Here is a 62,500-nt window from a genome sequence, read left to right as displayed (position 1 = left end):
GTGGAGCGGAGGTTTTTGAAAGAAGGTAAATAAAGTGGTCCTCGTGTAAACTGGAGCCTCCGTGTTTATTATTTTGTAGTTTCATACAGTATATGCGACATTTATAAACCCTCGGTTACACTATTTAAAAAAGTTATTTAATAAGAAGCCAAAAAGTGCAAAAACAATAATGTTCATGTTGGAGGAGTTGTGAATGACCGCAGGGCCACAACATTAGGTACACCTGCAGACTGCAGCACGGATTTCATATTTAATTCATTCACAACTCCAACACGAACATTATTGTTTTTGCACTTTTTGGCTTCTTATTAAATAACTTTTTTAAATAGATTAAATCTTGCACGTGGAAAGTTTAAGTGTGGGCTTTAGTTGATATAACACTCCCGTCAGGGGGTGCATTCTACGACGGGAGCGCATTAATCCAGCACAACAGCGGGGCATGGACTTCATTTATAAGTAAAGGTAAGACCATAATAACGTTTTTTTTAATTAAATATGTTTTTTTGTGTGCTACAGTTTGCATGTGTAAAGTTAAAGTTAAGTTAAAGTACCAATGATTGTCACACACACACACTAGGTGTGGTGAAATTTGTCCTCTGCATTTGACCCATCCCCTTGTTCACCCCCTGGGATGTGAGGGGAGCAGTGGGAAGCAGCGGCGCCGCGCCCGGGAATAATTTTTGGTGATTTAACCCCCAATTCCAACCCTAGATGCTGAGTGCCAAGCAGGGAAGAATGCTGGTATGAGTTTTTAAACATAATCCGTTAACTGCTGCCAATCAAATGGTGAATAAGATACTCTTTAGGGTTCATATTTTTGTAAATCTGACTGTGATGAAGTCAGTGCCTCACCAGCCATGAACCTCACCGCACGTCACTGGTATATACTGTATATATATATGTATGTATATTTATATATATTTATGTATGTATGTATATATATGCATGTATATATATGCATATATATATATAAATATGCATGCACATATGTATATATATATATATATATATATATATATATATATATATGCATATATATATATGCATGTATATATATATATATATATATATATATATATATATATACATGCATATATATATATATATATATATATATATATATATACATGCATATATATATATGCATGTATATTTAGTATATATATATATATATATATATATATATGTATATATATATATATATATGTATGCATGTATATGTATGTATATGTGCATATATTAGGGGTGTAACGGTACGTGTATTTGTATTGAACCGTTTTGGTACGGGGGTTTCGGTTCGGTGCGGAGGTGTACCGAACGAGTTTCCACACGGACATATTATATTGTGTAAACAATACTCAAAAATGCCGGACATTTGAGGCATTTAAGAAACTCCGCCCGTCCTGGCCTGCAAAAGAGGACATGTCCGGTGAAAAGAGGACGTATGGTAGCCCGGTCGCTGCTAGCATGCCAGCAAAAGAGGACATGTCTGGTGAAACCGATCGCTGCTACACAGCCTGGCCCCCTGCCAAATTGTTTTAACCCAATGCGGCCCCCAAGTCAAAAAGTTTGGGGACCCCTGCTGTACATGATAGATACTTTGATAAACCCTTTGGGTAAATTCAGGTATTTCTCATAGCTCACACAGTAAGACGTACGGATTACACATTAAAAGAATGAGAATATAAACAATAAAACCAGGCTAATATAAAGAAAAAGAACACTGTAAAATAGATGAACCTTTAACATCACCTTATTGAAGACTTGTTGGTGAAAACAGCGATGAGCGAAGAGGTACCTTCATACTTGCCCGTGAGTTCTTTCTCATGGTTTCTCTTTTATCAAAGTTGTGTCCCAAGTGCGGTACAATTTTCCCAGGTAATGTTCTATACATCAAATTAGGAGATATTTTATTATGGATCATTATATGTGTTGAGGAAAACAATGAATTTCATCCATTAGAAAATGTAAAAAAAGTGTAACACTTCACGGATGCATTATTCTAAATGTGCAATATTGTTGAATCCAAAAAATATTTATTATTTTCCCCAAAAATGTTTTGCCATACTAATGTAAGGTAAAGATGCAGTAAATAAACACATGTTTGCATGATAGGAGAGTTATTGCTTTATTTCAATTCACTAATCAGCAATTGGCAATAAATGGTGATGTATAATCCTGATGTTGTGTACAATTCCCAGATCTTGTTTTTGAAATGTATGTAAATGTATCTCTCTGCAGGTAAAGTGTTCCACTGCTGCACTGCAGGATGCAGCTGCTCCTTCCCAAACATGCACAAACTAATGGAACACACCCGACGTCATCATAAACCCAACCTGTTCTTCCAGTAGGTCACTTGATTGATTGATTGATACTTTTATTAGTAGATTGCACAGTACAGTACATATTCCGTACAATTGACCACTAATTGGTAACACCCGAATAAGTTTTTCAACTTGTTTAAGTCGGATCCACGTTAATCAATTCATTGTAATCAGTTCACTACACTTATCCATACAACGCTAACCTCCTGAAGACTTTTGAAAAAGACAAAAAGAATATGATTTTACTGTACAAGCTGCACATACTGTATATTTACAAGTAGGTGAGAGTAAGAAGAGTTTTAGTGAGTTTTTAGTTTAAATTCATTAAACTAGTGTTAGGGCAGCATGGACCCTAATTGCGACTTTTTTGCCGAAAATTGCAATTAGAATTCAATTTGCAATTGTATACATTCAGCCAATTTACACAGTCACCATGACAACTTTTTGCAGATACTGTAGAATGGTGTTTATTAGCACACTGACTGCATCGGCTGCAGCACACACAAACTTGCTAATTCCTTTTTAACTTTTGATTGGCCAGCAGGTCAAGGTCAAGCAGCTCGACAGTGTTGATAGTCCAACACGTCTATCACACAAAGGAGTAGAGAAAAAAATATAAATAAAAACCTCAGCCTTTTAGACTTAGACAAACTTTATTGATCCACCCAGGGATATTCTTTATTAATGTAGGTTAGGTTATTGCAGTAATTAAAACCACAAGCAACATGGCTCGGTTGGTAGATTGGCCGTACCAGCAACTCGAGGGTTCCCTTTTCGATTTCTGCTCCCGCCATCGTTGGCAAGACACTTTACCCACCTGCTCCCAGTGCCACCCGCACTGGTTTAAATGTAGCTTAAAGATGATATTGGATATTGGGTTTTACTATGTTAAGCGCTTTGAGTCTCTAGAGAAAAACGCTATATAAAATATAATTCACTTAATGTCGATAAATGGTGCCACACTAATAAATGTTTAATGAAATGAATCATGACATATGCTTTTCTCTGACTGCTTGCTTCCTTTCTTACATATTTACATGTGTTTGCTTTGAAGTGGTTAAGTGGATGTATTGTGTGTGTGTTTGATACAAGTGCCATAGGGGTTTTAAAAGAAACAAATATGATGATGTCAATATTACAAAAAATGTGATGATGTCTTATAACCTAGACATCTGAACAGTCAACACTAAGATTTCCAGTTGAATGTCCTGAAATGAAGATTCTTTAAAACACTCCTTACCAACTCCACCGGCACAAAAAAGTAATCACAATATGCCTTGATACGTTTTGGCCTTTAGTGTTATTGCCGTTCGAATCTGAGCTTTTGGGAAAACGTCTGGTAGGAAAGATTCAGTATTCTTTTGAACATATCATGCAGTGTTTTTGTGAACCTAAACTTAAAAAAAAAAAGCTGTGAATCCTATTTTGATCTATTGGCTCCCTCTGTGTGTAGGTGCGAGAACTGCCGCACAAAGCTAAAATCCTACCGTGGCCTCCTGAGTCACCTCAACACCTGCTCCAAAGTTCCACGGGGGAAAATCAAGTCAATGGAGCCGACATCCCTTCAAGCGGTCGCTTCAACAACTAACCCAAACCCACCTCAGCTGGAGGCGATGTCCACGCCACACCAACTCACCTCTAACATCACTGACAATTCACTGTCTGATACCACTCTTCCGCCTATCCTCCTTCCTCAATGCTCGTTGAACCAAGACACTTTCAGGGTCTCTAGTGGTCTGGGAGAAGAACCCAGGTGAACCTCTCGTCCACTTAAAGCAAACCCACCTCAGACCAATACTCTAGTATTTACACCATTTGTTCTTGAGAGGCCATTTATAAACTGTGTGAACAAGAACATTAAATGTGTTTTGAATAAAATACACAAAAGCCACACTTGTACCAAGCCACATACTTTCCAGGAAGCTCACCGGAGTAAAAGTGGAATTTTCTGCGGTCTACGATACTTGAAAACATTTACAAGTACAAGTGAAAGAGCAGAAGGGGAGAGGCTAATGAAGTGGTTCCAATTAACAAAAATAATGAGAAAAGAACAGAGCTAAATATTGCAATCAACATGTGCTGTAAATTTAAAAACGATGTGACAATACTATGCTGTAAGGGTGTAACGGTACACAAAAATTTCGGTTCGGTACGTACCTCGGTTTAGAGGTCACGGTTCGGTTCATTTTCGGTACAGTAAGAAAACAACAAAATATAAATGTTATGGTTATTTATTTACCGAAATTTGTAAACAATGGCTTTATCCTTTTAACATTGCTTTAAAATAGCTCTGTGTGTGATGGATGTGAGCCACCACTAGGCTGATCAGTGCAACAGCAGGCAGTCATGAATGCTAAGCATAACAATAACATACATATACACACAGGGTCCATTGCCAGGGTTAATGCAGTCAACATATATAAAATAAAAACTAAATAAGATAAGGCTCAGAATTGGTTTCTTAACAAAACCTTTCTACATATAAAGTGCAACATTAAACGGCTTCAAGTTGTTGCTCAGATTAAATAAAATGACAAAACTTTTCTTCTACATATAAAAAGTGCAACATTAAACAGTTTCAAGTCACTCAGCCTCAGATTAACTTTTCTTCCCCCCCCCCCCCAGCCTTTAGCCCTGGTGACTTTCACTCAATTTTCATGTTTTTTGCCAGAAAAATCAGTTTATCCACATTGTCTGCAGAAAGAGCAGACCTGCTTGCAGTTACAAAATCTCAGTGGGTCAAAATCTAATTTTTAATGCAATATGGTCTTAAATCTGCTGCTATAAAAACACCAATGACATTTGTTGTTGAAGCGATGTTCACTTGGGTGTGGTGACGCTTCAAATGGGTTAGCATGTCTGACGTGTTGTCAGAAGCATACCCTACAGCTGCTGAACAATGTCGGCAAACCTCCGTCCTCCATTGTTGTATCGCACCGTGAAGCCGACGTATTCCCAAACGGGAGATCTTAATGAGGCAAGAGGGTCTTCCAGCTGTCTTTTACATGTTGTCGTAGCCCGGTCGTTGCTAGCATGCCGTGTGTTGTGCCTCGGTGTGCATTGTTTACACAACGTGCGGTACTCTACTTAATATGTCCATGTGGAAACTCGTTCAGTACACCTCCGAACCGAAACCCCCGTACCGAAACGGTTCAATACAAATACACGTACCGTTACACCCTTACTATGCTGTCATAACTCACCTCCAGGAGCTACATTGGCACAAACAACACAGAACTCCAACTTCCCAGTTTTATATCCTTTTAATAAAGATAAATATCAAATCTTCAGGTGTGATCCTTGGTGGAAAAAGTCTGGACAGCTCTGTTGTAAACAAACAGACAAAGTGGTTGAGGAAAACCACAACTGGAAATATTAATACTGCTCTTCAAGCAGAGGTGCCGCTACATTCACTAGGAAACTAATCACTAACTTTTTGGATACATTGTACTTGTTAGAAACGCTACTTTTACTTGTTAGATTGAGTTTCATTCCGATCTTTACATTTATTTATGTCATGATTATATTTGTATATCATCTATTAGTATTGCTTGCAAAACGTCTTTATTTGGCTTGTTAAAGAGACTTGGAGGAGTCACGGTCACGTGACTCCGTTTCACCAAGCCAACATAAGAATTAATGATACTTGACTTTATTTCACCGATCAGTCGTAGTCACGTTACTGCATTCAAAACTATACACTGTAAAAGTGACATGTCAGACGAGGTGATGTCAATGTTGACCTCGTTACAAAATAGAAAAAAGAAACCGTTCTATCAGTCATGCGCCGACTGGTGTCGGTAGACATGTTCACATTTCAGCCTACTTACCTATTTACAACTAGAGAAAACACTGCTAATATTAGCCCTGTTATGACAAACATGCATCTTTGGTGGAATATATATTGTGTTATATATGTTGTGTTATATATGTTGTGGTATATATGTTGTGGTATATATGGTGTGGTATATATATGTTGTGTTGTATAACCATCCATCCATCCATTTTTTTCTACTGCTTGTGCCGTTCGGGTCGCGGGGGTGCTGGAGCCTATCTCAGCTGCACACGGGCGGAAGGCGGGGTACACCCTGGACAAGTCGCCATCTCATCGCAGGGCCAACAAAGATAGACAAACAACATTGACGCTATGTTGTGGTATATATGTTGTGGTATATACAGTATGTTGTGTTATATATGTTGTGGTATATATGTCGTGTTATATATGTTGTGGTATAAGCATTCACCAACAACGGTTGAATTGCAAGTACCGATAAAAAAATAGCTACTAAATAAATTATGTTACTCGCCAGCTAATCAGTACTTGAGCACAGTAGTTTGTCCACTGAATACTTACTCTTACGTAGGTAATTATTTGGATGACTATTTTTAATTACTCTATATTCACACCAGATGAGGCAATTCCTGAAGGAATTGCGTGTGAATGCTCCAATGCTGAAGTTGAACTGAAATCCTGGAATTTGTTTTAGAATTGTTGAAGTAGAGCACACAATTCCCAAACAGGCGGAATATTTTGAAGTTGGAACGGTTTGAATCAGATGAAAAATGTGGGAGTTGTGGAACTTTGAAGAATGTCCCATTGATTTCAATGGGAATTTCCCCCAAAATTGGAAATTTCAGGAAAAGCGGGATTTTTTTGAAAATGGTAAAAAATTTGAATATTCTGAATGAGTTGAAATGGTTGGTGTTGGAATTTTTCAAATCGGTCGAGAAATGTTGAAGTACTAACATGTTGAATTGAGAAATGGTATTATGGAATTTTGGGAAAACCGGGAATTTTTCCAGTTCAAAAAAACAACTTTGTATCTTTTCCTGATTAAGAAGAATATTTTGAGGGTGGAACGGTTGAAATGAGAAATGTGGAAGCAGTAGTCGCCAGAAAAAAGGGTGGAAATAGGGCTTTGGAAAACCAGAAATTTTGGAAAATCCTGGCTTTTTTTTTTACTTCCAAAAAAGGTAGGTTAGATTTCCAGAATGGTGGAATTTGTTGAAGGTGGAATGGTTTGAATAGGTTGAAAAATGTGGAAATGGTGAAAGATTGAAAAATGGCCAATTCAATTTGAATGGGAAAAATGTCCCGGAAAACATGAAATTCTGGGGAATCTGGCAATTTTTGGAATTTGTCAAGGGAAAGCCCACAATTCCCGAATAGGCTGAGCAGTTTGAAGTTGTAACGGTTTGAATAGGGTGAAAAATGTGGAAGGTAGTGCGCGCCAAAATCTGGAGAAGAAGAAGAAGAATAAGTACCGGTAGTTAAATGAATTTTGGTGTAGAACATTTGGAGCATTCACACAATTACTCTAAAACAGTGCTTCTTAATTTTGTTCTATTACGACCCCTCCACACACACACACACACACACACACACACACACACACACACACACACACACACACACACACACACACACACACACACACACACACACACACACACACACACACACACACACGTGTTTGCATGACTTATCAGGACTTATGACAAAAACGTGACATTTGGGTACATGCCTTTCCAATGGTCCTACAGGCCTGGGAATCAGACTGTTAGTGACCCAGAATTTTAGGAACATAGTGATCTATTGAGATTTTTGAGACTCTGTTGTTTTTTTGTGAACCTGATTTTTATGCTACATTTGAGGACCTTGTCAGGTTTAGGTGACATATGACGACCATGACGTCACAGAGTGTTTAAGATTTCAAGTTTATGTGACATATGACGACCATGACATCACAGAGTGTTTAAGATTTCAAGTTTCTGAAATATGCCAACCATGACGTCACAGAGTGTTAAAGATTTTGGGTTCATGAGACATATTAGGGTCCATGGCATCACAGTGTTTAACATTTCAGGTTTATGTGACATATGATGTCCATGTGTCACAACATTTCAGGTTTATGTGACATATGAGGCTAATGACATCACAGCGATTTAACAAAACCACCTGAGTTGGTTTAGTTCATGTGTTGTCATTTAAAAAAAATCCCAATCCCACGCTACTGTAATCTAAAACCAAGAAGAGTTTAAAAGAAACATGGGTAAACATGTAATTGTCGATTAAGTTTAACTGTATTGGTTTTGTGGATTTTGTCGCTAACAATAATCTGGAATAAATACGAAACGCTTGCTGTTTATCTTGCTTTTTTAATTGCTGGTAACATACTCAAACTAACACAGAAGATGTGGAAAAACAAATGTTTTTCCTTTTTTTGATATGATTCTGTTATGGACATAGTACTTGATGGCAAGCCAATCTCTGTCCTGTAGAGCTACTAGTTCTTTATGGAGGCAGGCTTCACAATCTTTTTTACCTGGTACTTTGTTGCCAGTTATAAAATGCAACATGTGTCATTCAACTGCTTCCACTTCTTCACCTTTGCAGCTGTCATAAAGGAGACAAAATACAATGTCTAACTGAAGGAATAATGACTATAGCAGTGAAAAGGTGCAAAACGTAATATAATATTCTAGTTAATAATGTGGAATATTTATTTACCTCGCTTTGGAGTGGAGCACGTTGAAGAAGCTTGAGACATACCCACTTCCAGCGCTTTGTCCTGCTGTGAATCTGAAAGGAAGAATTAGAAAAATGTAAAAGTAAACATTTAACATATTGCACTTTGTAAAAAGAATACACTTTATATCACACTTAACACTTTCAGTCACTACAGAATTGTAATACTTTACCATTGCCCGTTTTGGGTAATGGTGCAACTTTTATGAAACTTATATTTTGTGAAGTGTTCTCTGAAGAATGAGCGCTGCAAACTGTCTCTAAAAAACTATGACCACTGCTTGCTAATGATGAACTGAAACTTCCAGGTTTGCTTGAATTGGTGATTTCTCCCTGTGTTTTGACTATCCCAAATGATTTGATGGTCCATCCATCCATCCATCTTCTTCCGCTTATCCGAGGTCGGGTCGCGGGGGCAGCAGCCTAAGCAGGGAAACCCAGACGGGGCAGCAGCCTAAGCAGGGAAACCCAGACTTCCCTCTCCCCAGCCACTTCGTCCAGCTCTTCCCGGGGGATCCCGAGGCGTTCCCAGGCCAGCCGGGAGACATAGTCTTCCCAACGTGTCCTGGGTCTTCCCCGTGGCCTCCTACCGGTCGGACGTGCCCTAAACACCTCCCTAGGAAGGCGTTCGGGTGGCATCCTGACCAGATGCCCGAACCACCTCAACTGGCTCCTCTCGATGTGGAGAAGCAGCGGCTTTACTTTGAGCTCCCCCCGGATGGCAGAGCTTCTCACCCAATCTCTAAGGGAGAGCCCCGCCACCCGGCGGAGGAAACTCATTTCGGCCGCTTGTACCTTTCGGTCATGATTTGATGGTGTCCTTCAAAATATTTTGAGGGAGGCATGGTATGACTCTTAGATCACTGCTGCAAACACTTGTATCTGAAGAACTGCCTCTTGAGTCTGGAACATAAGTGTTATCTTCAAAATCTGTATTGTCGGAGTATTCAAGATCCGATACATATCTGATGGAAAATTAAATAACTTTAAACTACATTTCCAGGCCAACAACTTTAGTCAAACACTTTTTATATGTGCAGCTCGTTAAAATCCTACTAGAAATAATATTTGCATTTCTTAATAAGATTTATTTTTAGTAACAGTTTTAATCAGATGGAAATATGTTTCCTAACTACATTTGACACATTCATTATTGCACAACAAGGGTTTCCTCTTAATTTAACTGAAAGTGGCGCACCGCCACATTTTCATTGCCGCCTCATTTTGAAAGTATGAGTTTTACGTGAAAACTAATTAAAATAATATAATGTATTGTAGCCCTACAGAAGAGGTCACTTAGAGTCAGACGCTATTTTTAACTTTTCTTACCAACCTTTTTGATAACAAACGACACAGTTCCAACAGGTTTTATCTCCTGGGCAAACACGTTCGTCTCTGTGCTGCCCCAGACACACAACAACAGTTCTAACAGGTACGGATGGTGTGATTGTGATCATAGGAACAATGAACATCAAATGAACACCACACGAACGTAAAAGATTTCCACCCTCAGGTAATTACAGTATGAATGGATATATATATAGTAGGGCTGCAACTAACAACTAATTTGATAATCGATTAATCTGGCGATTATTACTTTGATTAATTGATTAATAATCGGATAAAAGAGACAAACTACATTTCTATAATTTCCAGTATTTTATTGAAAAAAAACCAGCATACTGGCACCATACTTATTTTGATTATTGTTTCTCAGCTGTTTGTAAATGTTGCAGTTTATAAATAAAGGTTTATAAAAAAATTAAAAGCCTCTGCGCATGCGCATAGCATAGATCCAACGAATCGATGACTAAATTAATCGCCAACTATTTTTATAATCGATTTTAATCGATGTAATCGATTAGTTGTTACAGCCCTAATATATAGCCTATTATTTGCGCACTATTTACAAGTGACGTACCGAAAACACGACCACCGAAAAAATACTTTGATCACTGAAAACAGCGCTGCAGAAACCGGATGTAAACAAGAGGCACCCCATTGTCTGGAGCGTTGTCAGCATTTCTGTGATGTAGACATAAATTGAATTGAATTGAAGAAAATGAGTGACAAGAAGTACACTAAAAAGAACCAGAAGTACACTAAAAAGAACCAAAAGTACGACAAAGCAAACATAACCTTTGGATTCAACGTAACTACAGTAAGAAAAAATAAAAGTCCGGTGTGTGTTTTATGCCATCTTAACTTTTGCAACATTTTATTTTTCAGATAAGGTTTTTTCAAGTGTCAAATTTAGAGTGGATATAATAAAATAGACATGTAATAACCTTTTGGAGGGATGAAGTCGGTTAATCGCTCACATCTGAATCTGGAGAATGTTGAGATAGAACATCAACAGTTGGTGTCTGCAACAAAACACAAAAATATAATGTCAGAACTAATTAATTATAACATTATCAGCACTTTTTGTTGATAACATTCTGAGCATACAGTGCCAGATAAATAATAAAGATTATTATAGAGTTTCAGCTCTTAGACAATTAATTAAGAATGTAACACTCACTAAAATGTGGTTCAAAAAATATGAGGACCTGAATTGAAACACTCATTTTAAAGCTTTGACATTAACATTGTAACACACACTTATCTGGTTTAGAAAATATGAGGACCTTGTATGAAACACACCTAAGTCTTTCTTGGTTCAAACAATATGAGGACATGACGAGTGATCACATGTAGAATTTATATTGTTGACTTGTAACATCTCCTGTTTTGCTAAACATGAGTTCTAAACTCCACACTGACTAACATGGATGTACCCTTACCAAAATGTTGTCATATAAAATGATCTGTGAGAGGTTAAAAGTATTAAATGTCTTTCGAAGTATAGGTTGTGTCAAATTTAGAGCAGATATAGTAAAATAGACATGTAATAACCTGTTGGAGGGATGAAGTCGGTTTATTACTCACATCTGAATCTGGAGAATGTTGAGATGGAACATCAACAGTTGGTGTCTGCAACAAAACACAAAAATATAATGTCAGAACTAATTAATTATGACATTATCAGCACTCTTTGTTGATAACATTCTGAGCATATAATGTCAGATAAATAGTAAATATTATTATAGAGTTTGAGCTCTGAAACAATTCATTAAGACTGTAACACACAATAAATGTGGTTCAGAAAATATGAGGACCTGGATTGAAACACTAATTTGAAAGCTTTGACGTTAACGTTGTAACACACACTAATGTGGGTCAGAAAATATGAGGACCTAACATGAAACACACTGAAATATTTCTTAGTTCAAACAATATGAGGACATGACGAGTGATCACATGTAGAATTCATGTTGCCGACATGTAACATCTCCTGTTTTGGTAAACATGAGTTTTAAACTCCACACTGACTAACATGGATGTACCCTTACAAAAATGTTGTCATATAAACTGATCTGTGAGAGGTTAAACGGATTACATGTATTTCGAAGTATAGGTTGTGTCAAATTTAGAGCAAATATAGTAAAATAGACATGTAACAACCTGTTGGAGGGAAGAAGTCGGTTTATCGCTCACATCTGAATCTGGAGAATGTTGAGATGGAACATCAACAGTTGGCTTCTGCAACAAAACACAAAAATATAATGTCAGAACTAATTAATTATAAGGTTATTATAGGTTGTGTCAAGTTTTGAGCAGATTTTGGGCAGCACGGTGGAATAGGGGTTAGTGCATGTGCCTCACAATACAAAGGTCCTGAGTAGTCCTGAGTTCAATCCCGGGCTCGGGATCTTTCTGTGTGGAGTTTGCATGTTCTCCCCGTGACTGCGTGGGTTTCCTCTGGGTACTCCAGGGATAGGTTGATTGGCAACACTAAATTGACCCTAGTGTGTGAATGTGAGTGTAAATGTTGTCTGTCTATCTGTGTTGGCCCTGTGATGAGATGGCGACTTGTCCAGGGTGTACCCCGCCTTCCGCCCGAATGCAGCTGAGATAGGCTCCAGCATTCCCCGCGACCCCAAAAAAGGGACAAGCAGTAGAAAATGGATGGATGGATAGTAAAATAGACAAGTAATAACCTGTTGAAGGGATGAAGTCGGTTTATCGCTCACATCTGAATCTGGAGAAAGTTGAGATAGTACATCAACAGTTGGTGTCTGCAACAAAACACACAAATATTATGAGCATATAATGCCAGATAAATAGTAAAGATAATTATAAAGGGTTTCTGTCTCTTGTCCCGCTCATGTCTTGAGATGAACTCCCCTTGGTACTCGGCCACAAAGGATCCTTTTTCAATTGATGCAAGAGCAAATACACCACATCCTGATAATACAGAGTTTATCAATGAACAGTGTTTGGAAAATCTATTTTAAAAAGGAATAATTATAGTTAGTAGTTACTTGACCAAACATTTTAATTACTAACAGAATGACGCTTTCATAAATGTAAATAATTACAAAAAAAAAGTAATTAATGTGTATGGGTATGTGGGCTTGTATTAAGCCTCAGGGAGTTGAACGCCCCTGCCTTACATAGTTCCGGGTCACCCTTGGGCAAGGTGTAGCACCCGAATGCCCCCCCCATCAGGGTTACGATACCCCCCATGAACTACACTGAAAGAGGATGCGTTACCCGGCCCGGAGGAAGCCCGGGGCCCTCCTCCGGAGCTAGGCCCGGAGGTAGGGCTCGTCAGCGAGCGCCTGGTGGCCGGGCTTGCCACGGAGCCCGGCCGGGCACAGCCCGAAGAAGCTACGTGGACACGCCATCTTCTCTGCCACGTGGGCCCACCACCCGCGGTCGGAACCAGTGGGGTCGGGTGCGCTGCCAAGTGGATGGCGGTGAAAGTGGAGGCTCCGGACGGACCAATTCGGGGCAGCAGAGGCTGACTTTCGGGACGTGGAACGTCTCTACGCTGGTGGGGAAGGAGCCTGAGCTGGTGCGAGAGGTGGAGCGCTACCGGTTGGATCTGGTGGGGCTTACCTCTACGCATAGCAAGGGCTCTGAAACCACACTCCTGGACAAGGGATGGACCTTGTTCACTTCTGGAGTTGCTCAAGGTGTGAGGGCACAGGCGGGTGTGGGGATACTCACGAGTCCCCGGCTGAGTGCCTGTACGTTGGAGTTCACCCCAGTGGACAAGAGGGTCGCCTCCCTTCGCCTTAGGGTTGGAGGGGGGAAAACTCTGACTGTTGTTTGTGCATACGCACCAAACAGGAGTTCAGAGTATTCAGCCTTCTTGGATACCTTGCATGGGGTCCTGTATGGGGCGCCGGCAGGGGATTCCATAGTCTTGCTGGGGGACTTCAACGCGCACGTGGGCAATGACAGTGATACTTGGACTGGCGTGATTGGGAGGAACGGTCTCCCTGATCTGAACCTGAGTGGGGGATTGTTATTGGACTTCTGTGCTAGTCACGGACTTGCGATAACAAACACCATGTTCAAGCATAAGGATGCTCATAGGTGTACCTGGTACCAGAGCACCCTAGGCCAAAGATCAATGATCGATTTTGTAATCGTATCAGCTGATCTGAGGCCGTATGTTTTGGACACTCGGGTGAAGAGAGGGGCTGAACTGTCAACTGATCACCATCTGGTGGTGAGTTGGGTTAGATGGCGGGGGAAACCTCTGGACAGACCTGGCAAACCCAAGCGTGTAGTGCGGGTGAACTGGGAACGTTTGGAGGAGTCCTCTGTCCGGAAGGACTTCAACTCCCACCTCCGGCGGGACTTCTCTGCCATCCCTGTGGAGGTTGGGGACATTGAACAGGAATGGGCAATGTTCAAAGCCTCTATTGCTAAAGCTGCAGATGCGAGCTGTGGCCAGAAGGTCTTAGGTGCCTCAAGGGGCGGTAACCCTCGAACACCCTGGTGGACAGTGGTGGTCAGGGAAGCCGTCCGACTGAAGAAGGAGTCCTACCGGGGTATGTTATCCCAGGGGACTCCGGAGGCAGTTGCAAGGTACCGGCGGGCCCGAAGGGCAGCGGCCGTGGCTGTGGACGAGGCTAAGCAGAGGGTGTGGGAGCAGTTCGGGGAATCCATGGAGAAGGACTATCGGGCGGCACCAAAGCTGTTCTGGAAGACCATACGGCACCTCAGGAGGGGGAAGCAGGGAACCATCCAAGCTGTGTACGGCAAGGATGGGACTTTGCTGACTTCAAGTGAGGAAGTCGTGGGGCGTTGGAAAGAGCACTTTGAGGAACTCCTGAACCCAAATACATCAGACACACCCTCCCTGATAGGAGCAGGGCCTGAGGATGATGGGGGATCGACGTTGATCTCTCGGAGTGAAGTCACTGAGGTAGTTAGACAACTCCACAGTGGCAAAGCTCCGGGGGTTGACGAGATCCGTCCAGAAATGCTGAAGGCTTTGGGTGTTGATGGGCTGTCTTGGTTGATACGCCTTTTCAACATTGCGTGGAAGTCTGGGACAGTGCCGAGGGAGTGGCAGACTGGGGTGGTGGTTCCCCTTTTCAAAAAGGGGGACCAGAGGGTGTGTGCTAATTACAGGGGTATCACACTACTCAGCCTCCCTGGGAAAGTTTACGCCAAGGTACTGGAAAGGAGGGTCCGGCCGATAGTCGAACCTCAGATTCAAGAGGAGCAATGTGGATTCCGTCCTGGTCGTGGAACAACTGACCAACTCTTTACGCTTGCGGGAATCCTGGAGAGGGCCTGGGAGTATGCCTATCCAGTCTACATGTGTTTTGTGGATTTGGAGAAGGCGTATGACCGCGTCCCTCGGGAGATCTTGTGGGAGGTGCTGAGGGAGTACGGAGTGAGGGGAACCCTGTTGAGGGCCATCCAATCTCTGTACAACCAAAGCGAGAGTTGTGTCCGGGTGCTTGGATGTAAGTCGGATCCGTTTCCAGTGGGGGTTGGTCTCCGCCAGGGCTGCGCTCTGTCACCTATCCTGTTTGTGATTTTCATGGACAGGATTTCTAGGCGGAGTCGTGGCCATGGCGGAGAGGGTATACGTCTCGGGGGGCTAAAGGTTGCGTCACTGCTGTTTGCAGATGATGTGGTCCTGATGGCACCTTCGGTTCGTGACCTTCAGCTCTCACTGGATCGGTTCGCAGCCGAGTGTTCAGCGGCTGGAATGAGGATCAGCATCTCCAAATCTGAGGCCATGGTTCTCAGCAGGAAACCGATGGTTTGTACAGTCCGGGTAGGGGACAGGACTCTGTCCCAGGTGGAGGAGTTTAAGTATCTCGGGGTCTTGTTCACGAGTGAGGGAAAGATGGAGAAGGAAATCAGCCGGAGAATCGGAGCAGCTGGGGCAGTATTGCAGTCTCTCTGCCGCACTGTTGTGACGAAACGGGAGCTGAGCCAGAAGGCAAAGCTCTCGGTCTACCGAGCTATCTACATTCCTACTCTCACCTATGGTCATGAAGTGTGGGTAATGACCGAAAGAATAAGATCGCGGATACAAGCGGCCGAAATGAGTTTCCTCAGAAGGGTGGCTGGCATCTCCCTTAGAGATAGGGTGAGAAGTGCAGTCACCCGAGAGAGACTCGGAGTAGAGCCGCTGCTCCTTCGCTTGGAAAGGAGCCAGCTTAGGTGGTTCGGGCATCTCGTGCGGATGCCTCACGAGCGTCTCCCTAGGGAGGTCCTCGTTGCACGTCCCACTGGGAGGAGGCCCCGCGGCAGACCAAGGACCAGATGGGGGGATTACATCTCCTCTCTGGCCTGGGAACGCTTGGGGATTCCCCAGGAGGAAGTCGCAAATGTTGCTCTGGAGAGGGAAGTCTGGGGGTCTTTGCTGGAGCTGCTGTCCCCGCGACCCGATTCCGGATAAGCGGTTGAAGATGGATGGATGGATGTGTTACTTAAAAACAAATAAAACAATTTAAATCTAGCATATGCAGTTGAGAGACGTTTCATGAGAGCAGAGTGTGTGTGTGTGCCTTTAAAAGGCTGTACCTGTTGCCAAGTGACGTGGGACGTCAGCGCCCAGACAGAGCAGAATAGTTCAGCTGTGTTTGTTAGCTTAGCAGCGGCAGTTAAGATAGTTGTTTTGAATGTTTTCACTGTTTCACTATTACTTCTGGTCAATTAAGAGATGGAATGTGCCTCAATAGCTGTCATAACTTCTTGTGAAAAAATGAGGTATTATTTACTTAAACTAAAGCTTGTCACCTTAATCGCTGATTAGTTCCCTCATAGTTACTAGTAGTGTATGTGTGTTTGCGGGTGGATGTGGCCTCTTTCTATTTGATATCAAATTCATTTTCATAATTACTTCCGGGGGTTGCTTTCATTAGTAAAAAGATATTACCTGCACTAAACTTGCTGTGGTTCTGACGCTGTCTTGTTGACATACAATCACATCAAAAGTAGCATGCCACATTACATCAAAAGCATCGTAACGACGTTGTAACGTACATAAAAGTAATTAGTTTACTTGTTACCGGTAAAAGTAACAGCATTAGTAACGTCGTTATCATATACTGCTGTTATTCCAAACACTGCTAATTAAAGCCATATAATACAACCTCTATTAGACAGTAAGGAAATTATCCAAATGAGATGTTGATACAGTTACCATTGATATTATACATAACAAGACATACCTTTCCAATCATTGATCCACTGGGCCTTAAAACAAGACTTGTCACATCCAGATCAAATAAAATCGGTGGCTTCAGCCTCATGATTACGTCCCGCTCTTCTTTTGGACATCATCAATCAATCAATCAATCAATCAATCAATGTTTATTTATATAGCCCTAAATCACAAAAGTATCAAAGGGCTGCAGAAGCCACAACGACATCCTCGGCACAGAGCCCACACAAGGGACGTCGATGTGAATGACTATGAGAAACCTTGGAGAGGACCGCATATGTGGGTAACCCCCCCTCTAAGTACAGTCCCTAGTGGATCCACATAACAGTGAGAGTCTAGTCCATAGTGGGGCCAGCAGGAGACCATCCCGAGCGGAGACAGGTCAGTAGCGCAGAGACGTCCCCAACCGATGCACAGGCGTGCGCCACCCCGGGTCCCAACTCTGGACAGCCAGCACCTCATCTATGGTCATCGAGGGCATTCCATAGTACTGGAGCCCGAACAGAAAACGCTCTATAGCCCGCAGACTTTTTTTGGGCTCTGGGAATCACTAATAAGCCGGAGTTCTTTGAACGCAGATTTCTTGCTGGGACATATGGTACAATACAGTCAGCAAGATAGGATGGAGCTAGACCGTGTAGTATTTTATACGTAAGTAGTAAAACCTTAAAGTTGCATCTTAAGTGCACAGGAAGCCAGTGCAGGTGAGCCAGTATAGGCGTAATATGATCAAACTTTCTTGTTCTTGTCAAGAGTCTAGCAGCCGCATTTTGTAACAGCTGTAATCTTTTAATGCTAGACATAGGGACACCCGAAAATAATACGTTACAGTAATCGAGACGAGACGTAACGAACGCATGAATAATGATCTCAGCTAAGGCTGCAGCTAACGATTATTTTTCTATCGATTAATCTATAGATTATTTTTTTCGATTAATCGGTTAATCTATAGATTATTTTTTTGGATTAATCTATAGATTATTTTTCCTTTTACAGATTATTTTTTTATTCAAAATGAAGATGAAAAAATAAATGTAGGGCCGTTTTTTCAAAAGGCATGGCTTTTATTTACAAAAAAAAAGAAGTATGGCCACTCAGTCAACATTGACAACAACATGACTAAATATTCTGTAACAATGTAAACATTTAAAACTTATAACATTTAACAAAATTAAAAGTAGCTTATTTGCTTTTTAATGTGCAAATATAAAAGTCAACATCCAGTGCAAATCTTAATATTCTGCAATAGTATAAGCATTTCAAAAGTAAAAGTATTGCTTATTTTGCTTTAAAATGTGCAAAAATAAAGATAAACATCCAATACAAAAAAGTGCCAATCTAAATATTCTGGAGCACTGTAAACATTAAGTATCGCTTTTAAAATGTGCAAAATAAACATCCAGTCCAACACAGTACACAATAACCAATTCTACTCATTCCAGTGAGTGTCTCACAGTTGTAATGAAGAAAGGTTAGCATGTCTACATGCTTTGGTTCTTTTCTTGTTTACAATATTCCCAGCAGCTGAAAATAGGCGCTCAGAAGGGGCCGATGTGGCTGGAACTGAGAGCTAATTAGCCTTCACCTCAAGCCAGGATTGCGAGTGAGCTGAGCTGCAGTTTAAGTTTCTAGAAGGTCAACGGGCTCATAGTGATGTTACTAGTAGTTGACTGGGAGGTGTTTATTATCATTTGGGGAGAGTCCGCTGCCTGATGCTCACCTGCTAAACACCTATCTGCTCCACGCTGAAGCGCTGACTACATGCGCTCTGAATACGCACTGCTGATTGGCTGACAATGCTTTGTGTGTACCAATCAGATGGTTGTGTGGGTGGGACAATGCTGCGTGCTGAGACAGAGGCAGACGGAGCAAAGCAGCTTGTTAAGACTTTAGCTTTAGCTTAGAAACTCGTTCGGTACACCCCCGTACCGAACCGAAAGCCCCGTACCGAAACGGTTCAATACAAAACACGTACCGTTACACCCCTAGCAGATACAAATGACACATTCATGTTTTTGTGTAATGATGACAATGTATGCTCGCGCGGACGATTGACTAGTTGGTTTTCTTTTCAAATGTTCGTTCATAGCCGTTGTGCTGCTATGATAGGCCATTTACGCTCGCCACAGTGTGCATACAACAACATTAGGCCGTTTATTGAAATACTCCCACACTTTTGACCACTTTTGGCATGCTTTTCCCCCCTCGCTCGCACCGCTCGCATCGTCTTCTTTGATCGTCTGCTTTGCGCTTCGCCATGATGGTAGTGTGACGTAAATATGCGACGTGTCGACGCACAAAAACGGCGTCGACGTATTTACGTAACCGATGACGTCGACTACGTCGACGCGTCGTTTCAGCCTTAATCTCAGCGTCGCTAGTGGACAAAATGAAACAAATTTTAGCGATATTACGGAGATGAAAGAAGGCCGTTTTAGTAACACTCTTAATGTGTGACTCAAACGAGAGAGTTGGGTCGAAAATAATACCTAGATTCTTTACCGAGTCGGCTTGTGTAATTGTTTGGTTGTCAAATGTTAAGGTGGTGTTATTAAATATATGTCGGTGTTGAGCAGGACCGATAATCAGTATTTCCGTTTTCTTAGCGTTGAGTTGCAAAACGTTAGCGGACATCCATTGTTTAATGTCATTAAGACACGCCTCCAGCTGACTACAATCCGGCGTGTTGGTCAGCTTTAGGGCATGTAGAGTTGGGTGTCATCAGCATAACAGTGAAAGCTAACACCGTATTTGCGTATGATGTCACCTAGCGGCAGCATGTAAATACTAAAGAGTGCAGGGCCAAGAACCGAACCCTGGGGGACTCCGCACTTTACCTTAACATAGTCCGATGTCACATTGTTATGGGAGACGCACTGCATCCTGTCAGTAAGATAGGAGTTAAACCAAGACAAGGCTAAGTCTGACATACCAATACGTGTTTTGATACGCTCTAATAAAATATTATGATCGACGGTATCGAAAGCAGCGCTAAGATCAAGAAGCAGCAACATAGATGACGCATCAGAATCCATCATTAGCAATAGATCATTAGTCATTTTTGCGAGGGCTGTCTCCGTAGAGTGATCTGCCCTGAAACCGGATTGAAAAGGTTCACAGAGATTGTTAGACGCTAAGTGTTTGTTTAGCTGCTGTGCAACAATTTTTTCAAGGATTTTCGAGATAAACGGAAGGTGGGACACCGGCCGGTAGTTTACCATGAGGTCAGGATCGAGGTTAGGTCTTTTGAGTAGAAGATGAATAACCACTTATTATTATGGACATGATATCTACATCATGTGTTGATGCGCCTAACAAATCTAAACATAAAAATGAAAAAAGTCAGTGACACAGAAATAAAACAAAGAACTAAACCCTTCAAAAACTGTTAAATTTAGGCTCAGTGCAGTCATGAAGCTTCTCAAACAAATTACTAAAGTAACAATATCAGTAACATGCCTACTAGACAGTGCTTATCAGCTTGAAATATTTGTATTTGAGAACAGGTATAAACAATTTGAAGAACTCTAGTCTAGTCTGTCTAGTTTAAAATTAATAAAAGGTTTACTAGCATACCTCTGCTGCTCACTGCTCCCCTCACCTCCCAGGGGGTGATCAAGGGTGATGGGTCAAATGCAGAGAATAATTTCGCCACACCTAGTGTGTGTGTGACAATCGTTGGTACTTATACTCTTCCATGCAGCCCTTATTGTCCTTCAGTTTAATTGGCAACAATTTAAAAAAAGTTAAATGCCTTGGCCCAGACCTGTAATGCTTTATTTAACCTCATAAAATCAAATCTGACTACAATTAGTAACAAAAAACATTTAACTGTTGTTCATAATGAACTATTTTCCATTGTTAAAAACATTGGTCTATTTAATTACGTTAAACTCCATTTTAGCCTCACCTGATTCCACATGCTGCTGTAGACTGTCAAAGATCATTTGTGGCCAAGATAGATGTCTTCCTGCAGTGTTGCAGGTCCCGGAAGTGTTGTTCACCGAGCGCTTTGTTGTGCTCAAAATCGTGTGTGAAGTTTTCTATTCCGGTTATAAATGGTCCTTTTGGAAAACCTTTTTTATATATATATTTAATATTAAGTGTGATAAGTGAGTTATATAACTTCCACGATGAAAATAGTTAGCTAGTGATTTAGCCCTCTGTTAGGACCAGACATCGTCCACCGGCTAATCAGGCGGCGCCTAACTGAAAATCGGACCAATCAGACGCAGAGACTCTTCAGAGTGGTGGAAGTAACCATTTTGAACACAATGTAATGTAAATACCTCCAAAAACAATCGCTAATTTAATCCTTAATTTGTCCCAAAGAAAAAAATACCAAAACCATGTGCTATTGTAACCATTTGAAGGGATGAAATACTATATGTAGTTTAACTTGCATTTGAATTATTGCCTTAGTGTCAATCAAGGTTGAAGGTTTTTTGGGGGCCATTTATGCAAAAACCTACATTTCAAGCACATTTAAGGTAATTATTGTGTTGCATTGTGTTTTAGTCAACAGAATTGCAAAAAGCCCAATACAGTAAAATACTGAATTAAAAAAATAAAATCATCACCATAATCACTATCTTACTAATTGTCTTGCCCAAATCATCTCCAGATAAACCAAATGAATAGATAAAACTAACATAAAAAAATTGTTATTTGATTCAGAATTCAAAAGTATGTTCATTGCTGTCATGGTTAGATGTTTTTCAAATGTTGGAGTGTGTGAGTTTCTGACCCACATGACATATGAGGACACATGATTTATGAGGACAAGTGTGTGCGTGCGTGTAAGAATAGCAAACTTGGCCACTAGGGGCAAAATCGAAGGTGAGCAAAAAAATTAAACACACTTTCACACACTTTTCCCGAAAATTTGACAAATGAAGACTTTAGAGATTTTTGGTCTGGGAACATGCTGGGGGGGTTTGGGGTGTGTCCTAGAACACGATTTATTTGGGAAAAATGAGGACCTGGAAAATGTCCTCATTTTTCAACAGGTTGTATGTATGTAAGGTCAGATTTCATAAAAATGTCCTCAAATGTCGGGTAGACAAACGCACACACACACACAGTCTCCACCGTGATTATAAATGGTATGATTTGTCTACAAAATTGTTGTAACTATACCTCTGCATATGCTTATTAACATTAAAGGAAACAACACGCCCGCCTGTCTTCGTCTCCCACCAGTGATATAGCGAAGCAAAGTACTACATACCTTCCTCATATTGTGGTGTGACAAAAAAAGCATGTTCCTAGAGGTCACACGCGCCCGCCCCACTATTTGAGAAGGACTGCTCTAAAGAAGTGGTCCCCAACCACCGGTCCGTGGATCGATTGGTATTGGCCGCACAAGAAAAAAAATAAAAATAAAAATAAAAAATTATAATTTTTTAAAAATGAAATCAACATAAAAAACACAAGATACACTTACAATTAGTGCACCAACCCAAAAAACCTCCCTCCCCCATTTACACTCATTCGCACAAAAGGGTTGTTTTTTTCTGTTATTAATATTTCTGGTTCCTACATTATATATCACTATAGATCAATACAGTCTGCAGGGATACAGTGCGTAAACACACATGATTGTATTTTTTTATGACAAAAAAAACCCAAATAAAATTACCCCCCTCAGTCCGTGGGACAAATTTTCAAGCGTTGACTGGTCCGCAGCTACAAAAAGGTTGGGGACCACTGCTCTAAAGCACATGTATCAGATCCGGCTCGACACGTCATTTAAGGTGGCCTGCGAAAGCCTGGGAATAATGTGGATACTTCATCTTTCTTACTGAATGTTTTCATTGTTTCAATTTTGACAGAAAAAAATGTATGTAATACATGAAATTTCACGTGTTTTAAACTTTGGTGTATATATACAAATATTTAATTTTCATTGGTGTGAATTTTTGGGCACCTCGCCATTCGATTACGATTCTTGGGGTGAGGATTTGATTCATAATCGATACTGGATTCAACACGATTCTCGATTTAAACTGATTTTTGCAATGCATTATTTGGCATAATAATAACAACACCTTAACAAAACAGCTTACTGGTTACAAAACCTCCTTTTGGTTGCTGACGTATGTGCACCAAGTAAGCATAGATATGGCCTAAACATCTTTTTTTTTTTTTAACTTATTCGTCCCAAAAAAAATTAAAAAATTAGATTTTTGCAAATTACTAAAAAAATTGGGATTCGAATGTGATAAAAAATATTTTAGCACCCCTATATTATGTACCATATGATCGATTGTAAAAATAACAATAAATACTTAAGTATCTGCCTGTCACCTTGACTTACGATTTTAAAGCAAGTTATCCATCATTTTGTACGTACAAAAATCAAATAACCAAATGCATAAGCAATAATATAATGAGGCGATTATACTTTTATATTCTTACAGTATCTGTTACAAGCGGCCCCATGACTGCGAGGTGGCTCTCGATGAAAACGAAATTCGACAACCCTGCTCTAAAGTGACCCAGCATCTGCCCTCAACCAATAATAAACTTTTCTACTATTAATCATTCCCACTCATCTCACCTACATTGTCATAAAATATGTCATATTGTATTCAAAATTAATTGGCTACTTAGTTACATGGTTTGTATTTTGTACACGTACCGCACCAAAAATTAAGCAAACTGTGAGGTACGGGGGTCACACCATGAGGATGACATACCGTAGCATCCCTAGTTTCACTGCATTGATATTTTAGCTTTATTCACTTTCTACATTCGGGGTTAGCCAATAATTATTTAATTCTAAGGCCTTAATGATGAAAAACTAAATGACTACCGGTAAATAACTTTTTCACAGGCCTAAACCATATTGAGAACTTGTAGACATTTCTTAGAACAGCAGGGGACGCTGGGGTCTCAAACAAAGGTGATCATGAGATCAATACACAGAGTCCATGAATGATCAAAACACATTTCCAAAACATAAGGACAAAAAAACACCTTTATTTCTATTGGAAAGAGATGTAAGTATTTGACGAGTGTCATAGAAAGAATGGTCTGTTCTTTGACCAAGCTCATTCCACAATAACAACAATAATAATATGAATAATAAGCAATTATCATGTCAGACATCATCACATGTAACTGAAGTGTTTGAAAGAAGATCATGGGGGAGACGACATTTAGTAGTCAGAACATTAGCACTGTTGAAATGACTTGGTCCATCCATGTAGCGTCACTCCCTAACAACTGCTGTTTTCTTTGACATAAACACTATAGCTTGTTATTTTTCAATGAAAAAGATCATGATAATGTTAATAAAACATGAAAGGAGTGCACACATGATGACTGACGCACTAACAGTAATTTCCCCCACATCAGACATATTTGTTTTTGTGTTGTTACTGTTTTTAATAAAATATTTTCTGGTTAATTGCATACGTCTTTCCTGCTGGAAGTTTCCGGAAGAATAAACTGTTTCCTCTGCTCATGTTGCCCTGGAAAGAATGAAGAATTGAAATGTGGTCACCACCTTGTATAATAAATGACCTTAATAGAATATTATGAGAAACTTCTGATTTTATAAAACCAATGTCGTGGTGTAGAAAGGTAAAAATAAATACATAAAAATTACATATTCTATTATATATTGCATGTGTGCAAACTGGGATTACTGTTTAAGGAGCAGGCAACAACCAATATTTTTTGTGACCCATTTGAGACACCATGTTTACCCGGAAGTAGTTATACGCGGACTTGGGGTTGAAGGTAAACTAACGTACGTAGAAGACGGAGGATCAAGGGGGTTTCAATCAAGTTGAAGTTATGGGATGTCTTTGTAATAACCTAGCCAAACATTGAATATGTCGTGTAAAGATAATAACCTGATTAGTTACATCAGGAATTTACCATCTCGCTATGAGCGTGGGGGCGGGCTTAGCAGAAAATGACTACCGTATTTTTCGGACTATAAGTCGCAGTTTTTTTCATAGTTTGGCCGGGGGTGCGACTTATACTCAGGAGCGACTTATGTGTGAAATTATTAACACATTACCGTAAAATATCAAATAATATTATTTGCTCATTCACGTAAAAGACTAGACGTATAAGGTTTCATGGGATTTAGCGATTAGGAGTGACAGATTGTTTGGTAAACGTATAGCATATTCTATATGTTATAGTTATTTGAATGACTCTTACCATAATATGTTACGCTAACATACAGGCACGTTCTCAGTTGGTTATTTATGCGTCATATAACGTACACTTATTCAGCCTGTTGTTCACTATTCTTTATTTATTTTAAATTGCCTTTCAAATGTCTATTCTTGGTGTTGGGTTTTATCAAATACACTACCGTTCAAAAGTTTGGGGTCACATTGAAATGTCCTTATTTTTGAAGGAAAAGCACTGTACTTTTCAATGAAGATAACTTTAAACTAGTCTTAACTTTAAAGAAATACACTCTATACATTGCTAATGTGGTAAATGAGTATTCTAGCTGCAAATGTCTGGTTTTTGGTGCAATATCTACATAGGTGTATAGAGGCCCATTTCCAGCAACTATCACTCCAGTGCTCTAATGGTACAATGTGTTTGCTCATTGGCTCAGAAGGCTAATTGATGATTAGAAAACCCTTGTGCAATCATGTTCACACATCTGAAAACAGTTTAGCTCGTTACAGAAGCTACAAAACTGACCTTCCTTTGAGCAAATTGAGTTTCTGGAGCATCACATTTGTGGGGTCAATTAAACGCTCAAAATGGCCAGAAAAAGAGAACTTTCATCTGAAACTCGACATTCTATTCTTGTTCTTAGAAATGAAGGCTATTCCACAAAATTGTTTGGGTGACCCCAAACTTTTGAACGGTAGTGTACATTTCCCCAAAAAATGCGACTTATACTCCAGTGCGACTTATATGTTTTTTTCCTTCTTTATTATGCATTTTCGGCCGGTGCGATTTATACTCCGAAAAATACGGTAATTACAAACATGGATTTACTGCTTACTGTTTATGTCATTCAAGAAGAACAATAATCTGCTGAAGAATATAAAGAAAATATAGTTTCTAAAGGAAACAAAGTTACAGTTAAAAAAATCCAAGAAACAAATCTGATTGAAAATCTCACACTATGTTAATTAAAAGGGGAACTGCACTTTTTTGGAATTTTGCCTAGTGTTCACAATTATGAGAGACAAGAAGACGGATACATTTTTTAAATGCATTCTAACACGTAAATAAACATTCTCCCACAATGGAGCTCACGGGATGTCCTCTATTCCGTCCATAAAGCCCTCGAAATAACCATCTAAAAACCGCGAACAGTGCCCCATTTACATTTAGTGACTTGAATATTAACCAAGTATTGGTGATATTGTTATGAAAAGCGCTAACACAGACAAACGCTTGTGTGGCTATGTTGACATGATTGGATGGTGAAGGTGAGCTGCTTTCTTGCCTCAGAGGTGGTTAAAGTTTATTCTAGATCATAAATAATGCCTCTCACCTTGATAATAAAATAATGAGGACATAATCCGACAGGTTGGTCAACTTAGATAGCCAATTTAGAACCGGAAATGGTGTGAAAGACACAAAAAGATGCTTGGTTCAACCCCCCTTTTTTCTTTGTGACTTCATCTAAATGGGAATGTATCAACATTCTATCAGTCAGCATCCTAGTGAGAGGAGACGTTGTACAGTAAGTTATATTTTATTATGTGTGTTGTCTCTCATGAAGTCTGCAGTGAGTAGTAATCAGTGATGTTGTCAAACGAAAAAGTGAACTTTGTGATGCGTTTTTTAAATTAATGCTTAAAATGAGCAAACATATTAATATTAGGAATGTGCCTAACATAACATATACTTTATACTTAGTGCTTTATAGGCAGAATAGGCATGTGAATGTACAATGAATGAATGATGGTTCTCACTGTGAAGCGCTTGAGTGTGTAGAAACGCGCTATATAAATCTAATCTATTATCATTATATGCACATAACAGTATACTGCTTTATTTTAATGATGTAGTTGACCATTTTAGTTTTATTCTTTCAACTTCAGGGTGCTGCTGATACTAAGGTGTGCCGTGGGAACTTTGCCCATTTCATCTAAATCAGGGGTCGGCAACCTTTACCACTCAAAGAGCCATTTTGGCAAGTTTCACAAATTAAAGAAAGTGATGGGAGCCACAAAAAAATTTTACAATTTAAAATGAAAAACACTGCATACAGAGCTTAAATGCTTTGTGCTATATTAACCAGGGGTCTCCGACACACGCACCGGCACGCACTTTAATGTGGACATTTGATGTTAGTGCAGCCCGCGAGTTTTGAATGAATGGCGCTTGATAGCGTCATACTTGCCAATCCTCTCATTTTTCCCCGGGAGACTCCCGAATATCAGAGCGTGATGACACCGCCCTCTACAGTCTGCCCTAACAGTGTACCTGCTTGACCACACGTAAGTGACAGCAAGGCGTACTACCTCAGCAACCACACATCTTACACTGACGGTGCCAATACCCAGAATCCCATGCAGCATTAACTCTTCCGTACTAGTTCAGCAACCACACATCTTACACTGACGGTACCAATACACATCTGACACTGACGGTACCAATACCCAGAATCCCATGCAGCACTAACTCTTCCGCTCAACCAACGCAAGGAGAGGGGGGGGGGGGGTTGATGTGTGGGGGGGTTGTGGTAGCGGGGTGTATAATCTAGACCGGAAGAGTTAGGACTGCATGGGATTCTGGGTAATGGTTGTGTTGTGTTTATGTTGTGTTACAGTGCAGATGTTCTCCAGAAATGTGTTTTTCATTCTTTTTTGGTGTGGGTTCACAGTGTGGCGCATATTTGTAACGTAACAATGTTAAAGTTGTTTGATACGGCTACCGTCAGTGTAAGCTGTGTGGCTGATGAGTAAGTATGCTTTGCTGTCTCCTGTGTGTACGATTAATAACAACATGCAACATGCGGCTGGACTGGCACGCTGTATGTAAATGCTATAGAGGACAATTACTGCAGTGCAATCAGGGCACGCCCTTTATCTAGTATTGATAGTCTAAATAGGATTATTTTTTCCCTGGGAGTTATGTATGAGAGACACTGAGATCCATAAGTCTCCTGGGAAAATCGGGGGGTCGGCAAGTATGTAGCTGAGCCGCATCAGAGTGGTCAAAGAGCCGCATGCGGCTCCGGAGCCGCGGGTTGCCGACCCCTGATCTAAATGGTTAAAAAATATAAAATAAAAAAAAATAAAAAGAAGTCACTTTGTTACCGCTTGTGATTTAGACCCCCTTGGTCGTCCTGTCTATCTTCTTCTATATATATTTTTTTATCTTCACGTAAAACTACTTCCGGTTAAACTTGGTGTCTCAAAACAAATTCGCAAAAAATAGGTAAATACGTCTGTTACCCGACTTGTTTATTTTCCAATTGTGCACAAAATCGGATATTGGAAAAACATTTCGTTAATCGTTTTGGGTCAGGAAATAAATATTGAAAAATTTAATTGTTATTTCGTTTTTTAGTATATTGAAAAAATAATTAACAAATGATACATGGATTTAGAGCGATCGAACACACATCGTATCGTTTGAAGGTAGACATCATGAAAGATGTCAGTGATTATTTTTCTTTACATTCAGTAATGAGATAATTGCCAATTAATGTTTTTCAAAATGTTGCAGCTTTCATATGAATGTAAAGAAGTCTGTCTCTTTTCTAACAACAAATAGATTTTTTTTAATACAAAATAAAAAGCTGCTTATATACAGTACATCAATTGTAGCATAGACGGTTTTTAATACAAAATAAAAAGCTGGCTCTTTCATTTCAGGAGGAAAATATACATCAATCGTAGTATAGAGTGATTTGCAATACAATAGCCATACTCGGTCGGGGCTATTACATATCAATATCATACATTATTATATATATATATATTATACACTATTAATTTGATTAGTTAATTACGTTATCTAGTTATTAATTTTTTTCTTAAATAGTATACAAAGAAAAACAGTGTTTTACTTTTGCTATTTATCATTCAGCAAATGTGCAAATGTTTGGTCAACAAGTATTTTTTTCTTATGTTTATAAGCACAGAATAAACACACAAGTAACAGACAGCATACATGTCGGACATAACTGACCTGACATTAGTAAGTGATTTTCTTTTCGATCCGATACATAGTAAAATTCCAGCTGGTATCGGCGATACAGATCCGATGCTGATACTTTGTGCAAATGATAAATTATACTTGTATAGCGCTTTTCTACCTTCAAGGTACTCAAAGCGCTTTGACAGTATTTCCACATTCACCCATTCACACACACATTCACACACTGATGGCGGCAGCTGCCATGCAAGGCGCTAACCAGCACCCATCAGGAGCAAGGGTGAAGTGTCTTGCCCAAGGACACAACGGACGTGACTATGATGGTAGAAGGTGGGGATTGAACCCCAGTAACCAGCAACCCTCCGATTGCTGGCACGGCCACTCTACCAACTTCGCCACGCCGTCCCATATATATATACCCAACGTGTCTGGTGAAATTTTGAAAGTACTGTATCGGTCAAGGCGCACAGCACAAGGGAAAAAATATTTGAAGCCACAGAGGCTAAACATCAATTTGTGAGGTATTTGAGTTAACTTTTCATAGAAACTGCATTTTCCAAACTGATATAAAAAGAAGTCTACTGCAAAGGACCCTGCTTCTCAAAAAGTTAAAGTTGAAAGATGCTAAAGTGAACATTATAGTTTTACACTTGTTAAAAACTGGATATTTATATTGTCAATTAAAGGACACTCAACTGTAAGTTTTTTTTTAAATATTTGCTTGTAACATTGAAATGTTCCTGCACTATTCCTTGCACTTAAAAATACATGTTTGTAGTAATAAATATGATTAGAACATTTTAACATTGTTTGTGTTCAATTACTGTGTTTTCCTAAACATTCCTGCCACTTCATTTTACACAGTATGCCGTTTTTACGACTTTTGCGACACTTTTGCCATGTACAAATTGAGCGAGCGCATCTAAATTTGTGAGCGTCTAATACAATTTGTGAGCGCGCATTCAGAAGTGTGTGCATGTCATACAATCTGCGTGTGCGTATCTGAGGCGTGCCTACATTTAACCAACCACGGAAGACAAAGCAGGAAGCTTGGTAGCGTTGAACAAGTGTTCCAGCATAGTCCAAACATGATCAGTGGCTGTAAAGCACCGACTTGTGGTGAGTATAAGGAAAGGCAAGGGGGAGTTACAGACAGACAACCCTTTTTACATGTTCAAGTCGCTATACAGACAGATCAAAATAACCAATCCCAGACCACTGTGCCTACATTTAACCAACCACAGAAGACACTATGCAATTTAAACCAATCAGAAACAATGTAAGGCGGGTCTTGGCGTCTCTCTTTCACACACCTCAACTGTACGTTGCTTCTGATTGGTTTAAATATGTGGTGTCTTCCATGGTTGGTTAAATGTAGGCACACCCCATATATGCACACGCAGATTGTATTACACACACGCACTTATGAATGCGCGTGCACAAGTTGTATTACACGCTCAGAAATCTGGATGCGCTCGCTCAAATCGTACACGGCAGAAGTGTCGCAAAAGTCATGTGGTTTGCAGATCATAGATACGTACGTAGATGCATGCACTTCTGAATGCTCAAATCTTACACGGCAGAAGTGTCATAAAAGTTAAGCCTAAGTAGACAGCCTATCGAGAGTTCTTTCTGATTAGGGACAGACAGGCAACTTAAAACACATGTACGCGGATCTGCATACACACACTTGGAATGATATACAGACACACAAATTAGTACACACACGCGCGCAAATTAGATTGAGACACACGTTTACAACTAATTTTGCTACAATACTTCGATACATGTCAGGGTCTGCGGGGATGTGCGCAAAGACACATAAAACCACATATTTATGTTTAAAAAGTGAATGCACATAAATGAGCTAACCTCTCGGCTCAGGTGACTCCAGCAGTGCACCCAGGTAGGATATACTGATGCATACGGAGGACGCCCTCCAGCCAGCCTGAAAGAAGTGTGTGTTTCACATTTTATTTGAAAAGACAGAACAATGATTGGTCAGCTAACTCACCCGCAATTATTGACAGCCATGAGGTTTGATACCAATACAAAAGGGTATGTAAGCATACTTGCAAAGAACTGCACAAAAAGGACACAATTATTCTGCTTCAGTAAAGGCAATAAATACTGCTCTTAATGCCAATATAGACATACACAAACTTACCCCTGTGACAGCCTGGAAGCAGTTCTTGAGTTCTCCTGTGTGACTCATCTGAATGGAGGAATACAAACCCTTAATGCTTCCATAACCATCACACAAGTTGGATATAAATACTCTGGTCACTAAAAGAGGTAGTAATCAGTCACTCCAGGCTTTCATGGGCTACTTTTGTTACGACTGATTTAAATGAAACATTTTCCTAAATTTGCGGCAAATGTTACAATGTTTAGATGCCCTTTTTTTTTTTCCCAGTAAAACTATTAGCTTTGATTTTACAAATTTGTTTTAGGGGTTTTTTGGCACTGCGACACACTATTGTGTGGTCACATTAAGTCACATATTTGTATTTAATTTAATTGTAATTGTAACTTAATTTTTTTTTAGAGAGACAGTTGACAGCCCGGAAAGACGGCAACCGGGGCAGGGAGGGGTAGCATCCCAAGCTGCAGCTCCTGCAAGGGAGCACCCATATAACGCTGCGAAAAACCCTGAAGACACATAAGATCAAGATAGGCTGCCTGAGGAAACCCGTGGTGCAACGCAAAGGGCCAGTACCTTGTACGGCCCTGATGAGACGGAGGAGGACCCAGGCCCGGACATTCCCCACAGTGCCTGGAACCTCCAAGCACCACCGGCGCAACCCCGGGGCAGACCGTCGGAGGGGGGACGCGTGGCGTGGAGCGCTACCTGGACACAAGTCGAGGGACTGATCACCCTCGGCTGGGTCGCCCGGGAGAGGGTGTTTGATTAAGACCCGAAACACCCTATGACCCCGGGAGAATCACTGATGATGTGTCCAGGTTGCACCGTCAGGTGTATTATGAAACCGAAAGAACATTTATTTTGAATTGTATCTCAATTTTACCACCTGGGGGCAAAGCAGGTATTCTGTTCTCTCTGTGCCTGGAAGAAAATGTTGATTTTCTATTCATATTCTGAAAATAAATGCCTGTTTGTATTTATTAGTGTGTTATCAGTATCATTTCATTTGCACTATTGCCATTTGTACTCTGGAGAAATTATGATGCAAAATACAAAGTCTTTGGTTTCACCCCTACAAACAATAATATATTATTAAGAGCAATATATTGATATATCGCCATATTATGGTGAACCATGTATTGCATATGGTATGGTATTGTGAGATTCCCAGCTTACATTGCATATAATTTGCTCGCTTTCGATAAAAGCCATCATTTAAACGGTGATGTTGGTTGGTAAATAAAAGATGAGAGATTATAATCACAGGTCGACATCTCTGTCAATGTAAAAAATTAAGTGAAGAAATGGATGGGCTATGCCGGGACATATTTTATTTGCTAAAATGTCCAAAATTGCAGGGATTGGAAAACATTACAAGGCCGCAAATAATTTGTGTGAATTGGTTGAATTTACATGAATTGGCTATATCTAAATCCTGGAGCATCTGAGTAGTACCTTATCAGGGCGTTCTATTTTGCATTTTTTTAATTTTTTGTTACGCTGGCTGTCAGTTGTGGTGCCTGTTCTTGAACAAATCTTAATCGGTGACACTTGATACATTCTAAAACTATCACTTTATATGTATGCATTGTGTATATATATATATACAGTATATTTATAATGTATGTATATATATATATAATACACACACACACCCCTTTTGTTCATTTGGATGACACAAAGACAAAACACAAATGAAAAGGCAGGAACTGAGCTTATGTGAAATAAGGAAATTGTATACCGAATCATCAATTGCGTATGTGTTGATGAAGTGAGCCAGCATGTTACAAATCCACAGAGCTAAGACGTCTCCAAGTAGTCGAGGAATCAATCCACTAAGGGGAAAAAAACAGAATTTTGGATTGACACAAAAAAGTATGTGTGAATGCTGAGACATGAAAAAAATATATACAATATGAAATTATTAACATATGATTGTCTTCTAATTTACATATATATTGTGCTTTATGGCACCTACTGTCCAATGCTCTGTATAATCAGAGATCAAAATCAGCGCTTTTTAGATTCTGTGAGCGTTTACTTATTGTTGTCCAACCCACATAAAGGATAGGTGTTTTTCCACTGCTGGGCTGCATGCAAAAACTTCAAAGGATGCAGTTGGCCATGTTGATATCCTTTGCTACATTAAATCCAATTCTCAATGTAGATCACTGTATGCTAAATCTATTGGAAGAAAAAATAGACATCTATGTATTTTAGTTGACATGGTTAAGTGAAATATCTTATATCTTTTTTTTAATTTAGACCTGCCAACCTTGAGGGCTCAATGCCAAGCATCCACACACTTTGCTATTTTACATTATTTTATATATATTTAACAATGTTGAAATACAGTCATGGGCAAAAGTTTCTAATAATTTCTACAACTCTTTTATTTTTTTGTGATTGAGTGATTGGAGCACATACTTGTTGGTCACAAAAAACATTCAAGAAGTTTGGTTCTTTTATGAATTTATTATGGGTCTACTGAAAATGTGACCAAATCTGCTGGGTCAAAAGTATACATACAGCAATGTTATTTGGTTACATGTCCCTTGGCAAGTTTCACTGCAATAAGGCACTTTTGGTAGCCATCCACAAGCTTCTGGTTGAATTTTTGACCACTCCTCTTGACAAGATTGGTGCAGTTCAGCTAAATGTGTTAGTTTTCTGACATGGACTTGTTTCTTCAGCATTGTCCACACGTTTAAGTCAGGATTTTGGGAAGGCCATTCTAAAACCTTAATTCTAGCCTGATTTGGTCATTCCTTTACCACTTTTAACTTGTCATTGTCCTGTTGGAACACCAAACTGCGCCCAAGACCCAACCTCCAGGCTGATAATTTTAGGTTGTCCTGAAGAATTTGGTGGTAATCCTCATTTTTCATTGTCCCATTTACTCTCTGTAAAGCACCAGTTCCATTGGCAGCAAAACAGGCTCAGAGCATAATACTACCACCACCACACTTGACGGTAGTTATGGTGTTCCTAGGATTAAAGGCCTCACCTTTTCTCCTCCAAACATATTATTGGGTATTGTGGCCAAATAGCTCAATTTTTGTTTAATTTGACATTACCGTACATGGACAAAGATAAGACCTTCTGGAGGAAAGTTATGTGTTAAGGTTAAGTTAAGGTTTTAAAATGGCCTTCCCAAAGTCCTGACTTAAACATGTGGACAATGCTGAAGAAACAAGTCCATGTCAGAAAACCAACAAATTTAGCTGAACTACACCAATTTAGTCAAGAGGAGTTGTCAAAAATTCAACCAGAAGATTGCCAGAAGCTTGTAGATGGCTACCAAAAGCACGTTATTGCATGTAATCAAATATTAACATTACTGTATGTATACTTTTGACAAAGCAGATTTGGTCACATTTTCAGTAGACCCATAATAAATTCATAAAAGAACCAAACTTTATGAATGTTTTTTGTGACTAACAAGTATGTGCTAATCACTCTATCAGAAAAAAATTAAAGTTGTAGAACTTATTGGAAACTCAAGACAGCCATGACATTATGTTCTTTACAAGTGTATGTAAACTTTTGACCACAACTGTATGCCTTTGCTCTATTTTTCCCCATTATGCAGTTATTTTGTAAATTTTTCCCATGTGTCATGTTCCCATAAATCCAGGGCTGCACTTTGAACACCTGCTTTTTTTTTTAGCTCTGTCAGGGTTGGGTGCGTGGCGTCATCGTTGCAAAGAACGATACTAATGAGAAGGGGAGTGTTATTGCAGCTGCTGCGTTAAAACAGTAATTTATATCACAAATGTTGATCTGAAACCAGATGCGAAGGCGTTTGCTGAAGCAGGCTGTACTGTATGCACTCTGAACAATTTGGAAGAAATAATGTATTACAAGCTGACCATATCACAGCATTTGCAGTCCATGGGGTAAACATTTTTTTGAAGGGACTTGTCATGCATACACTGCAAAATGTTTTACAGGATGAAGAGCGAACCGGTGTAGAGTACACTGCAACCTCCACACAGGAAACAAACCGGCGAAAAAGTAACAACATGTGTTCGTGGAGAGCACGATGTCGCTTGCTTGCGGTTGACGTAAACCTATTAAGGCTGTTCCCATACATGGCGGGCAGTGCCATACATACTACACTCCATACATACTACGTCTACATACACATCATCATATCCTGCAACAATGCACACTCTCCCTTATTTGTTCTCAAACAAATCAGCTAACAGCAGCTCTCTACTCTTGGTGTCTCAACGAATCATCGCCTTTACTCAACATCTCATTGCACGTGTACACAAGTCCAATGCTTCCCGTCGAACATACACACATATAGTTTTTCCTTTGCATGTCTCAGCATTCAGATACAATTTCTAGCCTAAACTTTATTTGAACAAAGTTGACAGATGATCACATTATCATTAATGATTGCGGGCAATAACAATATATTTAAAAAATACACATACGTGAAGAAGCCCAGAATTCCCTCTTCTCTGTAGATGGTGGTGATGGAATCTAGGACTCCGCTAAAAACAATGACAAATGTGTTCAGAATTCTGCAGTCTCAGAGTTTTGCTTAAAATATTATGTTGGTGAAAGCAACCTGTATTTGATCTCTCTTCCAATAAACTGCACCATACATCGCAATGTGATCACTGAAAGACAAAAAAAACAAACTTAACATTGTAATCACACAGAACACTTTCACCAATCTCAGAGCCTGAGTTACTAAGATCCAAATACCACATGCTAAACAGCGTGTGCAAAAAATTAAATAGTGTGTACTATGAGTGGGTGGGTTGCGTGTGATCTACTAACACTGCGTGTGCAATCGAAAAGTGGTGGAGACTGCCTTGTTTAAATGAGGATTTTGCATGCATATGGTGCTTTTACCATGGAGACGATCAATTTCTGCACATTTATGTTATCATGCTCCTAGCTGTGTGCAATGTGTTGAACCAGCAGGCTACATCTATAATCTGTAACACCTTTTCTGAATCGCAATCAGACAATACATGTGATTAACGTCCACAGTGACACTTAATTCTGTGCGCAAGGCTGTGGATGGCTTTACAAGGGAATTTGTGCGTCTGCAATGACTTAAACACAAGAAAATGCCTCATGGACAACATGCATTTTCATTTAGGAGAAAAACACATACAAAATAAGAATGACATTATTAAAAAAACACCAGCAGACACCAAAACGCATCAATTCAATTAATTTTAATTAGCCCCAGAAGTCATGCCGCAGCAATAACATTATAAAACGAAATTGCTGAATAGATGGTATGTCTAATATTTTTTATTTCTGTCAGCCCAAAATGTTGACACGCACACAGAGGATTCTCGTCTGTCCATCGTCTGTCTGCGGAGCGCAAGCACTGATCCTGCAGCTGTATGCGTTACTGTGATAGTTTGCATGTCCTTCTGATCACAAAACAGTGATGAGTGTTGATAAAAATGTTGACACGCACACAGAGGATTCTCGTCTGTCCATCGTCTGTCTGCGGAGCGCAAGCACTGATCCTGCAGCTGTATGCGTTACTGTGATAGTTTGCATGTCCTTCTGATCACAAAACAGTGATGAGTGTTGATAAATCACATTACGCGTGCAAAATGTAATATTTTTATTTTCTCCTCCCAGTATTGTAGGCGTTTTGATGATCAGCATATATTTTGCTTTTTGAATAATGAAGACAGACGCAAAATAGATTATACACCTTATTCTGCTCATTTAACAGACAATAATTTTGCACGCGTTTAGTAGATCAGCTTTGCGTGTGCCATGAAGTTTACACATGATTTAGTACACGCCAATCCTTTGTAAATCAGGCTCTAAAATGTTCCAATCCAGATGTTTTATTTTGAAGTGAAAGTAATACATTACATTCCACTTGCATTACTGTAAAGGAGTGTTTTCTGTGTTCATTTATTTGCATTTCAAGTCATTTTTAGGTTTTGTATTTTTTGTCGTATTCTTCAAAGTATTATACCTCACTACACCCTAAATCTCAGTTGCTAGAGTAGAAAAACATGAATAAACAATCACCTTGTGATGATGACAAAAAACGCTTGAAAGGTGTTGCACAATTGAAGAAAACATTTTTTTCCAAGTAAAAATGTGGAACAGCCCTAAACATGAACTTTTCTCTATCCATCCATCCATTTTCTACCGCTTATTCCCTTCGGGGTCGCGGGGGGCGCTGAAGCCTATCTCAGCTACAATCGGGCGGAAGGCGGGGTACACCCTGGACAAGTCGCCACCTCATCGCAGGGCCAATACAGATAGACAGACAACATTCACACTCACATTCACACACTAGGGCCAATTTAGTGTTGCCAATCAACCTATCCCCAGGTGCATGTCTTTGGATGTGGGAGGAAGCCGGAGTATGGATGTGGGAGGAAGCCGGAGTACCCGGAGGAAACCCACGCAGTCACGGGGAGAACATGCAAACTCCACACAGAAAGATCCCGAGGCCGGGATTGAACTCACGATAGATTGATTGACTCTAAGGACATTTAAAACCAATGTTTTTTTTTTACAATAATACATTTTTAGACCTGTACTTTGACTTCCTTTAATACTTCTTACCCAGGACACACTTGAGTAAAATGATTACAGGTGAATTTAATGCCATTTGGTGTTATAACATTTCTGGGTAATGAATATATGCCAATATATGATTAATACTGTACTAAAAGACAAAGAGAATGCACTTGGTGCATGCAGCTGAAGAATATGTAGTCGTGTTGCAACACTGAGGAAGGACATGACTTTTTTTTTGTGAACATTTTTTCCTTCATGACATCTCCCAAGCGCAAAGCAGACTCTTCTGATGGGAGTGTGTAAAATAAAGAAAAAAAGACAAAGAAAAAGTGAAATTGAGTGTAGAAAAAAACACTGGTTGCCTACTCTGTTCGAAAGTCACGACCATCATTAAGGACAATGATGGTACCTTTTAACATGGTAAAGGATCTGCGCCTATGAAATTGACATTGATAACTCAGCAGTGCAATTGTCTCATTATTGAGACTTCCGGTCTCTCCCTCCCTTGCAACACCCTTTTAACAATCGCAAGAATAAAATTCTGTTTTTCTGTCTTCTTTTTTATTGTTTTGTATTTAATCTTCATGGGCAATGTATTCTAAGTGTTATGTATACAGTGTGACTGACTTAGGCATTAAGTTCAGACAATATATCCCAACATTCATTCCCACCGTAAGAACGGCAAGCTTTCATAACTTGAGGACCACAAGCACTTGTATTTGACAATAATATTTCAGTACTCTTTGCACCTGTTTTCAGAATGCAACAAAATGTCATTGTCATTCATTGAAAAATTGTCACATTACCATACCATGAAAAGGATGTGTAACTATGGTGGCACAGGAACGAGCTATCATCTCTTTGGTTGTCTGTGGAGGTAGAATACAGGGTACAAAAACAAGACAAAACGGAAATGTGATTAACGTAAATAAGGTAAAAATTGGATCAACTATTGCTAAATCTTGACTAAAAAAGGAAAACAAAAGTATATTCAATAAGATGGCATAATAAATGTTTTTAACTATCGAGCAATTAAAGGAAAAAATGAAGATGTTAGTTCCATAAAGAAGATATTGGAAGTGTTCCTGTAACAAAGCTGTATGTGTCTTACCTCATTAACAACATGTTGTACGGAGCCATCACCAATCTTCTGCTGGTGTCCCACAAATGCCACCACCCGCAAAAAGAAAAAAACAACACCTTTTTAGTTCCTGTACATGCAATTTCATCATTTATTTATTTGAATAGATTTGCAAATATTGTGAGAAAAATATTTTCATGTTGACAATATAGGGTGCAGATCCCCCCCCCCCATTTTAAAATAAAGTTGTGGCATAAAATGTTTTATAAAACTTGAAGCAATGTGCATACTTTTCGAATGCACTGTATTTTTACCCACCCTAACTCTTGTAAATGCATTTACAAGATATGCTTTTGCTCTTCATTCTGTGATGGAGTTGAAGGATATTGTTGCTCAAAAAGGTTCATTATGTTTTCTAATTCATATACTTGTTATTTTAGTCAGACAATATAGGTAAACTGAATGCAATTTTTATATGCGCTGCGCCCAAATGCAGCTTGGATAGGCTCCAGCCCCCCGCGACCCTAAAAAGGGACAAGCAGTAGAAAATACTGACCACTGTGACGTGTTGCCTATCAGCTGTTTTCTTAGGTTTCGCCTATAAGAACAGCTGATAGGCAACAAATCGCAGAGGTCAGGTGACCCTTTTGATGAAGACTCAGATGGCAGTCGAAACATGTCAGGTAAAAAATTACATCCAGTATATCGAAAATATTGTCTGACTAAAAGAGCATTTGAAAAGTATATGGATGAGAAGACATAATGAACCTTTTTGAGCAACTTAAAAAAAGACTTGGATACACATTTTTTAGACCCCTCCGTCGCTTGGAGAGACTTGAGAAAACATGGGCACTCTACAAAACCATCTACTCTTTAACCTCCGATGCAGAGACGAGGAGGTTACGCCAAAAAGCCTCAACATAAAAAAACCCCATGAAAACCAAGAATGCAGAAAAAATCATTAACATAACTTTGAAATTAACTAATGAAGGAAAGGATACGTATGACAGCGAACAAAATAGACACGATCACCAAGCAAACTTCAAGCAAAACTTCCCAACAGAACACGATACACAAAAGTTAATGGAAACACATCTGAAACTCATCTAAGAACAATAATTCACAGTAACTAAAGGACGCCGGATGAATGAATTAAAAAAGCTTATCGACAGAAAAAGAAAAAAGAAGACCCACACGTACACTCACTCACTAAAACAAAAAAGAATGTACTCGGACACGGCTTTAACTTTGCCATCACGCGAAACAAGGTGCCAAAAGAAGATTTCATTTTAGCTACAGAATTGGCGTGTCACAAAATAACCAAGCAGGGGCAGAGGGCGGAGCTACGCAACGCAGTGGCAGGGATATTAAAAACAGCAAAACTCTCACAAAGGGAAAGACTAGGTATCATTACACTGAAAAAAGACGAAACCTTCACCATCATACCAGCAGACAAAAGGAATAACTACAGTAATAATGGACACGGATGCCTATGAAAAACAAACGTAAACAATGCTAAAAGATAACAGCACATATGAAATATTAAAAAAGACCCTACAGAAGAAAAGAAACATCTTCTCAAGACTCAAAACATTGGACGAAAGCAAGAAAAAACAAGATCATTATGAATTTTTAATACCCACAGCAAATACATACCACTCTAAGAATTTACAGCACCCTCAACATTCATAAAAAACATACCCCACTATGCCCAATAGTAGACAGTACAGGTTCAGTAAAAATAATGTTCTAAAACTCTAGTAAAAAACTATAAAAAAAACCCCTCCTTGGTCTCACAGAATACCACTGCAAAAACTCCCATAGTATTTCAACACAATACAATTGGAACCAGATAAAATGTTTATTTCACATGATGTCGTTTCATTGTTTACCAAATCAACATCAGTAGATGTCAGCCTGCACATCGTGAAACACATCACAAAATAATATCAATACATTTTATATATAAAGCACTTTACATTTCCAACAAATCTTAAAGTGCAACAAGGGCTTATAGCTCAGGGCTAGCACCACTCGACATAATTGGCATTCAGTGGGTTCAAGTTTCCAAAGCTGGACTATCATGTATGCTGAAATTATCAAAGTAGAAATCACTAATAATCTCACAGAAAACATACATGTGCAAAAAGGTGTGCACATAAACATCTTTTTAACGCTCACTAAGCAAGGGTTGATTATGTTTTAGCTGGCAACAAGGTATTTAAGCCTAACTGATGCAGTACGAAGCCTGTTAAACATGTCAAAAGGAGCATCCTGTGGTTATGGCAAAACATATTCATCTGTTTTAGAATAATTATTGGCACAACTACTAAAATGGGAACACACACAGAACTGTCCGACGCGTTATTAAAATGGAAAAAAGGACAGTGGGGAAATGTTGTACTCTTGTCATCCACACAGTATCTTGGCCAGAAATGAATGCAACTCAATCCAATTTTTTATACTGCTAAATTCTCATTAGAGTTGTGGGCTAGCTGGAGCCAATCCCAGTTGACTTTGGGTGAGAGGCGGGGTACACACTCAACTGGTTACCAGCCAATCGCAAGGCCCATATAGACCCTCACATTCATAACTATTGACAATGTATAGTCTTCAACCTAACATGCATACTTTAGGAATGTGAGAGGAAGTCGCAGTACCATAGAAAACTTACATACGCACAGGGACAACGTGCAAACTTCACAAAGAGATGTGTAAAGTGCAACCCTGGACATAAATAAATATGAAGTTCCTTGGTATTTCTAAACATATTTGTTTTGCATTTCAGATTTTTGCTCACTTTTGTCTCCCACAGCCAGTGTTAGGAAGATGACTTTCAAAAAGTAATTAATTACAGTTACTCGTTAACAAAAAAGTAATTGAATTATAATTGTTTTTTCTAAATAGATCTAGTTAATTACTATGGAAAGTAAATAATAATGTGTTACTTTTTTAAATTTTCATATAGCTGATGTATGCAGTTTAGAGGTGTTTCATGAGAGAGGAGTGCATGAGTGTGTGTTTTTCAAAGGCGGTGCCTGTTGCCAAGTGAAGCATGGAGTTAGCGAGGGCGCGCTCATTGGCTGTTTTAGCTTAGTGGTCTGCGGATTGGAAGGCAATTATTAACTACAGCACCTGTGGAATATTTTCACTGATAATAAAGCGATTGAACATGCGTCAATGGCTGACACTGAGCATTAGGGGTGTGGGAAAAAATCGATTCGAATTCGAATCGCGATTCTCACGTTGTGCAATTCAGAATCGATTTTCATTTTTAAAAAATCTATTTTTTCTGTTAAATTTATTTATTTAATTATTATTTTTTTTAAATTAATCAATCCAACAAAACAATACACAGCAATACCATAACAATGCAATCCAATTCCAAAACCAAATTGGATTGCAGGCCAATCGACCCAGCAACACTCAGAACTGCAATAAACAGAGCAATTGAGAGGAGACACAAACACGACACAGAACAAACCAAAAGTAGTGAAACAAAAATGAATATTATCAAAACAGTATCAATATTAGTTACAATTTCAACATAGCAGTGATTAAAAATCCCTCATTGACATTATCATTAGACATTTATAAAAATAAACAAAATTAACAAGTGTCACAGTGGCTTACACTTGCATCGCATCTCATAAGCTTGACAACACACTGTGACCAATATTTTCACAAAGATAAAATAAGTCATATTTTTGGTTCATTTAATAGTTAAAACAAATTTACATTATTGCAATCAGTTGATAAAACATTGTCCTTTACAATTATAAAAGCTTTTTACAGACATCTACTACTCTGCTTGCATGTCAGCAGACTGGGGTAGATCTTGCTGAAATCCAATGTATTGAATGAATAGAGAATCGTTTTGAATCGGGAAAAAATCGTTTTTGAATCGAGAATCGTGTTGAATTGAAAAAAAAAAATCAAAATTGAATCGAATCGTGGCCCCAAGAATTGATATTGAATCGAATCGTGGGACACCCAAAGATTCGCAGCTCTACAGAGTATAGTAAGATGATTATTATTAATAATGTTTATGATTGTCACTTTCTTGTATGTTCATCATTCCCGTTGTAGTAGTAGTAGCGCAAGCACCGTGTGTGATAGCTGCCGCCTGCATTAGTAAAAAGCTACTTCATGAAGTAAACATGCTGGGATTCTAATGTTGTCTTGTCCGCATCAAAAGTAGCGTGCCACGTTACATCAAATGTATCAGTTCTAAAGTACATAAAAGTAATCAGATTACTCGTTACTAGAAAAACTAATGTTAGTAACGCTGTTATTATGTAATGTTTTTCGGAACACCCCACGTCTATAAAAATTAAACGCACATGCTTCATTGCCAGTTATGCAAATTAAATTCAGACACATCGCTCAGGAAATGTGTCTCTTTGTATCTTATTTATCCAAAATAGAAAAAGGACTGAGCATCAACTCTTACCTCAAGTGTCCCATGTTCATGACATTTCTGTAGGAAAAGGAAAAAACACATATTTGAATAAAACATGCTATGCTGTTTGAATGAATATTTGAGTTGTGTTGAAAAGGCTTCATTGCTGTTGCAGTTGATGTCACAGAAAGGTGGACATTCTTATTTGGACAAATCTAACTCCCAGCCAGTTGGAAAGGAGTGTGTTAAAGGGGTGATTTTATAATTTTTCTGAATTTAGAACACTTCCTTGTGGTTTATATACGATGTAATGGTGTTTATTTGGTCAAGATTTTGTATAGATTATGGGACCATCACCTCCCTGCTTGGCACTCAGCATCAAGGGTTGGAATTGGAGGTTAAATCACTGAAATGATTCCAGAGCGCGGCCACCGCTGCTGCTCACTGCTCCCCACCTCCCAGGGGGTGGAACAAGGGGATGGGTCAAATGCAGAGGTTAATTTTACCACACCTAGTGTGTGTGTGACGATCAGTGGTACTTTAACTTTCACTTTTTTACATACCGTCTTCAAGCCGCTTTCTGAACCTCTCTTTAGGATGCGCAGTTATTTACGGACCTCCACTTAGACTGCGTCTTTAACCATTTTGTAGTTTTTAGCGCTCCCATATCGAGTCTATATGTTCGAACTAAAAGCTACTTTGTATTAAAAATGGCAAGGGAAGAGGATGCATTTGCATGTAAGAGACAGTCTGCCCTACAACAAGAGCATAGAGAAAAATAAAGAGCTTATTGACTACAGCATCACACTGATTACAGTAGCAAACTCGCGTGAAGCTCTTTGGTTATCCAAAAAAATTATAGTGTGACCTCAGTGGATAGCTTCACAAATGGTAGTATAACTACCTTTTGTGAAGCTATCCACTGAGGTCACACTAGAATTTTTTTTATTTTTTTTACAAATGGGCAAATTTCAAATGGATCGTTTGAAGGAAGTAACAGGGAAGGCAAGATTATTTTACAGATATCTCCGCCCAGCCTCAACGGTTTGAATTTAAATTTTCAGGACTCAAGAAATTTTTGCAGATGTATTAAAAATGAAAAACTAAGAAATCACATGTACATAGGTATTTACAGCCTTTGCTATGAAGCTCAAAGATAAGTTCAGGGACATCCTGTTTCAAATGATCATTCTTGAGATGTTCCTACAGTTTACAGGACTGTCTCAGAAAATTTTAATATTGTGATGAAGTCCTTTATTTTCTGTAATGCCACTAAAAACATGAAAATGTCATACATTCTGGATTCATTACACATCAACTGAAATATTGCAAGCCTTTTATTATTTTAATATTGCTGATTATGGCATACAACTCAAAAATCCTATCTCAAATTGTTTTAATATTTCCTCAGCCCAAGTAAAAAAAAAAGATTTATAACAGCAAAACAAAATCAAACATTTGAAAATGTCAATTAATGCACTCAGTACTTGGTTGGGAATCCTTTTGCACGGATTACTGCATCAATGCAGCGTGGCACGGAGGCAATCAGCCTGTGGCATTGCTGAGGTGTTATGGATGCCCATTATGCTTCAATAGCGGCCTTTAGTTCATTTGCATTATTGGGTCTGGTGTCTTTCAGCTTCTTCTTCACAACACCCCACAAATTCTCTATGGGGTTCAGGTCAGTGGAGTTGGCAAGCCAATCGAGGACAGTAATGCCATGGTCAGTACACCAGTTACTGGTGGTTTTGGCACTGTGGGCAGGTGCCAGATCATGCTGGAAAATGAAATCATCATCTCCATAGAGCTTTTCAACAGATGGGAGCATGTAGTGCTCTAAAATCTCTTGGTACACAACTGCATTGACTCTGGACATGATGAAACACAGTGGACCAACACCAGCAGCTGACATGGCTCCCCAAACCATTGCTGACTGTGGAACTTCACACTGGATTTCAAGCAACTTGGATTTTGCTCCTCTCCAGCCTTCCTCCAGACTCTAGCGCCTTGACTTCCAAATGAAATACAAAACTTGCTTTCGTCTGAAAACAGGACTCTGGACCACTCTGCAACTGTCCAGTGCTTCTTTTCCATAGCCCAAGTCAGACGCTTCTTCCGTTGTGGCTTGACCATGGGAATACGGCTATTGTAGCCCATTTCCCGGACACGTCTGTGAAAAGTGAATTTTGATACCTGGACTCCAGCTTCAGTCCACTGTCTTTGAAGCTCCCTCAAATTCTGGAAGCGGCTCTTCTTCACAATGCTGTTGAGGCGGCGGTCCTCTCTCTTGGTTGTGCAGCGTTTCCTGCCACATTTCCTCCTTCCAACAGACTTTTTGTTAATGTGCTTTGAAACTGCACTCTGTGAACAGCTTGCTGTTTTATACATTTCTTTTTGTGTCTTACCCTCCTAATGGAGGGTGTCAATGATGGTCCTCTGGACAGCAGTCAGGTCAGCAGTCTTCCCCATACTTGTGATTTATTTTACTGAACCAAGCTGAGTGTTTATAAAGGCTCAGGGAAACCCTTGCAGGTGTTTCGAGTTAATTAGACGATTCAAGTGATTAGTTAAAGGCCTACTGAAATCCACTACTACCGACCACGCAGTCTGATAGTTTATATATCAATGATGAAATCTTAACATTGCAACACATGCCAATACGGCCGGGTTAACTTATAAAGTGCAATTTTAAATTTCCCGCTAAACTTCCGGTTGAAAATGTCTATGTATGATGACGTATGCGCGTGACGTCAATCGTTGAAACGGGAAGTATGTTGACACATAAAATCCTATACAAAAAACTCTGTTTTCATCTCAAAATTCCACAGTATTCTGGGCATCTGTGTTGGTGAATCTTTTGCAATTTGTTTAATGAACAATGGAGACTGCAAAGAAGAAAGTTGTAGGTGGGATCGGTGTATTAGCGGCGGGCTACAGCAACACAACCAGGAAGACAGAGATGGCTAGCAGACGCGCTAGCCGCCGAACTCACCTTAACTTCCTCCGTCTCGCCGACCGCATCTGTGATCGGGTGAAGTCCTTCGTTGCACCGTCGATCGCTGGAACGCAGGTGAGCACGGGTGTTGATGAGCAGATGAGGGCTGGCTGGCGTAGGTGGATAGCTAATGTTTTTAGCATAGCTCTGTGAGGTCCGGTTGCTAAGTTAGCTTCAATGGCGTCGTTAACAACAACATTTTTAACCTTCGCCAGGCTGGAAAGCATTAACCGTGTAGTTACATGTCCATGGTTTAATACTATTGTTGATCCTCTGTCTATCCCTCCAGTCAGGGATTTATTTATTTTGTTTCTATCTGCATTTGAGCCCGATGTTATCACGTTAGCTCAATAGCTAAAGAGCTTCGCCGATGTATTGTCGTGGAGATAAAAGTCACTGTGAATGTCCATTTCGCGTCCTCGACTCTCATTTTCAAGAGGATATAGTATCCGAGGTGGTTTAAAATACAAATCCGTGATCCACAATAGAGAAAGGAGAGAGTGTGGCATCCAATGAGCCAGCTTGTACCTAAGTTACGGTCAGAGCGAAAAAAGATATGTCTTGCACTGCATTCTAGTCCTTCACTCTAACGTTCCTCATCCACGAATCTTTCATCCTCGCTCAAATTAATGGGGTAATCGTCGCTTTTTCGGTCCGAATCGCTCTAGCTGCATTGAAAACAATAGGAAAATGTGAGGAGCCTTTCAACTGTTGACGTCACGCTACTTCCGGTACAGGCAAGGCTTTTTTTATCAGCGACCAAAAGTTGCAACTTTATCGTCGATGTTCTCTACTAAATCCCTTCAGCAAAAATATGGCAATATCGCAAAATGATCAAGTATGACACATAGAATGGATCTGCTATCCCCGTTTAAATAAAAAAAATTCATCTCAGTAGGCCTTTAAATAGCCTGCTAGTATACTTTTTCATGATATTCTAATATTTTTGTCACGACATGGACAATGGCGACACAAATTAATGCGTGGAATGCTTTCCCTGGGTGCAAAACGACTGGACTGGACATGGCGTGAAGGTAAGGACATGATTTATTTTAACACTAACAAAGGAATAAACAAAAGGCGCGCACAAGGCGGAGATACAAACTTGACTATGAAACAAAACTAGCACTTGAGCAAAACTATGGACATGAAATGAACAAAAACTTACGTGGCATGGCATGAAGCATAATCTATGGAACAGGCATGAGTATCAGAAGTAACATCCGATAGCATGGTTGTCAGAAGTAATGTCGCCAGGCCGACAGCCTGGTAACTGCAAGCTTAAATAATACAGACATGATTAGTGACAGGTGCGTGAGTCCAAATGTGCAACAGGTGAAACTAATGGGTAACCATGGTGACCAAACAAGGGAGCGTAAACATGAACTAAGAGTCTAAACAACCAGAAAATAACAAAACATAATCCAAACTACAGAACATGACAATTTTGAAATAGGATATTTGAGTTTTCTTAAGCTGTATGCCATAATCAGCAATATTAAAATGACAAAAGGCTTGCAATATTTCAGTTGATGTGTAATGAATCCAGACTGTATGACAAGTTCATGTTTTTAGTTGCATTACAGAAAATAAAGGACTTTATCACAATATTCTAATTTTCTGAGACAGTCCTATAACTGAAGTCCACCTGTGGTCAATTCAGTTGGTTGGACATGATTTGGAAAGGCACGCACCGGTCTATATATAAAGTCCCACAGTTGACAATGCATGACAGAGCACAAACCAAAAATGAAGTTGAAGGAATTGTCTGTAGACAACAGACAGGATTGTCTCAAGGCACCAATCTGGGGAGGGGTAAAGGCAAATATCTGCTGCCCTGCAGGTCCCAATGAGCAGTGGCCTCGATCATTCGTAAATGGAAAAGTTTGGAACCACCAGGACTCTTCCTAGAGCTGGCTGGCTCTAGGAAGCCTACCGTCAAGTCAGAGAGGTGACAAAGAACCCGAAAGTCACTCTGTCAGAGCTACAGCATTCCTCTGTGGAGACAGGAGAACCTTACAGAAGAATAACCAACTCAACCACCAATCAGGCTTGTATGGTAGGGTGGCCAGACGGAAGCCATTCCTTCGTAAAAGTTTGCCAAAATGCACCTGAAAGACTCTTAGACAACAAGAAACAAAATTATCTGGTCCGATGAGACAAAGATATAAGTCTTTGGCATGAATACCAGATGTCATGTTTGGAGGAAACAGGACACCTCTCATCACCAGGCAAATACCATCCTTACAGTGAAGTATTGTGGTGGCAGCATTATGCTGTGGGGATATTTTTCAGTGGGACGCACCCGTAGACTAGTCAGGATAGAGGGAAAAGATGAATGCAGAGAAATACAGAGAAATCCTGGATGAAAACCTGCTCCAGGGGGCGATTGAACTCAAACTGGGGCGACGGTAATGTTTTAGAGGGACATCGGCCCTAAGCCCACAACCAGAAAGATATCAACAGAATGGCTTCAGGACAACTCTGTAAATACCCTAGTGGACTCGCCAGAGACTTGAATCCGATTCAACATCTTTGTAGGAAACTGAAAACGGCTGTGCACCGACGCTTCCCATCCAACCTGATAGAGCTTGAGAGGGGCCGCAAAGAGGAATGGGCGAAAATGCCCAAACGATAGGTGCGCCAAGCTTGTGGCATCATACTCAAAAAGACTTGAGGATGTAATTGCTGCCAAAGGTGCACCACGAAGAATTGCGCAAAGACAGTACATGTAATTTCTTAGCGATTTTTTTTTATTTCAAAAATATCTAAAAAAACAAAAACTTAACACATTTTCATTATGGGGTATTGTGTTGTGTATAGAATTTTGAGGACAAAAATGAATTTATTCTATTTTGGAATAAGGCTGTATGTAACATAAAAGTTGAAAAAAGCAAAGCGCTGTGAATACTTTCTGGATGTACTGTACATGCACAAAGTGTGCGTACACTTACACAAAATCCGTCACAGAAACACGAACAATTTGCATTGTGGACGGCATGGCGAAGTTGGTAGAGTGGCCGTGCCAGCAATCGGAAGGTTGCTGGTTACTGGGGTTCAATCCCCACCTTCTACCATCCTAGTCACGTCCGTTGTGTCCTTGGCCAAGACACTTCACCCTTGCTCCTGATGGCTGCTGGTTAGCGCCTTGCATGGCAGCTCCCGCCATCAGTGTGTGAATGGGTGAATGTGGAAATACTGTCAAAGCGCTTTGAGTACCTTGAAGGTAGAAAAGCGCTATACAAGTATAACCCATTTATCATTTATTTTTTATAATTGTAACACTTTTAATTCATAACATAACTTTGACATGTTTGAATTAAGTTAACTTCTGGTGTATACATATACATAGCTGTCTGAACGTTTTGACTAAAATGTACACCTCATAATTTATCCCTTGATATACATAAAGTAATAACGTATCGGTGATAGTTAATTATATGTATTGCTGAATGTTGTAGAATCTATTATAATCTATGGTACTACTGTATACATTTATTGTTGATTAGGTGTGATTAGATTTTCAATACTTCTTGTCTATCAAAACATACCTGTACTATTTTACTGTGCACAACAGTGCCAAGGGTCCCAGCACAAAGCCTTGGCCCTAGCCCCTTGAAGAGACCAACTTTTCCATCAATCTTGATGATGTGTTTGGCTGAAATGTGAAATAAACACAATGAACATAAAAAGATGCAAAGGCAACAACAATGTAGATATGGTTTGAGTGGAAAGTTATGTATGCGGATTACAGAATACAAACATGTATAATTATAGTTCAAAGACAATTTAAAGAAAACGTTCGGGAAACAGTAGCTTAGTCACATGACACATCTGACCAATATATGTACATGTATATCGCGCACGCTATGTGTACAATACCCAAACATCCAAACATATTGCTGGGTATGGTGGCCAAACAGCTCAATTTTTGTTTCATCTGACCACAGAACTTTCCTCCAGAAGGTCTTGTCTTTGTCCATGTAATGTCAGATGAAACAAAAATTGAGCTGTTTGGCCACAATACCCAGCAATATGTTTGGAGGAGAAAAGGTGAGGCCTTTAATCCCAGGAACACCAATCCTACTGTCAAGCATGGTGGTGGTAGTATTTTGCTCTGGGCCTGTTTTGTGTGGCTACCAAAAGTGCCTTATTGCAGTGAAACTTGCCAAGGGACATGTAACCAAATATTAACATTGATGTATGCATACTTTTGACCCAGCAGATTTGGTCACATTTTCAGTAGACCCATAATAAATTCCTAAAAGAACCAAACTTCATCAATATTTTTTGTGACAAACAAGTATGTGCTCAAATCACTCTATCACAAAAAAATAAAGAGTTGTAGAAATTATTGGAAACTCAAGACAGCCATGACATTATGTTCTTTACAAGTGTAACTTTTGAGCACGACTGTAAATGCGCACGCATTAAAAGTCGCAATCAGGTCGCATTGCCATTTGCCAGTCACATTTAAAAAGATCAGATTCCAAACGGATTTGGACTACATCCTGTTGTGGCCCAAATCAGAAAAAGATCAGCTTTGAAGCACTTCGGAGCATTTTGACTTGCAAAACATATCTGATCTGTGTCACTTGAGGGCCAAAAATCTGAATTTGTGTGCAGTGTAAACGAGGTCATGGAACTAGCTGCTGACGTGATGTGAGTTTACTCCAAATGTATATTTTACTTTAATTTATCCTTGCAAGAGTTACGCTTACCATAAGCAAACAGTCCAGGTAACTGGTAGACTTGTCTGCCAAATAAATTCCGCCCCAGGGTAGGAGGGAGTGGCTCGTGTCCCACCTATAAACAACCACAATAATGACATCACATTTAGGCATCTTACTTGCTTTTTAAAGTCTCAGAATAAGTTACATTTCTAATAAATTAATTACACATAATTGTCAGTATATTTACCCAAATATGAAACCACATTTTTGCAAACAACGAAGAACATTATTGACATTAGCTAAAAGAAAATACAATATTTTGCTATATGAATTGTATTCTTAATAACCACGAGTGTATGACAATGTTTGTGATATTCAATTAAATGTATTTGTATCATTAAAAATGTCAATTACAATTATTGAGAACATTTTAGAAGCATTTAAGTATGTTTTTAATATTTTGTAAATCAACTCATCAATACATATAACCTCTAACCAGCTGCGTTCTTAACCGTTGCACTCGACTCCAAGTAGGTGGTGGTAATGCACATTGGAACCCTTTGCTAGTTCCAAACAAAATGAAAGCAAGATAAGATAAGAGAGACATGTTGGCTGTAGTGATAGGAACGTTTTTTCTTTTAAGGGAGCCGTTTCTTTTGGCAAAGCTCTTTACAAAGATCCGTCCTTTTCAGCAGCTTTAACCTAAAAAAAAGGCACCAAACTAAAAGCGAATACTCTCAATTCGTAGAGCCTGCTGTACTGCTAAATCGTTGGTTAACGACTCATCACTAGCTTGCTGTGTCTGGTTAGTTTTGACAATGCTGTATAAAATAGTCGGAGACGCGTACGAAAAAGTCGTACTTTATACCGTAGTACTTGTCCTTTTATCAAATTTGATGCGATTTTGTAGAAGTCCATTGTGTAAACACATACGACGGACCCAAGACATTACACACTTTTGATAACACAGCTCACAAAATGAATAACACCTTGACTTACAGCTATATATCAACGTTCTTTTAAATACGATACTGCAAATCAAATGGATAAACCCGCCCGATTTGTACCCTCAACTGAGTTGTAAGCTAAGAGAAGGTCATACGGAAGTTGATATTATTAAAGCGTTAATATGTTGAGCACTAGACAAAATCCTAGTGTAATGAAAACACGGATTGTATGTTTACACTTCATCTACTATCTGGTGGATGACACTATATAAAAAACGTTTATTTGATCAATTTTACTTTTAAGTGAAAAGCGAGCTAACTAATAAGCAGCATTCTTTCTATCAGTCCCGGACTATTGTGACGACAGTTTGATAACCACATTAAATCCAAAATATCTTACCTGAACCAATACTTTAATGTACATCAAAGGATGGGAAAGGACAGTAAGCCCGGATCCCAAAATGACTTGACCACACGTGTCCGCCATCTTTACAGCAACAGATGCCACCGGAAGTTGTTGTTTTACTGCTTCCTTACAGAGTCGTTTACATACCAAACGAAAATGTTTCTTTAACGTTTAATAAAAGTTATTTGTCCACGTATAATGAAAATATCCATGTCCACGCATAAACTGAAAACAGTTTAATTACTGTAATATATACATCGATACATTTACAAAACTAGCCGGTAGACCTGATCGGTACACGCATGCGCAGATAAAACGTCCCTTCCTGCCAACTAGGGCTGGGCGATACCACAGTTTTAGGATTCGATACGATATCGATACTTTTTCTTGCATTTTCATCGATACCGATACCAATAATATCTTATTGGCAATTTTTTTGTCAGTCAAAAATATTATTACTATTGTTATTATTTAAGACAAATCACAAGACAAATACAGACCATTTATACCACATTTGTTATGGTCAATATATAATAAAAGTAAAATTAAAATAAATAACATAAATATGAAAAATAAATTAAATATTATATATAATAATAACTATATATTATATATAATAATAATTAAATATTAGGGCTTTCCAATTAACAGTCAAATCCGAATTGCAAGAAGCTGCAGTTATTTTTTAAAGTTTGTGATATAATTAGCAATTAATGAAATATGAAATAGGCTAATGTTTTTGAAATGTAAGAAATCATGTTCTAGATTAAAACCAAAATCACATTCAATCATATATTCAAGATTTTCTTGGAAAAAAATAAAACTTTAATGCAAAGATGAAGAATCTCCAAATTGTATCTCTTTCTTATCTTGTTTTAAATACTCAAGCAATTTTCAACTAACAGTAAATTCCCCTGTGTGGAAATTATTTGAATTTAGGATAATCATTTAAACAAAAATATTCAGTAAACATTACTAAAAAAAAAAAAAACAATGCCTGTTTTAAGTCAACAATTGGACAACACTGGATATGCCTGGCTGCATCGCTGTCGGCTGGCTGTGTGTGTGTTGCACGTTGACGACGCTCATTCGCTGTCTCCTGTGACGTGACTGGGCCAGCTCTATACTCTGCCAGGTATACAGGGGTGTCCCAGCACATAGTAAGTTAAGTAAGTCATCAAAAACATCTGAAAGTGATGCTTGCACCCCCCACACGCCGTTTTTTGGTTTATATCGATACTTTTTTCAGAAAAGTGATGCCAAATGAGTAGCGTGTGAGTATCGATATATCGATACCACAGGATCGATACGCACATCCCTACTGCCAACTTGTTTTACAGCAGTTATGTTCGTGCACGTCGTCACTGTTACCATGTTTTTTGTTTTTGTAATCTTGCTCAGCAACCTTAAATTACTTAAATATAGTTTCCTACTTTCTTCCTATTAAATTAATCAGTTCACAGTACTGAAAATGTAAAAGTATATTTTTTGTTAGCCTGCATATAAGTTAAGTGCAATGTTTTAAAAAAAAAAAATCAACATTTAAAAAAAGAAACTACTCGATGGGTGGTGCCCCAGTGAGTCATTAATGAAGTGACAGTGCAGGTCCAGTGTGTCCATCTATGCATACACCAGCCAGACCTAGCGCTGTAAATCCTACCAAATCCATCCATCCATCCATCCATTTTCTACCGCTTATTCCCTTCAGGGTCACGGGGGGCGCTGGAGCGGTAGTAAATGGATGGATGGATTGATTTTGTGTTAAAAAATATCGATGTAATCATAGTAGTATCGACTAGATAGCTATTGTACGTGGTATCATTACAGTGGATGTTAGGTGTTGATCCACCAATGGCATTTCTTTATACTGTAGCATCCCGGAAGAGTTGGTGCTGCAGGGAATTCTGGGAATTTGTTGTGTCGTGTTTATGGTATTGCGGTGCAAATATTCTTCCAAAATGTGCTTGTCAAATATCCCACAAAACTAACAACAACAAAATTGATGTTTTAAAAAATTATTCCAAAGACTGAAAGTTGCCATCAATCCCACATGGGTGCTCAGGCCCGACGCACCCACGGGATCGGCGCCTATGGCAACGGGGAAATGCTGCAAATTAAAAGGCTGCAATCTCATAAATGCTGCAGGATAGAAACAACAAATGCAAATGCAAAAACACTCCCAAACTCCCAAAACAATGACATGACAAAAATGCTGCAGGTTCATGTAACAAAACGTTAGCAAGGCTAACAGCGGCATCACATAGGCATGAGACAATTCAGTTATCTTATTTTCCCTGTCCTGTCCAGACACATGGGCAAATAATATTGTTGATCTAGATGTCCGTATCTGCTGTACAGATTTACTTTACAAATGAGAAGTGTTTGATACTTCTCTTTTTGCATTATTGTATAACTCTATTAAAATGTTGTGATATATTAAGTGTTTGGCACAACTGGAACGCATCAAGAAAGAATAACAGCAAAAACAACAACAGCAGATACAATCCACACAAATATGATGCCAGTATTAATGAAAAATAAATTAGTAAAGTAATAATACTAGTGGTAGCAGTGCTTCTTCAGTGCACATCAAAGTAGAGGTAGAAAGATCTATATTACTCGCCAAGGCTGTTGCTTTTAAACAAAAACAAAAGCTTGAAATCCGAGATGCCAAGTTAAAGGCAAAAAAGAGGCCTTAGACTTGCAAATTGCTATAATAGGCTGACCATACGTCCTCTTTTCCCCGGACATGTCCTCTTTTGAGGGCGTGTCCGGGGTGTCCGGGCGTTTTTTTTTTTAAATGCCTCAAATGTCCGGCTTTTTGAATTAGGGTTGAGTGTCTTTTCATTGTACGTCCAGGGTTTGTCACGCACCTCGGGACACGCCCACGGCCGCGGCGCACATCCAGGAACGCGCGTCTCCGCCCTGCAGCTGCCACCAGCTGCAATAATTTACCGGCAATCGGCACACTTGCCTGTAAGGAAGGAGCTGCCTACATAATAAATCTTTGTATATACTGCCCTCTGATGTCTGAGCCGTCACCTCCCTTAGTCCAACTACAACAGGGTAACTTAAACAAAACAAACTGAAGGTGTGCGCACGCAGAAACATTTGTGAGGGAGGGGCAGAGACACAGAGCGAGAGAGCTAGTGAGTGAATTCAGAGACCATACTTGCCAACCTTCCTGTTTTTAGCGGAAGACTCCCGGTATTCAGCGCCTCTCCCGATAACCTCCCGGCAGACAAGAGACAGACAAACATGCCGAAATGTAAATGCAATTTCACGGAGGATTTGCGAAAAAAGTATTCATGTTTTCGTACTGGCCGTGACACATGGGAAGCAGAATGCACCGTGTGCAAAGCAGGAACGTACGTATCTTTGGCAAATAAAGGGGCTAAAGATCTACAAGCCCATATTGACACTAAAAAGCACAAAACAGCTGTGCAGGGCGAGAGCTCGTCTACTAAATTGACGGACTACTTTGTGCGACCTGGAAAACGAGAAGACGTTGTAAACGCAGCAGAGGGTGTTTTAGCATTCCACACAGTCAAACACCATAACAGCTACAGGTCGATGGATTGCACCAGTGCTTTGCTGAAAAAAGCATTCCCAGACTCAGACACGGCAAAAAAGTTTTCAAGTGCACGCACCAAAACAGAGGCGATTGTCAACAGTGTTATAGCGCCCCACAGCATCGACATTGCGCTAGAGGCGCTCAAAGAAATAAAGTACTGTGGCATCGCTACAGATGGGAGTAACCATGGTGCAGTGAAAATATTCCCAATCATAATCCAGTATTTTGACTGGAAGAAAGGTGGTGTACAATCAACATTGCTTGAGGTCAAAGACACACCTAATGAGACAGCGGACACCATTGCAAACTTGTTGATTGAAACACAGAAAAAATAATTTGTCAGAAAAATGTATAGCATTTACTGGTGACAACTGCAACACAAACTTCGGAGGAATCAGACGTGATGAAGGGGGGAAGAATGTGTATGCAAATTTGAAGAAGCTGCTCCAGAATAAGACGCTGATCGGTGTGGGTTGCCCAGCACACATAATGAACAATTGTGTCCATCATGGTGCAGACACACTTGATATTGAAATTGAGAATATCATGTTCAAAATCTACCAGTACTTCCACATTTACACTGTGCGCACTGAGAGTTTGAAGGAGTACTGTGACTTTGTAGATGTTGAATACAGAAAGCTCCGTTCCCACAGCAAGACACGATGGCTGTCATTATTCCCTGGAATCGAGAGGCTGCTGCAGATGTTTCCAGCATTAAAGGGATATTTTATGTCACAGGAAAAAACACCTGTAATGATCAAGAGGTTTTTTGAAAATGAATTCAGTGAAATTTACCTCTGGCACATGCATTCACTCATGTGTGTGTTCCACTCACCCATTAAAGAAATGGAAAAGGAAAATAATTCCATTGTTGAAGTGCGTAACATCTTGCAGGGAGTCCACACAACACTTGAGGAACGGCAGAGAAACAACTTCATGTCCCTGAAAGTTAAGGGACTCCTGGCACAGAAGCGCACAGATGGGCATGGACAAGAATGTGAACAGTTCTATGCTGATGTGCAGGGTCTCTACAGTGCATGCCTGCAGTATCTCCAGAAGTGGATGACACCCATGGAAGAATTCACCCCATTCATGTGGATGGATCTGAGTCAGACACCTAGTTGGAATGATGTGGAAGCCTGCATCAAGTACCTTGGAGAAAAGGGGGTGCCAATTGATGATGCCAAGTGTTTTGATCAGGTCACCAATCTCAAGAAATTCACTGAGAGTAGCAGCAGTGATGGAGAGTTCAATGGCCTGCAAGTGCACCAGAAGTGGTGCAAATATTTTGAGAAGGCCAAAAGCATTGCATGTTACTCAGAGCTGCTGAAGATTGCACAGTTTGTCGTTGCCCTTCCTTCTCACAATGCAAATGTTGAGAGGGTTTTCTCACTGATGCAGAGCCAGTGGACCAAGGAAAAGAGCAGGTTGTCTGTTGAGTCATTGAAAGGGCTTCTATTTGTACAATACAACTTCAAAGAAACATCCTGCACGGACTTCCATTCTTATTTGATGAGCAACCGGAAACTGCTGGGGAAAATAAGCTCTTCAGCTAAATATGCATGGGCAAACAAGGAAGGCCAGGGAGACGAGGATGAAGACCCGGGAGATGAGGAGGAAAACCAAGGAGATAAGGCCAAGACGACTAAATAAGAAGAAACGCAATACACTACTTCTCCTTTTTTTGTTTTAAATGTTGACTCTGCATTATTTTTTTTATTTTTTTTACAGAAGCCTAAAATAATTGGCTCAGAAAGGCTACCTCTGTTTTTGTTGTTTTAACTGATTTGTGAAATACTCTTCACTTATGGTGTATTCTCTGAAAACATCTGTTTTTGTTTCAAATGTTTTGAGGCATTATTTATATTTTTTACATTAGAATGGTCCACTAGACTGAGAAGAGACATTTTAAAGAATGGGCTGTTACCTGTTTTTTGTTTAAATATAATTAACCTGTTTTGAGGCATTATTTATGTTTATATTATATACAAGAGGTTATTTTGAATATTGCTACCTCTGTACTTTTTCTAAAACTGTGAATGTTACAGAATATAAGTGTGACTTATTTTGTTATATTGTCAACATAGGAGAAAAAATGCTTTATTTAAATAAATATATTATTTATAAAGCAAGTTCAAGTATCATTGGCAAATTTTCACCTAGCACCGGCCTTGGCGTGCTGTCCGCCTTGGCACGCATATATGTGTCCTCTTTTTGGGATTTCAGAATATGGTCAGCCTATGCTATAGCAGCTTCTGATGCTAAACTTTAAGTGTTGGAAATGTACGAAAATGAGTGTTCATCACATGTAGGCTGTCCAAGTTTGATGAATATTGATTGTGGTTATCTACAATTACCTACTCATCAATGAAAATAATGGATTCATACCATATAAACCTCAGTCCACTAATGTACAGCCATCCAATAGCAATCCTGCAGAATATATTATGGAAGCAATATGCAGTGTAATGACTCGCCAAAATAACATAACTGAATCCTGCATGATGACACTACTGCCACTTGATATAACGACTTTCAATGTGAACCACCTTAAGTGCAACTTGTTTATAAGAGCTTTTGAACATTGTGTCAAGTGCCACACTGAAAACTGTAAAGATTGTCTTTACTTTTTGGGGTAATTTACAAATGAGCAACAGAAAAAAATTATGAAGAGTTGCCTTCAGATCAAGCCAAATGCAGGCTATCACGAGGCAAGACATCTTCTTAAGGAACATTTTGGAAATTATTATAAAATTGCGACAGCTTATAAAGCTTTGTATTGGACAACAATAAAAACGGAGGATGCATAGTGTTTGATTGTCTTCTCACTGTTCCTGACAGCATGCTGCAAATACCATGGCTGATGTGAGCGACAGTATATGAAAGAGTTCGATAATGTTACACATTTGAAGGTTGTCGTAGCAAAACTTCTAGATGGAAAACCAATGCATGTGACATTCAGTAAAAAAATGACAGGACAATCAGATTTAAAAGGGAACTGCACTTTTTGGGGGGGAATTTTGCCTATCGTTCACGATCAATAGTGTTTCCGAGAGAAGACGCAAACTGGAAGAGCTCCGCTGCCGACACCACAGTTTTGACTAAAAACTGTAACTTCCTGACTACTGATTGTGATCACAGCTACAGAATAGCTTGCAAATATATTCAACTTGAGCTCTGACAGGAGTGAGGCACAGATTCGCTGAAGCAAGCAAACCGATGGTGCCGAAAGCCAGGGACTAACTAGCTACAATACTATCTCAAAACCGTTGCCTAGCAACCCAAAGCTAAAAAAAAAAAAACGAAAGAGTTGGACATATTTTAAGCGTTTCGGACCACACAAGAGATCTACAAGAAGGGCTAACACAGCTCTGGCTGGTGTCATAGGGTGTCATAGTCTTAGGGGACTCCGTCACCTGAAACATACAGTTTAGCTAACCAGCCATAATTATGTATATACCCGGGGCCAGAGCACCTGACATTGACGCTAATCTTCGGGAGCTAACTCGCAACAGGCCTACTAAACACGTCTGACGGGCAAATCGCACGACTAGCTGCGTAAACATAGTTGTACACGTTGGCTCCATTGACACTTGGATGAGACAGTCAGAGATTACAAAGAGGAACATAGCTAGGACTTGTAATCTCGCTGGAAATATGTCCAGGCATCAAGTACTTGTCTCTAGCCCCCTGCCTGCGAGAGGCAATGATGAGGGGTATAGCAGATTAGTCTCGCTTAACAAGTGGCTGGCTATTTTTTGTAGAGAACAGAGACTAACGTTTATTGATAATTGGCCCTCTTTCTGGTGCAAACTTGCTGATGAGGGACGGCCTTCACCCTAACCGGGAAGGCGCCATCACTCTATGTAGAAACATAGATTACTAGTTAAGTCACACTTGACTAACTACGCTAGAGCAAGCTTGGATACAGGCAATTACAGTGTCTGTTAGTCCGGGTGAGGAGTCAGTTAAGCTAGAACTAAACAGCGCCAGGCTGGAAAATTCCTGCACACATAGCATTTCTCGTAGAATAACACAACTCACATAATGTTTTTTCTGTAGTGACTGTGCCAGAGGCATACATGTATTCAACTGAGGTGGCAAATTATGACGCGTTCAATCTATCGCAGCATCAAGCAAACAATCTGAAGATCCCCATCACATCAATTCCGAGATGTGATCGAAATTATTTAAGGCGCACTACACAAAATAAACGTGACTTTATTATTATATTTTCGCGCTTAACGAGGCATCTCCTCCTATCTATACAAATGCACATATAGTGCAATTACAGATTACAGTTGGTAGAAAATGCGACTGCTAGACTTTTGACAAGAACAAGAAAGTTTGATCATATTACGCCTATACCGGCTCACCTGCACTGGCTTCCTGTGCACTTAAGATGTGACTTTAAGGTTTTACTACTTACGTATAAAATACTAAATGGTTTAGCTCCATCCCATCTTGCTGATTGTATTGTACCATATGTTTCTGCCAACAATCTGCGTTCTAAGAACTCCGGCTTATTAGTGATTCCCAGAGCCCCAAAAAAGTCTGCGGGCTACAGAGCGTTTTCTATGCCCTGCCTATGCCCTACCGGTAACAGTTAGAGATGTTACCCTCAGTAGAAGCATTTAAGTCCCATCTTAAAACTCATTTGTATACTCTAGCCTTTAAATAGACCCCCGTCGTTATGTCATTGAGTACAAATAAAAGCTGGCTTTAGGTTGCCACGGCGATATTTAGTGGCCATCTCTCTTTTCTGCTCTGCCCCCCTCTCGTGCGTGGAGAAGTTATCAGGTGACCACAGATGACGTGCTAGCTTTTAAAAGTCAGGACCCGGGTTGGACCACTCCTCTGTGCATCAGTTGGGGACGTCTCTGCGCTGCTAACTTGTCTGCTTTCAAGATGATACCCTGCTGGCCCCACTATGGACTGGACTCTCACATTATTACCTAGATCGGGGCCTCAAACATGCGGCCCGCGGGCCAATTGCGGCCCGCGAGACGTTATTGTGCGGCCCCCACCTTAATATGAACGTTTTAATGTTAGTGCGGCCTGCGAGTTTTATACAATATGATTGGCGCTTGACAGCGGTGTGCGAAGCTGAAGCATTCTTGCCAACCCTCCCAAATTTCACCCGTCAACAATACTGAGGACAACAATATTGAGGGCATGTATTGAGGGCGGGCGTGCCGTGGTGGCATTGCCTTTAACGTCCGCTTTTTCTCCATACAAACAACGTACCGGCCCAGACACATGTTGTATGCGGCTTCTATAGACACACGTAAGAGACTGCAAGGCATACTTGGTCAACAGCCACACATGTTACACTGAGGGTGGCCTTACAAATAACTTTATCAATGTTACAAATATGCACCACACTGTGAACCCACACCAAACAAGAACGACAAACACATTTTGGGAGAACATCCACACGTAACACAACATAAACACAACAGAACAAATACCCAAAATCCCTTGTAGCCCTAACTCTTCCGGGCTACAAGGAATCTACCAATCATGGTGTGGTATATGGCTCTCGAGGGCCGAACATTGACGTCAGTTGCGTGATGCAAGCAGAGAAACGTTTTGCTGCTTTTCCACGAGACCCGCACGCGCTCTACCTCCCTCTCTCACTCCCTCCCTCGCTCGCTCTCTCGCTCTCTCTCTCGCGTGCTCTCTCTCTCTCGCTCTCTGTCACCGTGTGTGTCTTTCTCGCTCCCGCCGGTCCGGTAGCTTCCGAAGGACCGAGCGACAATACAAAAGTATGGTGCACTGGACCCCAGCGCTGATACTCCGACAGAGAGTCGCTGGGCGAATCGGACGTGTAACACGTTAGTCGTGATGTTAGCCCGTTCGGGGATAATTGTGCTACCGTAACTGTAAACTCCACAGCGAGCCCCCTCTGCCCCCCGCCCCCTCCCGTTGGCTCCAGACAGAGACAATTTTTGTTATTTGGGTCCAAAATACCCTTGCGTTAGTGGAAAAGCGGCAAATGAGTGAAAGCGAGAGAAACGTTGCCATGGAGACGAGGGTTTTCTTACGTGCCTGGCTGCAGTCACACCGCGACACCTGTCCGTCAGTAATAAAGTCCCCGATAACTTGGACCAATTCAAACCGTTATTTTTTATTTATTTATGGTTTAACTTGCATTGCCTCACACGATGAACACTACATATATTTTTATATGACGTCATATGACACTCCGGGAGCCGTCACTCAATGCGGAAATAACATTATTCTCCGTG

At 39.8% G+C, this 62,500-nt stretch overlaps 2 protein-coding genes and 1 long non-coding RNA gene across 5 annotated transcripts in view; 1 reads left to right on the top strand and 2 right to left on the bottom strand.

Annotated features, from left to right (window-relative positions):
• The window catches only part of LOC133664817 (zinc finger protein 414-like), a 16,689-nt gene extending 11,095 nt beyond the window's left edge, over positions 1-5,594 (top strand). Inside the window, exons 3-4 of the mRNA XM_062069750.1 lie at positions 2,242-2,347; positions 3,778-5,594. Coding sequence (XP_061925734.1) covers positions 2,242-2,347; positions 3,778-4,081 — 410 coding nt within the window. The 3' untranslated portion in view covers positions 4,082-5,594. The remainder of the gene's footprint in view (positions 1-2,241; positions 2,348-3,777) is intronic.
• Positions 5,595-8,470: 2,876 nt separating this feature from the next.
• LOC133664815 (uncharacterized) lies at positions 8,471-13,157 on the bottom strand. The gene is made up of 6 exons (XR_009828633.1): positions 12,897-13,157; positions 12,361-12,438; positions 11,785-11,829; positions 11,142-11,219; positions 8,836-8,907; positions 8,471-8,721 (listed from the first exon to the last, which is right to left on the bottom strand). It is a non-coding gene; the product is annotated as an uncharacterized LOC133664815 (long non-coding RNA).
• An 11,191-nt stretch (positions 13,158-24,348) lies between these two features.
• Positions 24,349-52,912, bottom strand: LOC133640405 (mitochondrial carrier homolog 2-like). Of its 3 annotated transcripts, none has more exons than XM_062033800.1 (13): positions 52,670-52,912; positions 51,371-51,455; positions 50,201-50,307; positions 43,707-43,732; positions 39,283-39,349; positions 38,983-39,040; positions 36,223-36,274; positions 36,086-36,145; positions 33,382-33,475; positions 31,662-31,709; positions 31,509-31,576; positions 31,367-31,442; positions 24,349-24,864 (listed from the first exon to the last, which is right to left on the bottom strand). In XM_062033800.1, the coding sequence occupies exons 1-13, from the start codon at positions 52,754-52,756 to the stop codon at positions 24,778-24,780; spliced, it is 915 nt and encodes a 304-aa protein (XP_061889784.1). In that variant the 5' UTR covers positions 52,757-52,912; the 3' UTR covers positions 24,349-24,777. The 3 variants fall into 3 exon arrangements, with proteins under 3 accessions (XP_061889784.1, XP_061889792.1, XP_061889800.1); XM_062033808.1 differs by having other exon boundaries at positions 39,283-39,324; positions 43,706-43,732; positions 52,670-52,905; XM_062033816.1 differs by having other exon boundaries at positions 39,283-39,321; positions 43,706-43,732; positions 52,670-52,905.
• Positions 52,913-62,500: the final 9,588 nt, after the last annotated feature.

Source organism: Entelurus aequoreus, linkage group LG02 (assembly GCF_033978785.1).
Source record: "Entelurus aequoreus isolate RoL-2023_Sb linkage group LG02, RoL_Eaeq_v1.1, whole genome shotgun sequence".
NCBI classification, from domain to species: domain Eukaryota; kingdom Metazoa; phylum Chordata; class Actinopteri; order Syngnathiformes; family Syngnathidae; genus Entelurus; species Entelurus aequoreus.
The sequence above is the reverse complement of the archived record's forward strand: the minus strand, read 5'-3'. Positions and strand labels throughout refer to the sequence as shown.

What these genes read in the sequence shown, in the direction of transcription:
- LOC133640405 (XM_062033800.1), bottom strand. Translation starts at nt 52,756, where the DNA reads ATGGCGGACACGTGTGGTCAAGTCATTTTGGGATCCGGGCTTACTGTC. An exon ending in AGTTACACATCCTTTTCATG is followed by an intron (nt 36,275 to 38,982) that starts GTATGGTAATGT and finishes TTTGTCTTTCAG; the next exon opens with TGATCACATTGCGATGTATG. An exon ending in ATGGCTGTCAATAATTGCGG is followed by an intron (nt 31,443 to 31,508) that starts GTGAGTTAGCTG and finishes CACTTCTTTCAG; the next exon opens with GCTGGCTGGAGGGCGTCCTC.